This window comes from Arvicanthis niloticus, chromosome 9 (genome assembly GCF_011762505.2).
Source record: "Arvicanthis niloticus isolate mArvNil1 chromosome 9, mArvNil1.pat.X, whole genome shotgun sequence".
NCBI lineage: Eukaryota > Metazoa > Chordata > Mammalia > Rodentia > Muridae > Arvicanthis > Arvicanthis niloticus.
The window spans coordinates 22,335,548-22,400,742 of NC_047666.1; the positions used below are offsets into that span (position 1 = coordinate 22,335,548).

General features: G+C 47.7%; 1 protein-coding gene across 1 annotated transcript; it reads right to left on the reverse strand.

The window, feature by feature from the left end:
• Positions 1 to 26,022: 26,022 nt before the first annotated feature.
• Positions 26,023 to 60,410, reverse strand: Hk2 (hexokinase 2). The gene is given in 18 exon segments (XM_034511744.2): positions 26,023 to 28,368; positions 29,860 to 30,093; positions 30,685 to 30,840; positions 32,064 to 32,247; positions 32,344 to 32,443; positions 33,421 to 33,516; positions 35,461 to 35,580; positions 35,816 to 35,964; positions 36,996 to 37,300; positions 38,760 to 38,993; positions 40,275 to 40,430; positions 43,451 to 43,542; positions 43,544 to 43,635; positions 43,915 to 44,014; positions 44,332 to 44,427; positions 45,052 to 45,171; positions 49,464 to 49,612; positions 60,235 to 60,410. Coding segments are annotated over 18 exon segments (2,670 nt in total). The 5' UTR covers positions 60,377 to 60,410; the 3' UTR covers positions 26,023 to 28,223.
• Positions 60,411 to 65,195: the final 4,785 nt, after the last annotated feature.

Consider the following 65,195-nt stretch of genomic DNA (forward strand, 5'->3'; position numbering starts at 1 on the left):
GAGAGAGAGAGAGAAAATAAATCTAAAAAATGTTCTTCACTACTGTTCCTATTGTTTTTAAAATGCAATTCAAGCATGGGTGCACATAGCAAAGTATATACATTCTGTTTGTGCTTATTTGTTGAATGCATCAATAAATGATCATAGCCCATATAATCAACACACACTTCAAGAAGCCTCCAGAAGCCTGTCTTCCACAGACTCCTTCTACATAACCTCCACTGTTGTGGCCCATATTGTCCGGCTTGGCGGCCATTGTGTTGTAGACCGTTCTGCCCCACACTTTGGGGCCAAACTGTTGAGACCTGCTCTCTGACCCACTTTTGGAGCTACTGTGTTGTAGACTGTTCTGCCCCATGCTTTGGGGCCAAAAAGTCACAGCCTGTGTTGTTGCTCTGGTCCAAGGGTCAGGGTCTAGCAAGAGACACAAAGAATGGAGACAAGACAGGGTGTGTGAGCAAGTCCCGTTTCTCGTTTATTGTCTCTCCTATTGTCTCTCCTTCTCTCTCTCTTATTGTCTCCCTCTCATTGAAGGAAAGTCTGGGGTATTTATACACTTTGTCATGTGCCTTGTAGGCGTGGATATGACGTAAGCCTTACAGTCATGTATAGTGTGGATAGCACATGCACCGTGCACCTTGTAGCTGGGGCCTCTAAACAGCAAAACAAGATATGTGGGATAAACAAGATATTTATCAGAGTGTGCTCAGCTGTTGTAGGCTGTTGAAAAACAGGTCTCATGTCAGGGTATATGGCTCGAGATAGCTGCAAAGCTGATAGCCGCTTTCTACTAAAAGTCGGCTCCCAACAGTCCACCCTTACACTAACATCCCAGATTACTTTTGACTTAACATATAGAGGATTACAGACTGTATGTCCTTTGGGAAACACAAGTGTTTTTGTCACTTGTAGTTTCTGTATTCTTCCTACCTGTCTCCTCATCCCCTTCTCAATAACAATCCATGCCTCACTTGATCTTGTATCTCCCAAGTGCCCAGAACAGCCCCTGGCTTCAGCAGCGTCTTGTATTTTCATTAAAGAATTGAACAAACAAAATAACACAGCTATCCAGACTTTTCCCCTTCAGACATTCTTACTCTAACTCAGCAATTCTGTCTTTTATTTCTGAAAAAAAAAAAAAAAAAAAAAAAAAAAAGTGTAACAACAGTCTTATCTGACTCATACAACAACCCTTGGAGCAGTGGTTCTCTTTCTAATGCTGTGACCCTTTAATACAGTTCCTTATGTTGTGGTGATCATGACTATAAAGTTATTTTGTTGCTACTTCATAATTATAATTTTGCTACTGTTATGGATTGTAACATAAATATTTGACAAGCAGGATATCTGATATGCAAAGGTATTTTGACCCACAGGTTGAGAACCACCACCTCAGAGAATCTAGAGAGTTCAGCCTCAAAATAGTCAAACCAGAAGGGACATACACAAATTCAACTAGAACAGTGTGACAGGAGTCTGGACTGGAGCTTTGCTGCCATGTATCAGGTACAAATATGAGACTAGCATCTCTTCTTAAATGGTGAACTATTAGTAAGTATCTTAGTTAGGGTTTTATTGCTACAAAGAAACAACATGAGCAAGGCAACTCTTATAAAGGTAAACATTTAGTTGGGACTGCCTTACAGTTTCAGAGGTTCAAGTCCGTTATCATCATTGTGGGAAGCATGGCAGTGTGCAGGCAGACACGGTGCTGGACGAGGAACTGAGAGTTCTGCATCTTGAACCAAAGGCAGCCAGGAGGAGGCTCTGATTCCACTGACCAGACATGAACATATATATGAGACCTCAAAGTCCCAACTCCACAGTGACAGACTTCCTCTGACAAGGCCACACCTCTTCCAATAAAGGCCACACCTCCTAATGGTGCCACCTCCCATGGGACAAATGTATTCAAATCATCTCAGTAAGCTACTATGATAAAACTCTACTGGTAATCAACTTTAAAAGAAAAAGTTTATCTTGGCTCACAGTTCTAAAGGTTTCAGTCAAAGGAGTCTTGGCCCTGTTGCTTTGGGACATGGCAGACAGTTCATCATGGCCATGGGACATGACAGAGGATGCCTGTTCATATCTAGACAGCCATAAAGCAGAGAGAAAAATAGAAGGGGGCAGGGTCCCAAAGTCCTCCTTCAAAGGCACACCCCCAATGATCTAACTTCTTTTCAGCAGCAGTAAAGAGCACTGACTGCTCTTCAGAGGACCTAGGTTCAATTCCCAGCATCCACCTGGTGGCCCACAACTGTCTGTAACTCTACTACTGGGGGATCTGGAATCCTCTTCTGACTTCTGTGGACATCAGTCACATGTGTAGTACACATACATATATGCAGGCAAAACACTCACGGACATAAAATTAAATTTAAAAAAATTGAGGAGCTAAGGCTTTACTAAGCTAGCTCTTTAAAGGAGTAGTTCTGGACTGAAAAGATGGCTCAGTGATCAAAAGTACTTACTGCCCCATCAGAGGGCCCACTACAGGTGTTACCAAACTCATACCTCCAACTCCAAGGGATCTGATACCCCCTCTAGCTTCTCTGGGCAGCACACACACATATAAATAATTTAAAAGGGAGGAGGATAGATGTTCTGAAACAATTTTAGAGTACAAAGCCCAACCTTCATCAATCCCCACCAGTTCCTGATGATGGGCTGTTTTTAAGTCAGCGAACACAGCACACAGCGACGACTCTCTGACTACACCACCACTCTCGGTGTGCATGTTAATTCCCCGAGCTTCCTTTTCAGTGAAGGAGCTGGAACCCCGGATTCCGTTGTGGCTGGGCTCTCTCCACCTTCTGAAGGAAGTGTGATGACATACCTGTGTTCACCCATGTCTTAGGAATCAGGGAATGAAAGAACGTGCTTCCAGCTCTACTTCTCCAATAAGAAGCTGACTCCTCTGAGAAGTCAAGCTGGCCTTGAGAACTTTGCTGAGAGTAGCTGTTTCACCGTGGAAGCTGTGGAGAGCAGCTGGATGACTGACTGTACTCATGACAAAGATGGAAGGAGAGCTGTGGCAGAGGAAGACCTCTCTGGAAAATAAGGAAGGAGTAAAAGGGAACGTGGAACTGAGGTAGGAGAGAAGAGCATGGTCTTGTAGGTGCGAGGTAGTGAAGAACTCAGCCTAGCCAGAGAGCGAGTTAGGAAAGAAAACACAAATCTGTTAGGGTCACCAAGGTTACAGTAGCCTTGGGAAGGGACAAAACTACATCCTGGGACTCCAAAGTGTCAGGATAGGAGAAAACGTACATATATACCCCATGATTTTCTTCTTTAAAACAAAACAAAATATTTAGTGTATGTGGTATGTGTGTTTGTACATGTGTACGCAGTCACATTCCTTTATATGTATATGCTTAGGACCGTGAAAGGCAGCCTGATTTCTGGCTGAGCTAGATTTGAAACCCCGGGGACCCCGCAGGGGACCCTGCAAGGGGTGGTAGGCATTTTGCCACGCCCCAGACTCCAGGCTCCTGACACGAGGCTGCATCTCTCCATAGATGTATGTCCTTCAGTCATGTAGGGCAATGGTCCCTAGCCCCTCCACAGGTAGAGGGTGTGCCTACAGGCCATGTAACCTCGAGATAGATCTCCATATTAATGAGGTACCTAAAGGCCAGAAGGGCTTAGCCAATTAAGCTTTTTCCTTCCCAGACCCTCCTCCCTGCAAACGGTATTTAACTTCAGGCCCGCCCTGAGAAACTGGGATAAGGTTTCTCATCTATACTTTCTGCCATGTCAATAAACATCTTAAAACCATGGACTACTTCTTGATTTATCGTGATCCGCCAAGGGGAACAATGGTGCAGGCCTTTGTCTACAGAGCCGCCATCTACTCTCCCACAGAAAACTTCTATGTGTTCCCAGCCATAGAGATCACCAACCCAACCCAAGCCAGCCACCGGTGGCCAAGCCAAGCCAAACCAAACAGCTGAGACAAGCCAAGGACCCTCCCCAAGGGACGCAGCTGGAGCTTCTCTCCCCTTTGGCTATGGGCCAATCCAGCCTGTGGGCCCCACTTTGTTCTCAGGTCTTCTGCAGCTGCCAGCAGTGCCTGGATGCCCAAGAGCCTGAGAACCAGACAGTCCCTGGCCTCTCGGCAGGCCTAGGAAACACCCCTCCCCCAACACTGAGCTAGCTCCGCCTCCCTGGGACCTCAGACTGCGCTCCCCAACCCCCAGAGCAGTGTCCCCCACAGCAGCTTCCCATAGTTTGACACCCACCTGGTGCCAGCGTGGGGTGAGTGCAGTCAAACTTCCTGCACCTCTGCCTCCCCGTGGCCGGGCAGATGTCGAACCCCCACTATCACCCAACATATATGTATGTAAAGGTCAATGCAGTGTCTTCCTTAATTACTCTCTGAAGAGTAATTACCTTAACTACTCTCCAAAGTTATTTTCTGAGTTAAGATTTTCCGAAAACCTGAAGCCCTTTGTTTTAGCTAGGCTAGCCAACCAACAAGCCTATGGGATGCCCCTGCCTACACCTCCCAGCTCTGGGGCTCTGAGCTTTCACTGTGATGTGTAGCTTTTATGTGTGGGTTTTCTGTGCATGCAAACTGAGGTCCTAATGCTTATACAACAAGTACTTGATGGGCTGAGTCATCACCCTAATGGGGGGAAAGTGATAGGGACTGAACTTACAGTGCATCTGAGGCCCCCAAGACCATAGGGTGTGAATGGTAATGTAAAGTCCCGGGATTTGGAAGTGAGGTTGGGGCTACAGAGGTAAACTCCCAGACCACCACATGTGACCAGAGGCTGCATGCTGGTGTGCAAACTAGAGTGGAGAGAGAGCCATCACAATAGCCTCTGCTCTCCAGTACAGATGTCCTGCAAGGACAGAGTCCCCACTCCCAGGGCGGCAGAAAACTGCCTCTTGTGTTGGCTTTTATAGGTCCTATGACACAGAATAATTTAGTTTCTTCAAATCTTAAACGGATGAAATCAGGTTGTTTTAATTACTGATTTGCCTGTTACTCCAGGCAAAGTTTCACCGGTAGCCATGCAGAAACAACTCTTCTAAGTGCTCAAATATGCAGAAGACACACTGCTAAAATTAAAGATTCAGCTGTGAGGCTACAGAAAAAAAAAAAAAATGGCAGTACAGCTCAAGCTTGAAAAGGATTAGAAGCTCAAGAGCAGACGAACCAAAGCCTTGAAGGTCACACATAAAAACAAACCATCAGGATAGAGGGCTTGGTATGTAGGTTGATGGGTTGAGCGTGCTTACACAGCCTGTTCGAAACCCCAAAGCTTTGCATAAGCTAGGTATGGTGGAACACGCCTGTAATCCCAGCACTAAGAAGGTTGAGACAGGAGGATGAGAAAAATCAAGGTTATCCTTGGCTACATAGTTGGCAATGAGGCTAGCCTGGGCTACATGATAACCAGGGTGATTTGTTTTGTTTGTTTTTAAAGAAGGAAAAATGGTGACTGGAATTGGAAGTCTGAGGAAAATTCATCCCTAGGATGCCACTGAGCTGGTCTATAGTTCCCATTTCATCTCTCTGCGCCCCAGATTCCTGTGCCATAAATACTAATAGAGCTGAAGTGGTTTTTTTGGTTTTTTGTTTGTTTGTTTGTTTGTTTTTTCCTTCTCTGAAGCCTTGAGTAGACTTTCCAGTGCTTCCGGCTGTGGGAAGGAAAGCACGGTGCCCCGAGGTTACTGTGAGGGATGTATTAGCAGTAAGAGTGGTTTTCTCAGGCTAGCCCAGCTCAATGCCCTTAAGCGCTTTCACGTCCTGGCCTCCTCCGTTTAGATCGTTCTCCAAGTAACCCTCTCCTATTTGCTGTCCTCAGAGGTCCATCTGCAGCAGAAGGATGTGAGAGCCCAGATAGACCAGCACTCCAGCCACACGCACAGTCTCAGTGCCCGCAGGATTCCGTAGATTGGCGTGGCGGTTCCATGCGTTAGTTCTCATAGCTTAATTAATTAATTAGAGGGAAAGCTACAGATGGATCTGCGACTGCTGTGCTGACAGACCTAGACCCTGGCAGAGGCGCAGAGGCAGTGTGACCCCCCCGTGAGGTCGCCGAGATAAGTCAAATGCTTGTCATCTGATACCCCGCTTGGCCTTTGGCAATGGGGTTTCTCTCAGCTTTCTGTCTCTCTGCTGACTCTGAGAGTGTTAGATTACAGAGGTGGGATGGTGTGTGTGGGCTGGCAAAGCTCCACTCCTAATTAGAGAGAAGGGAAAGCCATAAATCAGGGAAGCAGCCTCCCTACTGGTCAGACTGACGGATGGACGACTCTGTGTGTAGTCTGTGGCTGAAGATAGCATTTGGCCCCAGTCCACTTTCAATTAACTCTGGTCCTGGAAACACCATTTGTGTCCCAGGCTGATTAAGTATGTGTTCATAACTGTCTGGCCTCCCCTTTCACAGTGAAGGGAATGGTTCCTATCCTGTCGATGTCTTACTAATCACTCCTTTTGTTAACAGATAATGATTGAACACCTGCCGGGTGAGAGCCACCAAGTCAGGCACAGTGGTACTTGGGGACACAAAGATGAAGAGTTTGTGCTTTTTAATTGGAGAAAATAAAATGTAAATCAACTGCGTGAGTGTATTTTGCTACTATGGCAAAATATCAGAGATTGGGAAGTGTCAACAATAGTTCTAAAAGCCGGCGGGCGAGTCCAGAGTCAAGACGCTAGCTGATCTGGTTCAGGCGAAGACCCCTCTTCACCTAACGATGCACTTTCTCAGAGAAAATGGGAGAGAGAGAGCTAGCCTTAGAAGTCGGCACTTGGTTGTCTGTCCTAATCCTTTTGGGTCAAGGTTCTAATCATAAAATCCCTCCTCTGACCTCGATTACTAAAAGTATAAAATTTATCACTGAGGGTAGTCACATTGAGGGTTGGCGTTCCAACATATAAACTGAAAAGAGAGGGCACACAAGCTGTGGCAACCTCAAGTAATTCATTAGCATGCTACAAGGTGCTCTGAGTTTCAGGGAAGCAAAGAAAATTCTTTCTGGGGTAGAATTCAATGAGACTCCCTCCCTGGTTCCTTGCCCACTATAGTGGGCCATTTTCAAAGTTTAGGCGATGCTCGGAACAGTCTCCCACGAACTTTCTTAATTTGTTCTTCGGAACTTCCTATTCTTTCCCATGAAGTTAATTCCCAGCCGAACCTGCAAGGAGAGCTCCCCGTTGGGATACAAATTTGATCCCAGTGGCTCCTGCAGTGTGAGCATCCGGTGGAGAAGCTCTTGAACTTCTAATTTGAGAACCCACCAACTCCGCTGTGTCCCAGACAGCCCCTGAAAAGAGTAACCAGGGCAACCGTGGCCTCTGGAGCTGCGCACCGTGGCTCTTCCTGCTACCGGAAGTCAACTCGGCAAGGTATTGCTCCTTCGATGACATCTCCGTTTTGTTTCGTTTGATTTTCTTCCCTCTTTGAGGAACCTTGGGATAAATCCACTTAGACCTAGATGGTAAGAAGTGTAGTCTCATTCTACTCAACCGGGATTGTTTGTCTATTCAGAATGTTTATCTATTCAGAACTATTCAGAACGCTCTGAACTTTGGAGGGTGCTCTCACTGCTCTCCTTGCTTCTCAGCAATAGTAACCCAAGGGGTTGTGGTCTGAATTGTCTCTCCCCTCCACATAAAAATATTCAGAGTGAAGTTTATGTAGGAAGTATGTAATTTGCTTTAAAAAAAAAAACAAAAAAAAACAAAACTTAGAGAGGGTTACAGTTAAGGCATTGCCTGTCATCTCAGAAAACACTCTGGACCTTGGGTTTTTCAATAAAGTTGTGAGTGAAAGCCTATGGAGATTTTTTAAGTTGGAGTAAATGCATTTTGCATTATGTTATGATCAGGAGACTAGGGGACTGTTGGGAGCTGACTTATAGCAGAAATCGGCTGTCAGCTTTGCAGCCATCTGGAGAGCCATATATCCTGACGTGAGACTTGTTTTTCAACAGCCTACAACAGCTGAAGCACACTCTGATAAACATCTTGTTTATCCCACATAGCTTGTTTTGCTGTTTAGTGCCCACAGCTGCAAGGCGCACGTGGTATCCACGCCCACAAGGTGTGCAGTTCACTTGCTATCCACGATATACACACCTGTAAGGCGCACATGGTATCCACGTCTACAAGGCACACATGCATGTGCTATCTGCTATCCACGCCTGTAAGGCTTACGTCATATCCACACCTGCAAGGCACATGGCAAAAGCCTATAAATACCCCGGACTTCCCTTCAGAGAGGGAGACAGTAAGAGAGACATGAAGAGAGACAATAAACAAAAAATAGGCCTTGATTACACACCCTGTCTTGTCTCCATTCTTCGTGTCTCTTGCTAGACCCTGACCCGAGGACTGGAGCAACAACGCAGGCTGGGACATTTTGGCCCCAAAGCATGGGGCAGAACGGTCTGCAACACAGTAGCTCCAAGCATGGGTCAGAGTAGGCCGTAACAGGGGACCAAGAGGAATGTGGTGGCTTGCATGAGATAGGTCCCCCATAGTCTCCGGCATTTGAATACTTGGTCCCCAGCTAGTGTTGCTATATGAGAAGTTAGGAGGTGTGGCCTTGTTGGTGGAAGTGTGTCCACTCCCTGTGGGTTGTTAGAGTTTAAAGACTTACACCGGGCAGTGGTGGCACATGCCTTTAATCCCAGCACTTGGGAGGCAGAGGCAGGCAGATTTCTGAGTTTGAGGCCAGCCTGGTCTACAGAGTGAGTTCCAGGACAGCCAGGCTACACAGAGAAACCCTGTCTCGAAAGAAACAAAAAAAAAAAAAAAAAAAAAAAAAGAAGAAGAAGAAAGAAATAAAGAGGGAGAGGTGGAGTTTAAATTCTTGAACCACTTCTAGTTCTCTCTCTGTTTTGTGCTTTTGGTATGTGAGCTGTCAGCTGCTGCTCCAGGATCCATGACTGCCACCTGCCCCCACATGCCACCCGCCCCCACCTGCCACCTGCCTCCACCTCCTGCCTGCCCCCACCTGCCGCCTGCTGCCTCCACTCCACCATCATGGACTCTAACTCACTGGAACTGTAAACCTAATACCTCTTTTTTTCCATAAGTTGCTTAAGTAACTACTACAAACTTTTAACTTCAAGTTCCTCAGCGTGTGACCTTCCTTGGAAATGGGGTGTATGAGGAGAGCTCAGGTTAAAATGGAGCCATTAAGATGATCAGCAAATAGTTGACATCTCAATAAAAGGGGCGACTGTGGAGACAGATGTGTGAAGATGAAGACAAGGTCACAAGAACAAGACAATGACCACGTGCAAACCAAAAGGAACCGTTCGGTTCACAGTCCTCAGACACAGCCCTCCGAACACCTTCACCTCAGATGTCTAAACCCTAGAACTCAGAGTCAACTCAGTCCTATGGTTTAAGCCACCAAGTTTGTGGTATCTTCTTACAGAAGACCTAACAAGTGAACACCCCATGTTCTAAACCCAACCTCACCAATAGTATCCAGTCTAGCTGTTGTACCTGAGTACCTAGGATTCCTGATATGCCAGGACTCCTGCAATGTTCCTATGGGTCGCCCCAGTATCTATAGGAAAGCCACTTTTCCCCTGGGGACTACGTGGTCCTTTTTTGAGTCTTTGGAGAGAACCAATGATTCTTCATTTTCCCAAAAGCTGATTAGTCACAGAACATCTCAGTTTGAAGGAACTTGAGAAATTTCTGGAATTGTAGAAGTTCAGATCTAGAGGAGCCTAAAGGGTCATTTAGTTTAATTCTTTCTTAACTCTCTTTTCCAGATCTCTCTTCATCCCATAATAATCACAGCTCTGGTTCACTCCTGTCACCCAGTCTTCCTCAGCCTCTTTGGAACCTTCCCTCTCTTCCCAGGACTCTGTTGTCACTCGCTTTGCTCACTGTCATTCCATGTCAGGTGGCATCATCCCTGGCTTTGCAGATTGTCTCTGTACTGATCATTCTCAGATTTATATTTCTGGCCCAGAAACCTTTCACTTGGCCTGGCTTCTAGGTTCAGTCCATTGTCATCAAGGCTGGAGCGTGGCAGTGTCCAGGCAGGACACCGGAGGAGCTGAGAGTTCTACTTCTTCATCTGAAAGATGTTAGGGGAAGACTGTCTTCCAGGAAGCTAGGAGAAGGGTCTCAAAACCCACACCAACAGTGACACATTTCCTCCACACCTATTAGTGCCACTCCCGGGGCCAAGCATATTCAAACCACTATACCCAGGAACATACTTTTTCCAGCAAGTCAATGCCTTCTAAGAGTGGCACTCCCTGTGAGCGTATGAGGGCCATTTTTATTCAAACCATCACACCTGTTCATACACTTCTCTTTATCTCCAAGGCCAACATTATTGTCCAACCACTCCATTCATGTCCTTACTGGGGTTTTGGTCTCATCTCAAGTCTAAGCACAGCAGCTGGAACAGTTCTACCGGGATATGAATGGAGGGCAGGGAGAGGGCTCAGGGATTAAACTTTTGTCACCCAGGAAAGACCCAAGCTTGGAACCCTGGAACCTATTTAAATGTCCGGTGTGTATGGCAGCCCATCTGTAATTCCAACCTTGGAAGGTAGCGACAGGAGACCCAGAGTAAGCTGGCTAATGAAACAAGCCATATCGGTGAGCTCTGGGTTTAGCTGAAAGACCCTGTCTCAAAGAGTAAGGTAGAAGGGCCAACTAGGGATGATTCCAGACATCAACCTTGGGCTTCCACATTCTAAAACACCCACATACCCATGCAAAAACAAACACCATATACAATGAATATACAAGCGGAAAGACACAAATATATAAACCTTAAATCTTGCAACGTCCCATCTCTCCCCACCTCACCACCCCCACACACACACACACACAGCACACAAAATAAAATCCAGGCTCCTGTAACTGCTTGAAAATAAAGCTTCCAGCCACCTCTAACATGATCTCAGATGTTTCTCTTTGCTTGCCGTATTCCACCCTTGATGCCCTTTCCTTCCTTAAACACATTACACACTGTCTATCCTCAGAGACTTTACTTAGCGTCTCTCCCTGAAATGGTATCCCTCGTTTGGATCATAGACAAAGGAGGCTTTAGAACACGTCCTCATGTCCCTTGAACTTATCTTACCGAAAAGGTAGCTTCTAGTTCCTCTCCCTTGAAGATGCAATGTCTTGAGTGACTTCATGGCTAAAATGCTGTGTGATTTCTAAGACTAAAAGCTGCTATGGCTTCTGTCTGGCTCTTTTATTGGAAGACCCATGCCTACAACTCAGCCTCCATGCTGTGATATAGACAAGAAGCTGCTGGCAGGTGTCTCAATCGACTCTTCAACCTGAAAGCCCTATTAATAGAGCTACCACCAACAGACTAAACATACCAGGGAGAAAGCCCTCATGTTTCCAGTTCCCCCTTCAGTTGACTCTGTCACTCTGTACCCTCCCCTCTCTCCACCTAAGCTGAAAATTCATGGAGAGAATAATAACCATGGTTGACTGAAGTCATTATGTGTTGGGGTGGTTTACTATGAAGCAATAAATAACTAGACCACAGCCAATGAATCCCCCCTCCCCCCATCCTTTCTAATGACTTCTTGGCTTCATCTATAACAGGTGAATTACTATCTCTATTAACCTCAACACTCAGCCTACTACTTCCTGGCAAACAAGAAGCACTCAATAAATATTTGTAGACCGAACAAATGAATGAATCCTCTTGTCACATTAGAATCACTAATGAGCTGGGGGTTTATTTTAAAATTTTTAATGCAGTGATAGTGTATACCAGTTCAAACCAGGTATGATAGTAATTGCCTCTAATCTCAGCACTTGGGAGATAAGGGCAGGAGAATCCATGAATGTAAGCCCTCTCTTGGTTATATGGCAGGTTTGAGGCCAGCCTTGGTTACATAAGACCCTGTCCCAAAGAAACAAAGCAGAACTGACTGGAGAGATGGCTCAACATTTAGGAGCACATGCTGTTCTCGCAAAGCACCCCAGTTCAGTTCCCAGCACCCATGTCCAACAGACTGCACCCCCCTGTAATTCTAGCTACTGAAGATCCTCTTTTGGCCTCCTCAGACACACACACACACACACACACACACACACACACACACACACACACACACGTAAAATGAAAATAAAGGCAATACTTAAAAAAAAAGAAACAAAACAGAGAGAGGCATGAGAGACAGAGGATGCAGGAGGGAAGGAAGGAAGAAAGGAGAGAGAGAGAGAGAGAGAGAGAGAGAGAGAGAGAGAGGGAGGGAGGAAGAACACCCACCAATTTGGAGAAAAAGAAGGGTAAAGATTAATTATGGAGCAACCTTCCTGATTATCAATGCCCAGAGACTTGGGCAGACTTGGTGACCACTGCTTGGAGGCCAGAAGACACCAGGACCTGGGAAAATAGGTTGGTGTGCCCCAAGGATGCTAGTCCCAGGACCAACGCAGCAGACAGTCTGTCTTATTTCTTGGGAAGTAAGCAAGCATGTTTCCTGCTATTGGTCACGCCTGCCAGAACATGTCTCTCTGAGGTGAGCAGATTTTCAGTGAGGGAAGCTGCAGACAGCAGGAGGTTAGGCAGGAGAAGTTTTGGAGAATTGTTCCTTCTACACTTGGGTCTAGTTGCTAATGACAGACTTGTCAAGCAACTGAGTTTCTAGCTGGTTCCTGGGGGCCCTCTTCACTGATGTGTGGTTTCCTTGGTGACTGGATGGGCCGCTGTATGCACACAGAGCAGCCTTTTTGGAGACACTTGACTGGTTCTGATGCTAACTAGCTCTGACAGCTTTGATTGGGGTAAAAAGATAAAGGGTCTCTACTGGCTTTCTCAAATTAAACATTCCTTCCATGCTCATATACACTGTTTCAGACCGGAAAACTGTACTGGGCGAGCATTTTCTTTACCTTAGAAACTAACAGGCTGGCAATACCAGCAAGGTTTCTGAGACTGGGCACCTTGAAGCATCCCACGAGGGAAGCAGCACCCTGGTATGGTTCTCAGGTGATGCCTTCAGGGGTACACGTTAGCCATAGGTCTGTTGGATGATCAGGAGCAGCTAGGAAAGCAAGAGTGGCCTGAGTTACTTCAGTAAAACAGATTTAATCTAGGCTGTTGTTGGAGCAGGTGCTGGAAAGGCAGAAAGGGGAAATCGAGATAAAGCCGGGCGATGGTGGTGCACGCCTTTAATCCCAGCACTTGGGAGGCAGAGACAGGCAGATTTCTGACTTCGAGGCCAGCCTGGTTTACAGAGTGAGTTCCAGGACAGCCTCCAAAAAAACAAAAAAAAAAAAACAAAAAAAAAAAAACAAAAAAAAAACAAAAAAAAAAAAAAAAAAAAAACAAAAACCATAAAGCGAGTCTGGGGAGACGCTCGGCTGGTAAAGCATGAGAATCTAAGTTGGAAAGCCAGAACCCATGGGAAAGAGGAAGTGACCACAGAGGGCTCTCCCACTACAGAGGCTTGGTCTTCCATAGCACATGTTCCACAGGGTTTGGTGTGTGGGGTGTGTGTGTGTGTGTGTGTGTGTGTGTCCCAGGGGATTGGTGTGGGGGTACTTGGTATGTGGGTATAGGTGTGTGTGTGTGTGTGTGTGCATGCATATGCACATATGCAGTCTCACAGCTGTGATGGCAGCTGTCCCTCAGTTACACAGTGAGTCCTTCAAAATGGAGCAGGAGGTAATGGGGCTTGCCACCAAGCTTGATGGCATGAGTTCTACTCCCAGAGTCCACAGAGTGGAAGGAGAGAAAGAACTGACTTCTGCAAGTTGTCCTCTGACCAATGAGGACACATGAATGACCAATTTACAACACATAAATGTAAAGAAAGTTGGTGGCAAGCCCCATTACCTCCTGCTCCATCTTGAAGGCCTCACTGTGGCTTTTGAGACAGTTTCTCACTGGTTTGGGGAACACCAAGTTGGCTAGAACCACTAGCCTGTAAGTGCCAACCACATCAGACTACCAATTCTGAAACATTATTTTAAAGATTTGTTTTAGGTCAAGAGAAATGACTCAGCAGTTAAGTTAAGTTAAGCAATTGCTGTTCTTCCGGAGGACCTGGGTTCAACTCCCACATGGTGGCTCACAGCATCTAATTCCAGTTGCAGGGATCTGCCACCCTCTTCAGGCCTCCATGTACACTACATATATGTGGCTGGTGCACATACATACATACATACATACATACATATAGGCAAATCACTCATACACAAAAAACAAATCTTTAAAAACAGGTCTGTTTGTGTGTTGGGGGTGGGGGGGATGGCTACACACATGAAAGTGCTGACAGCATCCAGAAGAAGGTGTCAGGTGCCCTGAAACTGGAGTTACAGGTGGTTATAAAGTCACCCACTGTGGGGAGTGAACTTTGGTCTAGTGCAAAAGAAGTAATGCTCTTAACCCCTGAGCCATCTCTCCAGCTCGAAATTTTTAAACATTTTAATCAAGGTCCCTGAATGTTAGTTTTACACTGGCCTCTGTCCCCCTGGCACCACCTGCTGACTGTGAATACCACGGGGCTTCCAGGGCAAACCAAAAGAAGGCAGAGGCAGCTAACTGAGTGGTTGAGGAGCTTGTAAGAAAGGGTATGTGGCTCCTCCACTCCTCACCCGCCTCCCTCCCGCAACTGTCAGCTGAATCTTAGCTACCTCCTAAATGACTGGTAGGTGGCAGCACCACTCCCACCCGGGCCGAGGCCCCCATCCCCGCTCCCCTGCTTCCTCGCCCCCAAGGAACAATCCTAACACACCTGCAGAATACAGTCAAAGGAGGTGCAACCCAAACAAACTGCGCATCAGTCTGTCAGCCAGTCACGTCTGGCTTGTTCTTCCCAAAGGCTGGTTTCTAGCTCGTTAGACCCTGCACAGATGTAGCGCATCTTCCTCCCCACGCTGCAGAGGACCCCTTTCAGCACCTCCTAGTGGCGGGCGCCACCTGGTGGTCACGCTGAGATATACTCGAGGCCACGTGCTCTTAAGAGCAGGAGCGGTAGTGGTAGGAAAGCCAGTTCAGCATTGGGAAGGTAGAGGCAGGAGAATCAAGAGTGCTACTTATGCAAATCGCTTAGATCCTCCAGCCAGCTGGCTCACGTGAACCTAACCAGTACCCTCCGGCTTCATCGAGAGACCCTGCCTGAATATTCAAGATGGAGCGCAAGACGATTCCCAGGGCAGGTGTACACACATCCACACACACCCACACACATATGCGAAGAAAGAACGAGAGGGGGGAGGAAGAAAGAGAAAAGGGGAAGAGGAAGCTAGTGATGGGGCAGAGAAGTTGAAAAGGAGGCGCCATATGTGGATGAGTGAAACTTCTCAATTCTGTGTTTGCACAGGAGGAACAGCTTTATTGAGGAAAGGGAAAGGAAGGGAAGGGGAAGGGGAAGGGGAAGGGGAAGGGAAAGGGAAAGGAAAAGAAAAGGAAAAGGTAGTAGTGGTGAAAGGGGAATCTGTGTCTGAGGTGGGAGAATTAGAGACCTGCTGGGACACAGAGCAGGGCAGGCAGGGAAAGGCTTGCTCTCACAGGTGAACAATGTGGCCTTGTTGGGGCTGGAGGAGTAGCTCAGAGGGTGAAAGGCAAACCTGACGACTGTGTTCATCAAATACCCCCCAAACTACGCATGCACGTCCATATGCCCACACCCATGCACAGGGACGTCAATGGGATTTTTATACTAGTTTGACCTTGTTCGCAAGCACAGGGGACAATATTGGAGTCCTAGAGTAGAGACTTGAGACCCTTGTTGCACTAGGTACTTGATGCCTGTTGCCCTGCTAATTAAGGTCAAAGTCTACCATTGTCCGGGTAGCCTTCTGAGCTCAGCACAAAATGGGGGACTCCCTTCTGTTGTGGATAGCCCCATGTTTTGATGGTAGTTCCACTTTCCTGGGAGGGGCTGCAGAGGAGGAGTAAATCTTGTGAACCTTCTGTCCAATTGAATTTGTAAAATAAAGGCTAGAGCCAGTGTAAGTTGTAAGGGATCTCATAGCTGGGGAATAGAGTAGTGCAATGGTAAATCTGCCCAATCTAGGCCTCCAGTTTATATCCATAAATATTGAGTTGTGTTTTTCTTGACCAGACTTATTTGGGTTGGAGATTTAACACAACACCCTTCACCAGCAGGGATTCTTCTTCTCTGACCTTGTCTGAGGAGTGTGAAACCCCACCCTCTACCTGAGGAACGTCACATGCATAGCCCTGATTGGCTTACAGGTTCAGCATCCTTTCTCCTCCATTCAGCAAGCACCTGAGATCCCTGGAATGCGTCTCCACCCTAATGAGGCATCTCAGCATCTTATCCTCCAGCCAATGACCTTTCCCCACCTTAAATATTCCTACCCACTTCCCCAAAACTATACAACCCTTGATTCACCCCAGTAAAGCTGATCTGCCTCCCTGAAGCTGGTCCCAGAGATAAGTCTGTTATTTCTGCCATACTCACACCCCTGTTTGTTGACTCTGCTTCCCCCAGGAGAAGGGAGACCCAGATACTCACTTTATTTATTTATTCAATTTGAGAAAGGGTCCCTCATTGTGTCCCTGGATGGCCTAGAACTCACTATGTAGACCAGGCTGAACTCAAATTCACAGAGATTCCCCCTGCATCTGCCTCTGAGTATCACCAATATCAATGATTTTTTTTTTCCCTTATGTTTTTGAAACGATGTCTTAGGAAGTCAGGCTGTCTTAGTCAGGGTTTCTGTTGCTGCAACACAGCACCATGACCAAAATGCAAGTTGAGAAGGAAAGGTTTATTTGGCTTACACTTCTAGGTGATAGTCCATCATTGGAGGAAAGTCAGGACAGGAACTCAGGCAGGGCTGGAATCTGGAGGCAGGAGCTGCTGCAGACGACTTGGAGGGTGCCATATGTGGGCATGCACAGTGAGGTCACAGATTGATGTCAAGCATCCTCCTCACCTGGTCTCCATCTTGGTCGTTTTAGACAAGGTTGTTCATTGATTTGGAGCTCACTAGCTGAGCTGGCATGTTGGTTTGGATTATCCAGCTTTTAGATGGGTGACGGGGATTTGAACTTGGGTCCTCACGCTTTTGTGACAGGCATGTCTATCAACTGTGCCCAGTCACCGGATTAGGACTTTAGAGGGTAATCTATGCAGAAGTTGCAAAGAGATACAGGGGACGGGCAGCCGGGAAAGAGATTGAAGTGAACAATGACATCCCTTCACAGCAGTCAGGCCCTGCAGCTGGGATGAAACTTCACTGGGCTCTTCTTCCTGAACCAAGAACCATCCTAGGAGAGGCAGTCATGGAGGAGGGACTTGGGAAAGAAAAGAGGGATCAAAAGAGGAGAGACTCCAGGGATCCTATGCATGACCAGGCTGGAGTCCACTAGACAGCCGGCCAACTCTGGAGACCCCATCTTTCCCAGCAGGATGTTTCTGTTCTTCCCTTTCTGCCACATTAAACGCCTGTTTTCAGCTTGGTGAGTCTTTGTGGCTTTTGATCGGATGGTCCCCTCTCCCCCAGTGGGAGTTCAATTCTTTGTTTAACTTTGGGAAGGATGCCCACACCTGAGCAGGTGGCGCACAGCATTGACAGTCCGTTACATAATGTGACAGAAGAGCCCAACAGGTGTAGACCGGACATACTCACCAATGCACTGCTTCCTGCCCCTCCCTCTAAAAACACGGTTCTCAACTTATAGGTCGCAACCCCTTTGGGAGTCAAATGACCCTTTCACAGCGGTCGCCTAAGAGCATTGGAAAGCACAGAAATTCACATTGCAATATATCACGTTTGCAAAATTGCAGTTATGAAGTAGCAGTGAAAATGAGGAACTGTATTAAAGGGCCACAGCATTAGGAAGGCTGAGAACCACTGCTCTAAAGGATGTTAGCCATCTTAGCAATCTGTATCTCTCCGCCCCTGTACCCCTCTTCCCTTCCTACTTTCAGTTTTTTTTCTCCAATTTCCCTCTTTTTCCTCTCTCTTCCCTTCAAATATTGTCTAACCTTAGGAAACACACATGGCTTTAAACTAATGCATTTGTTTTTAGGAATCTAAAAGAAAAGGATCTAGTAGCATCTAAGACTAAGACAGCCTTCTCTGCCTTCTCAGCAACACAGGTTGTCAGGAACCAGCGACAATGATGCAGTGTTCACCAGAGGCCACTGGAGGGAGCCTCTGAGTCAGAGCTACTGAGGGGCGAAGAGAAGGGAATTTGCCTGCAGGCCGCCATCTCCCCAAATCTCTGGGCTCGCCTGTTGCAGATGGGGTGGGTACCAACTCCTGACGAGCCAAAGAATGGGGCACAAAAGCTGGCAGGTGTGGGGAGCTCTCTAACATCCGGTCTTGGAAAGTGGTGGGGGCCATAACAGGCCCTGGACTAGAGTCCCTTTCTCCTATATTTTTGGTTGTGAGCCTAGCCTTTTACGGCTGAGCTATCTCTCCAGCCCTAGAGTCCCTTTCTCAAGTGCCATGTCATTTGGCGGCAGGGGGGCCCTACCTGCTCCATCATGAGGAATCTGTTGGACTTACCTTCCCCCTGGTGAAGAAGACCTCGAAACTAGATTTAACTAGATCTCTTCACTGTCGAGTTGCTTGCAGTTAATTGTTTATGCAGGAACTTCACATTCACCTCATGTGTAATAGATTCAAACGGAATAAAGCACGCGCCCTTTCTCAATACTTTCCTTTTAGGGCCCATGTGCAAATATTCTACAGGCAACTTTGGGGCTTAGAAATATGTAGACCACTGCCAAGAAAGGAGTAGTCTGGTCTTGCCAGAAGTAGGGCTCTGCATGGTAGATCACATGCTGGTCTCCTAGGGCGACTCAACAACCTCAGGGCAAAGCCATTTCGGGCACCACTGAGCAGTGGGGAAACAGAACTATTCAGAGGCCCCAAGTGCCTGCCTTCCTAAGTCCCCAGGGTTAGCAGGAAGTGCAGATGGCTCTGGCATTTCCCAGTGCTATTAAGACGGAAAACATTTAATAAAACACAGTAGATGTTTGTCCCGCAGAGGACCTGAAGTCCCGGAGCCACTGGGGATTCAAAATTTCTATTTATTTCAACACTCTGATTGGTGTGTTTCTTGCCTCCTTTCCCTGGAAATGGGCTCTCAGCCTGGAGAGCCCAGTGTGAAGTGAGATCTGTGGTTATTGCTCAACAAGGCAGGGAGAGGCGTGTCAGCTCCTGAACACATGATGGGGAAAGTCTCACTCCCTATCTGGTTGGGCATCACCACGAACTGCAGCTGAAGCCGGCTTTGCGAGCAGCCGGGCCTGCTGGCATGCCCCGGCTCACATCCCAGAATTCCCTGGTTTTCAGGTAAGTACTCCAGCAGCAGAGTTTACAAATAGCAGAAGGGTGGGTGTTCAAGATAGGCCTCTCAAATACCCTTGTTTTTACAGTGCAGGCTTGGAACAGCAGGTGTTACACTTGGGAAATGGTTAAGGGCCATGTGTCATAAGCTTGGCCCCTCGTGAAATGACCCAGAAAAATGGAAGAGCTTTAAGAGAAGGATTAGGTCATTGGGGAAGCACCCCCCCCCCCCCAAGGAATTAGTTCCCTCTTGGCTACTGGACTGGCAGAATAGAGCATGTGCAGCTTCTCCCTGACCTCTTACTTCCTCTCTCTCCATCTTATCCTTTGTACAAGCCTTGACTATATGATGATATCACCCTGTCATGACCCAGCAGAGCCCCTTGGCAGGTGTGGTTGCTCAGTCTAGCTGCCAGACCAGTGTGCTAAATAAACCTTTTCTCTATATAAAGACTCTTGACTCTGGTATTTAATCACAATAGCAGGAATGGACTAAGTCAGCTGTAGGCTTAGATTTTTCTAAACCTACTTTATTTATTTAGAGTTCTAGAATGCTTCAACCTCCCTTCTATCCCACAGACCAAAGGTAGAGGAAAAAGAAGGTTTACAGGAAAAGGGGGTTGTGGACCTGTTTAGAAATAGTTCTTGGGCTGCTGAGATGGCTCAGCGGTTAAGAGCATTGACTGCTCTTCCGGAGGTCCTGAGTTCAAATCCCAGCAACCACATGGTGGCTCACAACCATCTGTAACGAGATGCCTGAAGACAGCTACTATGTACTTACATATAATAGATAGATAGATAGATAGATAGATAGGAAAAAAAGAAATAGTTCTTTGGGGCTATTTCACTCTTCATTGTCAGGATACTAGCAGTCCAGTCCAATAGCAAACACCAAACATGAATCAGCAGCAGCAGTCTGATCCAGCAGAAACCGCAAAGTTCTGCCAAATTGGCATGAGTCAGTGAAAATGGCAAGAATCAGCGGGAATACCACCACAAGTTCCCTGGTGCGTGTCTCTCTACAAAGTGAAGACCAGAAGAAGAAAAAAACAAAAAACAAAAAACAAAAACAAAAACAAAAACAAAACAAAACAAAAAAACAGCAAAGAAGCAGATGAGCAAAATGTTGCAAGGCATACCAATGTAAGAGTGTCAGTCACTGTCTATGGGGTTATTTTTATTTTCTTTCCAAATATCACGCACCCTCTCACATGCCTGCGTCAGCAAGACATCTTCTCATGTGTCTGCTTTAGTAAAACATCCTCACAAGACAGCATCCAGAAAAACATCACGTGACTCAACTGAGTTTCCAAAGAAAACAAAAATTTCCACTTCAGTCAGCCATCGGGGTGATGTGCAATGGAGCGTGTTAGCCCTGGTCCAATCATTCCTTTCAAAATTTCTGAGGTAATTCTCAAGAACATTTGCAAACATAGGTAAGCAAAGATTACTTCTATGGGGGTCAGGAAGATGGCTCAATGGATAAAGTGCTCAATGTACAAACATGAGGACCTGAGTTCAAATCCCCAGAACCCGTAAAAGTTAAGCACTGTAACCTCAGTGTTGGGGAGTGGAGACAGGAGGATCCCAGCTTAGCTGACCCAGTGAACTTCAGGTTCACAGGAAAATCTCATCTCAAAACAAAGAAAGATATCCCAACATCAATCCAGGGCCTCCATAAGTGCCTGCACAAGCACCCTTGCACACACATGTGAGCACACTCACATGCACACCACATACAAACACATGCAACAAAACACTACTGCCACCAAAAATAATGCAATAAGTTTTTTTAATCTTATATTTTATTTTCTTATGTTTTGTTATTATCTCTTCGAAGTCTTTTTTTCCTAATGAGCGACAGAAAAGAAGCAGATCGGGATGGGAGGGGAGGTGGGGGGGAATTGGGATTAGAGGAAGGAGAAATGGCAATCAGAATATGTTGTCTGAGAAAGTAATCTATTTCAATAAAAGGAAAAAGTACAATAAATTATCTGGAATTCCACGGTTAAGAAATTCAGAAATAACTTGCTAACAGTCCAGAGCACAGCCCCTGTCTTGGGCCTTGTCCTTCCCTTTTACTCTAACACTGTGCAGTGTACTGTGGTCTTCAAGTACACACAGTAGGACAACACAACAGGGACTGGAGGGGGCTGAGCAGCTAAGAGCACTGGCTGCACTCCCCGCGGACCTGGGTCTGCTTTCTAGCACAGTTGAGACCCGTACTGCCCAGCTTGGAGGCCACTGTGTTGCAGACCGCTCTGCCCCACGCTTTGGGGCCAAAATGTCCCGGACCGGACCACTCTGTTGCTCTGGTCCGCGGGTCAGGGCCTAGCAAGAGACGTGAAGAATGAAGACAAGACAGGGTATGTAGTCAAGTCTCTCTCGTTTATTGTCTCTCTCCTTCATTGAAGGGAAGTCCGGGGTATTTATACACTTTTGCCACGTGCCTTGCAGGTGTGGATATGACGCATGCCTCACAGGCATGGATAGCACATGCACCATACGCCTTCTAAGTGTGCATAGCACGTGCACTGCATGCCTTGCGGGTGTGGATACCACGTGCGCCTTGCAGCTGTGGGCACTAAACAGCAAAATAAGATATGTGGGATAAACAAGATGTTTATCAGAGTGTGCTCAGCTGTTGTAGGCTGTTGAAAAACAAGACTTTTGTCAGAGTATATGGTTCTTGAGATGGCTGCAAAGCTGATAGTGGCTTTCTGCTACTAGTTGACTCCCAACATAGCACCACCTTGGGCAGTTAACAATTGCTCAAGGATCACATGGTCTCTTGAATTCTACAAGTACACACACACACACACACAAAATATTTTTTAAGGTTTGCAATGTATCCCATGTACCAAGTTACAAAAGAGTACCTGATCACTTCCCAGAGATCAATGTGTAGTTTCCTCGGAACAAGTGCCAAAGAATGAGAAATATATAGCCAATTAGTTAACAGAACATACTGTCGGAAACAAAGTGGGAGAGTGTTAAACTTAAGAAAGGAAGACAAAGCCGGCGGTGGTGGCGCACGCCTTTAATCCCAGCACTTGGGAGGCAGAGGCAGGCGGATTTCTGAGTTCGAGGCCAGCCTGGTCTACAGAGTGAGTTCTAGGACAGCCAGAGCTACACAGAGAAACCCTGTCTCGAAAACCAAAAAAAAAAAAAGAAAAAAGAAAAAGAAAAGAAAGAAAGAAAGAAAGAAAGAAAGACAGACAGACAGACAGACAGACAGAAAGAAAAAGAAAAAAGAAAAGTATAGCTCAGGTGGTCTAACAATGCCTGTCTCACAGCGGAAAGACCACCTCTGGCCATTGTTCGGACCACAAGAATAGATGTCTCAGCAGTTCCAGTCTGTGCTGGAGTTCTGGGAGATTCCTGGAGGGGTGCTGATCTCCAGTCTACTTTGGAATCTTGAAGCTGAGTTTAGTCCTGGCTGTGGCAAGAGCATAGATGGGCATCCCAGTGAGAATGGGGCAAGCTGGCCAAAAGGAAAGCTTCCTTCTGCCCAGTCCTTTTATGTGGGCTGCACCAGAAGGTGGGGCTTCCTGATTCAATTATTCTGATCAAAAAGAAGAAAAAAAAAAAAAAAAATCCCGCACAGGAGTGCCCAGACTCTCAGGGTCTAGTTGGTTCCAGATATAGCAGAGTTGACAACCAGATTAGCCACTACAAGGGCTTAAAGCCACAGTGTCTTGTTGGGTCAGTAGTGCATGGTCACCCATGTGAGAACAAACGGGCAGACAGGACATACACAACATGAGACATTTGTAGCTGCTAGAAGTAATGACATAGATGTAAACACAACAATGTCTATGGGCCTTGAAATGTGCCAGACTTGTAGGATGGCTCAGTGGGTAGAGACACCTGTCTATGAATCTAAGGACTTGAGTTTGATCCCAGAACCCACAGGGTGGGAGAAGGAAGCTGATTGTAGTTTTTCTTCTGGCCTCCCCATGTACACACACACACACACACACACACACACACACAAAAGATGGATGGATAGATAGGTAGATAGATAGATAGATAGATAGATAGATAGATAGATAGATAGATAAGCCGGGCGGTGGTGGTGCACACCTTTAGTCCCAGCACTTTGGAGGCAGAGGCAGGTGGATTTCTGAGTTCGAGGCCAGCCTGGTCTACAGAGTGAGTTCCAGGACAGCCAGGCTTACACAGAGAAACCCTGTCTCGAAAAAACAAACAAACAAACAAAAAGAAATATTAAAAAATATGTAAAAGAATCCTCCTTTGAGAGGGGTAGACAAAAGATTTTAGCCAACTATATTTTCTCCATTTTTTTTAAAGCATCACAAAGGGCCAAGGACTGCCGTTTAGTTTAGAGCGCACACCTGCCATTTTCATCCCTCTCCTTAGAAAAGAAAATAAAGAAAACCAGAGACTGCTCAAAACAATGTGTGCTCATCCAGACAGAAATGAGGTGGCGTCAGGCAGGGTGCTCAGACTGCCGATTGTGAGGGAAGAACAAAGGAGAAACGGCTCAGAGGGAAACAAAACAGAAAAGCAAAAACAGATTGTGCAAAGACCAGAAAATGCTCTGAACACCGGAGTTAGTGCCTGTGTTTCAGCCTTCCGCACCTGGGCCCAGCTGAGGAAAACAGAAAAAGAGAGCAGAGCGGCTGCATGGGATTTGGCTGGGAAGCCACCTCCAAGCTGGGAGCAGATGAGTGCAGACAGTCCACTTGCTTGAAGGAAGCTAATTTTTCCTTGGGTGGGGTGGAGGATGGGGGTTGGGGGATGGGGGAATCCGCGGGGAGTCGGCCTAGGGAAGAGGTGAGAATCTAACAGTAAGTGCTATCAGGAACACTGAGGGCCTCATCGCATAGAAACGTACCCTAAATCACACTAAAAAACAATTCCCTGCTGATCCAGTATCAGGGTCTGTGGGGAGCTGTCTGTGCCCACTCTGGAGCTCCGCCCCATCGATGGGAAGTAACGACTGAAGGGAGCTTTTTCGTCCCACTGCCAGAGGCCAAAGTAACCTGGGGAAAGAGGTGCCCACACTGGGCTGAGCAGTAATGGCTGAGGTTGCAGACAGGAACAAGCCAGCTGCAAAGCTCAGAGGCCCAGAGTGGGGAATCTGAGGGAATCTGCTTTGAGGCAGAAAAGCCAGAGGCATGTGAGCTGGGAGTGGTGGCACATGCCTGGAATTCCAGCGCTGGAGAAGTGGAGGCAGGAGAATCACTTCAAGGCCTTCCTCATATAAGTTTGCTTATCATTATTCAGCCAGTGGGAAGGGCTGGGGAGGGAGGGAAAACTCATTCAATGTAGGATAAAAATGGAACTTGTGTGTGTGTGTGTGTGTGTGTGTGTGTGTGTGTGTGCTGAGCAGAGCCTGGTTACAACGAGCAAGCTGGAGTACAGTGAAATGAAGGCTGCCCAGGTCCTCCTGGGAGGCCCAAGGGAAGGTCAGAGTAACCTTGTGAGAATCAGTCCTCCCTTTCTGAGGTGGGCTCCAGGGATCAAATCAGACTTGGATATCAAGTTCTTTTTCGCAGGTATATCTTGCCGATCTTATCACATTTTTAAGGGAGTGTCAAGACACGCGCACGCACACACAGGTGCATGTGAGGAAGTCAAAGGATGAGCCCAGCTGTTATTCCTCAGCTGTCCGCCTTGTTTTCTGAGACACAGTCTTGTGGCCTGGAACTTGTGTAAGCTAGGCTTGCAGACCAGTGAACTCCAGGGATCCACCTGTGTGTCCCCTCCCCAGCACTGGGATCACAAGGACAGACCATCTGGACCCAGTCTCACCATCCTTCTGCTCCTATCGCCTCTCAAGCTTGTAGTGGCTTACACTTGTAGCTGCAAGTTCTTGAAAGGATAACCAGGACTGCCAGATTTATGACCAGTCTGATCTACATAGCAAGATGCGGGTCATCCTGGGGTACATAGTGAGAGTCTGTCTCAAAAAACAGAAAAAAAGAAAAAAAAAAAAAAAAAAAAAAAAAAAAAAAAAAAAGGACTGTCTATAAATGCACCATCTCAGGAAGGTTAAGACTGCAAAACCAAAGAATGCAGAGCATGCTGGGCTACAGGGAGTTCAAGACTACACTGAGCAACCCAGTGAGAACCCAGTCCCAAAAGCATAAAACAAGTGAGGCCAGATGGTGGTAGCACATACCTGTAACCCCAGTATTTGTTAGGCTAAAGCTGGTTCAGGAGTCTAAAGCCAGCCTGGGCTACATGAGACCTCATCTGAAAAGTGGAGTTGAGACACTAGGGGGCGCAGTTCGGTGGCAGGGCTGCTAGGGGGCGCAGTTCGGTGGCAGGGCTGCTAGGGTGGCCCTGGGTTCAATGCTCAGCACTTGTTCCGTTTTCTCAGGCATTCGAATATTTGGTCCCCAGTTAGTGCTGCGGTTTGGAGGAACTTAGGGAGGTGTGGCTTTGTTGGAGGGATGTGTCACTGGGGCAGGCAGAGCGTTTAAGGACTCACACTCTCTGTCTACTGTTTCTGGCTTGAGGATCAGCCTCTGCTCTCAGCATCTGATCTGTTTCCTGCTGCTGCTGGTTCCTGGCGTTTATCACAGCCATAGAAAGCCATTACAGGATCCAACCCCCGACAGGCTTTAGTATTCCAGAATCCATCTCCATGGATACCAAAAGATAACTCAACAGTCCAAATGTATTGATCCCATCAATGATCGATCAGACTGGCCAGGAAGCTCTAACTTGCCCCAAAGATGACCACTCTTAAAAAAAAAATGCCCATTTTAAAGATCCAATCACACACTGAATATTTTGAAAAAAAAAAGTTAAAATTTATTAATAATAGTTAACATCACATGGTTAATTCAACTAGTTCTCTACTGTACATGGTGACAAAATGCTCACTAGACAGAGTGCCCTGGGATTTGAGATGAATCAAAGGTTCACTGAATATCACACAAAGCAGCATAAGCAGAGAGGGCTGTCAACCTAGTGCTGGGAGCAGCCAGCCTCGTGCTAGGAACACAGCACACTGTCTCATGCTCTGGATTGAAAGCCAACTTCCTTAAAAGCTACACACACACACACACACACACACACACACACACACACCTTCACCTTAAAAAAATAAAACAAAGAGTCCTTTCCTAGATGGTGCTTGATTTTAAACTTTAAAATTCAAAATCCAAAAATTTAGTCAGAATCCATCTGCACTCCGTGGCTACCTGCTAGTGGTGCACACATCCGTGGCTACCTTCCAGTGGTGCACACACACATCCACAGGTGGCTTTGGCTTTCAGAGGTCTGCTTCGCTAACTGTAGGTTGAGGGAGCTACCCCAGATAGGCAGTGCCAGCCTGGAACACCTCAAGATTCGACCTTCCCTTGGGCCTCCCAGGAGGACCTGGGCAGCCTTCATTTCACTGTGCTCCAGCTTGCTCGTTGTAACCAGGCTTTGCTCAGCACAGTTTGAAAGAAGCTCAAAACTTGGGTGCCACAATGCTGAGTTTTCTCTTGGTCTTTCTGTTTGACCCTGTATCTTGCTTATTAGTGTTACAAGGCTGTTTCCTCTTTATTATGTCCTATTCAGGTTTAACGTTGGTGGTCAATTTAATATTTTGAAGAGAGAAGTGAATGTCTGGATTCAGAGGGAATCCTGTTGGGAGAGCAGAGAACAGTGTCTTCCCATTCCTCCAACAGTCTGGAATAAATAACACGTATAAAAAGGCGAGTTGGCAGCTCGATGCAGCTCAGTCCAAGGAAGCAGACAGACAGCATGTGTCTCGTGTAAACCACAAGACAAACCAGAGGTGGGAATCTGCTAGCAGGCAAATGAACAAACACCCCGAGACGTCCCTGAGGTTTGGTTCAATGCTTCATATGGTCTGCTCCGACAATGAGATGTGACTTTTAAAAACAGTTTTCCATGGCTTCTTTTAACTTGTCAAGCCATCTTGAAACGCTGACTGACCTACAAATCACGTCCTCTACGCGGTAGAACTTTAAACAAACCCTTTGGTTTTCTTTGGCTAACATTCTGGGTGAGACCACTTAGGAAAGTGTCTGGACTGAGCAGCCAGCTGCCGTGGCTTCTTCATCCCAGCGGGACCAGCCTCAGTCTCCATCCTTGCTTTGCATACACCTCACAGATGGCAGAGGAAGGTGAAGCAGGAGGCTGGCGCCCTGCCGATCACTCACCAAAAGGTTCCATGCCTCTCCTCTTCCCATGGGTGAATGAGGTATTTCGAGAGCCAGTCAGTGTCTCCACCTCATATCCTGAACTACAGAGATCTACTCATGAGGCCGAGTCAGAGGAGACCCCGGCCAGCTATACACAGAACAAAGGAACATATAAATACATTACTTACAAAATTAACCATTACACGATGAAGGAGAGGACCTGCTTCAAACTAAATAAATTTCAAACATAAATTAAAAAAAAAAAAAAAGTAATTGAAAAGCTACCAAAGCCACCGCTATCCCCAAGGTCTGTTGCTTATGGATGACACATTTAGCCATGTGAGGTAAAGCCACAAACACTTGAAGGAGGTGTTGATTCTAGCTTTGGTGTGGATTCCTCTATTCCAGGACAGCAGGGTGATGCTTACGGGTTGAGTTGATCTCCCTCCCTCCCTCCCTCCCAACGTCTGCCTCTGATGAGAGAAGCATCAACATCCAAGATGTTCTCCACCTACAAATGTCACATTCAGCTCCAAGATGAGGCAACCATGTTCTCAAGACTGTCCCCATCCCCTAGGATTGTACAGGAAGTAGAATGGGGGAAGGACCATCCCGGGAGGTGACCAACAGGAACAACTGTGAACAATTCCTTACTTCTGATTCTCAGGAAGATCAAGGATTGGGTACCAAACTCTACAGTGAATATACAGAGACAAAAGTCCCAGTCTCTCAGGGTCCTCTCTGCCAAGGAAATGCCAAGGGGTCCATCTCCTCATAATTTAAAACAGGGAAGTGAGGAAACAGAGAAGTCCCGTTTGGTCCCCGGGGTTCTATCTCTGCCCGGCCTCCCGGATGCGGCAGGCCACAGCAGTGATGAGGGCCGCTCCCTTCCCACTGCCGTCCTCGGATTCCAGGAAGGACACGTCACATTTCGGGGCCAGATCTCTCACCGTCTCATGCATGACTTTGGCAAAGCTGGAAAGAGAGAAAAAAGGGGGTTGTGACTGGTTCGTGTCTTCAAGTGAGGCTGGAAAGAGAACCAAAGAGTGAAGCATGGCACCTACAAACTAACAAACATTTACTTCATACTCAGTACCACAGACAGGCTTGCAGGGGCTAGGACCACAACCAAGCCTTACACCATGGTGGCCAATCACAAGAGTAGTAGGCTTAAGTTTTGGCACAAACATCTTGAGATGCTGGTGAACATTCTTCAAAACAAATCAGTTGGTCTGGGGATGTAGCTCAGTTGACAGTATTTGCCTAGCACCGTAAGTGAGGCCCTTGGGTTCCACCCCCAGCATCCACCGAGCATGACAGCCCATGTCTGTAATCCCAGCAAACAAGAAGAAGCAAGGGATTCAAAAGCTCAAGGTTACCGTTGGGTACATAGCAAGAATATGCTGTGTGTTAAAGGCTAGTAGTGGGCTACAAGAGACTCTAGCTTCAAAAACAAAGCAAGGGGTGGGGCAGAGCTCAGCCCTGAGAAGCACGAAAAAGCCCTTGCCCGGCCGGGATCAAGATTCAGTCCCCAGCACTCAAATGGTGTTCACAATACCCTGTAACTCCAGCTCCAGGGATCCAATGCCATCTTGTGGCCTCCATAGGCACTGTACCTGTGTACATGACTTCCCCACGCCTCCCACCTCTATCCTGTATATAAATAATTAAAATAACTTTTAAAGGGAAATGATGGGCCAGAGAGATGGCTCTGTGGCTAAGAGTATCTATTGTTCTTTCAGAAGCCAAGTTTGATCGCCAGTACCAAGGCTGCTCACAGTTCCAGGCAATCAGCCTGCAAGGGTACCTTCAGTTTCGTGTACATACCCCGACGGAGACACTCATATGCATGTTTCAGTGCAGCGGGCTGTGTGCCCTCTCATGACCACTCTGCCACCTCAGCAAGAAACATGTACTTGTCAGGACATGAACATGGGATGGGCGTGGCTGTGCTCTGATAAAGCCTTTAGTAACACAGCTGAGTGACAACCGTAGGGTCGTCCTTGGATCACAGAAAAAAAAAATCTTGCTTGAATTGTAAAGCTACCAGAATATTCCCAGCAGCACTATTCAAACAGCCAAAATCTCAAAATGATTAGACATCTCATCAATACAGAAACAGTGGTGATACGATCTCTGGTAACTGCAATCTCTGGGAAATATGATATCTGTGGTGGTAGTAAACTCCTGTCGTCCCACTCCAAGAGACAGAGGATTAGGAATTAGAGGCTAGCCTCAGCTACATAATGAATTCAAGGCTATCCTGGCTCAAAACCAAGTTTCAACCCAGCCTTGAAATTAGCCAACTACACTTGCACAGAGGCTCTCAAGCCAGCAAAAGGGTCATCACCACTAATCTGCAAACTAAGCACTAAACCGTCTTTGGAGTGGCTGAAAGAAGGGCAAGAAGAGAAATACACAAGGAGAAGAAGGAAGACAGGGCAGCCCCCAAGGTCAGACACTCACTGAGGATGGAGCTTATACAGCGTCCCGTCCACGCCCACTGTCACTTTGAGGTTGTCCAACCCACGGTTCTCTCTGATCTTGTCCACCACGGCAGCCATGCCTGCACCACAGAGCTGTGCCGCACGCCGGGCGACCACAGTGCACACCTCCTTCACGATGATGCTGTCGTCACAGGTGCTCTCCAGCCCAAGGTGGCGCAGGATGGCTCGGACCTGTAGAAGGGCCAGGCAGTCGCTGCATGAGAGATAGACAGTGCACCGTTAATTATGCACAAAGAGGCTTAGTGGCCTGCCTTCCCTAAGGCCCCCCTGGTTCCATGGGGGCGTGGTGGAGAGCGGTGCAGTTCCGAACAGTACTCATTCACTTGCTCTTCCTAAAGGTGACAGAGCTACAAACAAGCGGCCTTCATCCTCTTTTACATCCAAGGTAGGGCACTGTCACTACATGCTCACAGGCATGGTGAGTCACGCTGTACTCTCAGCTGTCAAGCAGGAGGATTGAAACCAACTCAAGGGCAACCTTAGCTACATAGTGAGACCTGTCTCAAGAAAGCCAAAATCAAACTATACTGAAAACAAGGAAAATCTTTATCCTACACGCAGAATTGCCCCGACACTCGGTCTAAAGCTCACCAATCCTATTTTCATGGCCTTTTCCCAAGTTCAGCGTGGGTCTTTTGGAGAGTGTCAGTTAGGAATGGGTAACCAGAGGCAGACCTCTACATCCTGGCCTCACATGAGCTGGGGAAACCCTTTAGCTTGTCTATCCATCAGATAAGAAAATGAGGACACAGCCCCACCTTCCTCCCAAGCTTCTCATCCTCACCTCTCAATCTGAGACAGGAACTTAGTTTCAAAGATTCCCCTTGTCTTGAGGCGTTCTGAGATGCGGCCACGGAAGAGCAGCCCCCGCTTCGTGAAATCAATGAGAATGTTGCGTACGATCTCACCCAAGTACATCCCGCTGATCATCTTCTCGAACCTGCAACGGTTGTCCATGGAGGTGAGAAGGGGGCAGATGTGTCCGGGGGGCGGGGGAAAAAAAAGGGGTGGGGGTGGGGAGAGAAGGAACACGGAATCACTCAGGCAACATCCAAAAATCTCCTTAAACATTCAGCAAAACTCACCACCTGATATCTGAGGCCCACAAGGAAAATAAAAAAAAAATAAAAAATAAAAAAAAGGAAAGAAAGAAAGAAAAGGGAAGGGAAGGGAAGGGAAGGGAAGGGAAGGGAAGGGAAGGGAAGGGAAGGGAAGGGAAGGGAAGGAAAGGAAAGGAAAGGAAAGGAAAGGAAAGGAAAGGAAAGGAAAGGAAAGGAAAGGAAAGGAAAGGAAAGGAAAGGAAAGGAAAGGGAAGCACAAACCCCAAACCAATTCCAGGAGCTGGGGAGGATAGCTGAGATTTCACCATTAATTCCACTGGGCAGCTTACATGTGTTCTCTTGGACCTTAAGTAACTGCTGTCAACAGCAGACCTCACCCCCACCCCCCATTCTCACTTCTGAAACCAACCACAGCTATGCCATGACTTGGAGGTCTTTGGAATACGCACAATGCCTTTTTGCAAAGCCAAGGTGCACCAAAGACACTGTTATTGTCCTACCTCGTCTGGTAACCTGCTTCCTTCATTAATGCTACCTGCCTGGCTGACAGAGGCATTTCAGCCTGGGACCTCTAATCTAGACTAATCATAGATGGTAGAGTGTGTTCTAAAGGACCACAGTCTGACTACTAACTCAGTCTGGTAACACTGTAGACAGATAGCATCTTCCTCCCAGGAAGAGTGACAGATCTTAGGTCTCAGCTCAGCTTCAAGCCCCTACACTACACGAGACTCTGTAACATTGGGGATGCTTGTCCTTCTGACAATAGAGGTGTTAGATGCTGAGTAAAACTGTAAGTCTTCCCTCCTGCCAGAGCCACAACAGTTCTTCACACTGGGAGATGTGTGTGTGTGTGTGTGTGTGTGTGTGTGTGTGTGTGTGTGTGTGTTGCCAGTTCCCATCAGGTTTTCCTCGGTCTCAGACCTAGCCTCCAGTACACTCTCCAAGACCTTGTGTTGTCTTTGAGAAGACCCTCTTTGAAGGAGGAACCCATTAGGCTCCTCAAGAAAACAGGCATTCCTCAGAATGCCATGGTGATGGAGAGCCCAGTCAATTGAGGCCCCATTCTGGGATTTAGCTCCGAACGCAGGTGGTTGCCTACCTCTGTTTGCCAGGGTTGAGAGAGAGCTCATCCACAGCAACATCAAACACTGTACGCAGGTCATCCAGGCAGCCGTTGTCCCCAAACGCTCCCCACTCCATGTTGACACACATCCTTCCCTCCTCTCCATCCACCAGCTCCACATTGCGCATCTCTTCCATGTAACAGGCATTGCTTCCAGTGCCTGTCAATCAGAGACCACCGCTGCTCTCTCAACACCAGCCTCCCACCCACCCAGAGCCATGCAACCCCACCTGGGCAGGATGAACAGTGTTCGTACCAACAATGAGGCCAACTTCACAGTGAGGGTCTTCATAGCCACAAGTCATCATAGTTCCAACTGTGTCATTCACCACGGCAACCACATCCAGGTCGAACTCCTGATGGCAAGAAGAAGATGTCTACTCCACAAATCCCAATGTCAGAAACTTCAAGACACATATGCACACATGCATGCGCACACACATACCCCAAATGTTACACGCTATGGTCCATTCTTCATTTCACCTGCCCCTGCTCAGACATCCCCTCCTGAAACTGAGACCCACACTTCCACTGGCCAGGACATTAAGATCACCACTTCTGAGCAGGGAAGATGGATCAGTCAGCAGAGAGCAGTGCTTGCTTCCCTTACAAACCAGAGTTTGATGTTCAGAACCCATGAAAGAGACAGACATGACGGTGCATGCTTGTAATTCCTGCACTAGGGAAATGGAGACCAACAGATTCCTAGGGCCTGCTGGCTATCCAGCTTAGCCTAACTGTTCGGTCCCAGGCCAATGAGAGGATCTGTCTCAAAAACCAAGAAAAGGGGCTGGAGAGATGGCTCAGTGGTTAAGAGCATCGATTGCTCAAGTCCTGAGTTCATTTCCCAGCAACCACATGGTAGCTCACAACCATCTGTAATGGGATCTGATGCCCTCTTCTGGTGTGTCTGAATACAGCTACAGTGTACTCATACACATAAAATAAATCTTAAAAAAAAAAAAAAAAAAAAAAAAAGAGAGAGAGAGAAAAATCCAGGCATAGTGGTATATATCTTTGATCCCAGCCATTCAGAGGCCGAGGTGGTACCTAAGGATTGCCGTGTAAGACTGTACAACACACATGCAAACGCGCGCGCGCGCACACACACACACACACACACACACACACACACACAGCCACTTATCTGCTCACCCTTCTTTGCTCTCCCATTACTTAAAGCCCTTACAGCAGCACCTGCCACTGGAACATGGCCTTCTAGTCATTAACCAACCACTGCTGAGTGATAAGTTAATTCCCCCCCCAACAAAGCAGTAACATGTGGTATAATCCTGGATTCCAGATACACCAAGCCTTGCACCATGTCTCCCACCTCTCGCCGGTGAATCGCTTCCTTCAGCAAGGTGACCACATCCTCGCCCTCACAGCCAGATGCCTTGAATCCCTTTGTCCACTTGAGGAGGATGCTCTGAAAATAAATAAATAGAAAATAAAAATCACACAGGCACACAGTGTGTGTGTGTGTGTGTGTGTGTGTGTGTGTGTGTGTGTGTGTGATATCCGAGAGGGATCCTAGGTCATTCCTGGAGCCTGGTTCTGCCTCTAGCTCTCAGCCTCGCAGAGATTACCCACAAAGGATCCTGAGTCTGCATCTAAGGTACTGAGACTTGGTTACATCATTGGATCCTCACCACCACTTGTGAGAGCTTTGTCATGATCACAGTTACTTGGTGGGTAATCAAAGCACTGAAGGGACTTGCCGGAGATCACACCCCGGCCCAGTGACTCGTGGCTCAAGCCTCATGCAAATGCTCCAGTGCATATTCCCTTCAGCTGACAAGGCCTAGAAGGGCCAGTGTGCGTGTCTTAACTCCAGAGTTAATGAACAATGTCTGGGCAACAACCTACAGAGGTCCTCAGAGTCTTCATCAGGCCCAGAGATGGGGAAGAGGAGAGGAAGGGGTTGTTTCTGTTCATGTCTGCATGCATAGAGCTGTGCACATGGCATGTATGTGGAGGCCACAGGCTGATCGCACACGCCTTCCCCATTTGCTGTCCACCTTATTTTTTTGAGGGAATCCATCATTATACCTGGAACTCACCGACTGAGCTAAGAGTGGCTGATCAGGGAGCACCCAGGATCGACCTGCCTGGCTCTGCTTCCGCAGTGCTGGCGTAACAGGCACGGAACTGCCCCCAGCTTTTACACGGGTGCTGGAGATCTGAGCTCAGATTCTCATTATTACAAAGCAAGCAACTTACCATCTGAGCCAGCCCCCTGAGCCCCTCTTTAGGGCATCCTCCATTGAGTGGTGGGTCAGCTAGACACAGATGCCCATTTGCTTTGTACATGGGAGAAAAAGGGTTTGCTCCCCGTTGCTGTTGGTTATTATACAAACTACAAAAGACTGGAATCACGGCCACCCGCATGCATGGTGTCCACGAGCTTTGCTCATGGTATATGCCCGTCCCTTGGGTATCCCATAAACCTGGGTGTGTCAAACTGTGGTGAGATCCCAAGAGATTCTGAACGGAACAAAACACAGTACCATGGAGCCCTGGCTAATTACACCCACACAGCGACAAAGGCATGCTTGTCTCCTCTACCCATCTCTCATCCACCGCCTCTGGCAAGTGTTTATAACCTCATTTCAGATGATCACTATAGCAAGATAACACCAGGCTTCAACAACCAGGGAGACTTGCCCAAAGCCAGTGATGAATAAATGTAACCAAAGACCTGTGGGTCACCAGGTGTCCTCAACACCTGCCGAAACCTCATCAAACAGGTGATGTCACCAGAGCCAAGGTGACAGCTAGCTCCTGCTTTGCTTACTCTTCACTGAGTTCTAGACTTGCCAGAGGAACCTTACAGAACATAGAGAAACCCAGCAATGATCTAAGATCTTACAGTCCTGGTTGGAACAGTTAACATAGTGCTGAGTTTCCTGATAAAAAAAATATACAAAATTGCACATGCTGGCATGAAAAAAGAGAGAATCTACTCATGGGCAGGGGGACCTCAGTTTGATATTCAGCACCCACGTAAAAGCTGAGGAGGTGGAGACAGGAGGATCTCCAAACAGCCAGACAACGTTGCATAATAAGTGAGCTCCAGGTTAATGAAAGACCTTATCTTTCAAAAACAAGGTGGATAACTTCTACCTGAACATATATGTATGTGGCAACACACACACACACACACACACACACACACACACACACACACACAGAGTATGAGTTAATAATTTTGATTGTTATCGTAATCTGTGTACCCAAAACTTTGGTATCCAATTTCTCCTACGGTCCCCACCCAAGTTCACTCATATCCTCACTCTTCTCTTCCCATAAACTGGAGTGAGCTTAGAGTTGAGGAAGCGCATAGGAGAGCCCTCCCAGAAGGTGGCGCTACCTGATCCAGGCTGTTCTGCTGGCAAGGGAAGGAGAAGGTGAAACCCAAAGGCAGGGACACACCCTTCATGCCCATGTACTCAAGGAAGTCCGCGATGCACTGGACAATGTGGTCGAAGAGCTGTAGAAAGAAAAGGCATTGAGAAACGCAAGCTCAGGCAGCACTAACCCGGAGCAACTCTGCCGGGACCCTGAACCACTGCCCTCCTCAAGCCAGGGGTGAGCCGAGCAAGAGTGGTCTCTGAAATTGGGAGGTCGCTGGGTCCTCCCCTAAGTACAACCCATCATGACCTCCCCTCCTCCATAATGTATCACCGCTGCCGCCACCACTCCTTTCTCTCCGGCTCTCGCCTCACCTCCTCTCCGGTGCCATGCATGACCTCCTGCGGGATGGAGTAGATCTTGTTATGCATCTCCACACCCCTCCGCTTGCCATTACGCACGCGCACCAGCAGGACCCGGAAGTTTGTTCCTCCAAGATCCAAGGCCAGGAAGTCTCCTTTCTCTGAAAAATGAACTCAGGATAATGAGTTGGGGTCACAGAGAATATATTTCTCTTCGTTGGGGCTGTGGAAGACACCCTGTGAACCGCAAGCCTTGGGAGAAGATGGAGTGTGAGCGCCACCCGGCAGTTAAGCGAGCAAAATCTTCAAGACCAAAACTGAATGAGCCCATCATCCAGTAGAACCCCAGAAGTCAGCTCTTCAGAACATGGGGAATGCCAATACAGTATACTTAAAACTGTCTAAATCTGAGCCGAGAGAAGTGCCATGTAGGGGACTCTTCAAAGAAAACTGAAGTCAGAGAAAGTGGAATGCCTGCAATCCCAGAACTTGGGATGTGGGGGCAGGAGGATCAGGAGTTCAAGGCCAACCCTGGCTACTTTGTGAGTTTAAACCCAACCTGACACATTCCTTTTCTCTCTTCAAGGTGATCTTTGAGGGGTGCTTGAATGGAGCAAGGCCCCATATTACCAGGGCACCAAACCCTAGCTTCTGACTCTGGAGCCTGTGCCAACCGTGAACAATCATGAACCAGAAATCTTTTGTATGGGGCCAAACAGGAAATACATGTAGACCCAAACTAATGTAGTCTTTGAGAACTGCCTCTGGAATGCAGACTCCTAGGTTTGAATGTCAGCTGACACTGGTTGTAGGAACTTGAACGAGGTTCTCTTGGTTTCAGTTCTCTACCAAACAGCAAATTTTTAATAAACAAAAAATTGCTCCGAGTGTCTGTATACACGAACAAGCCTAACACATAGGTGATTCAAGGTCATCCTGGACCACATTTGAGGCCAGCCTGAGCTACATTAGACCCATTTCAAAAAGCAAAACTAATGAGGCTGAGGAGATAATTTAGCAGTTAAGAACCGACACTGTTCTTGCAGAGGTTCCAAGTTCAGGTCCTAATACCAGCATCAGAGGTTTCCCAACTACTCCTAACTTCAGCTCCAGGGGGACTGGATGCTGATTGACACATGGCAAACAGCACACCTGCACGCATGCGTGCACACAGGGCGCCGATGCCACGTACCTGTCCCATCCGGAGTGGCGCACACATAAGTGGGCAGCATCTTCACGGGAGCAGCCTCATGCGTCTCCTTGCTCAGACCTTGTTCCATTTCCACCTTCATCCTTCTCTTAACCTCCAGCAGCTGTTCATGGCTCAGCTTCAGCGACTCCAGGGTCTTCTGGCGGGCTCGGTGTTGGTCAGCCAGACGGTAAGCCACCGCTGTCACCATAGCCGCCCCCTTGCCGCTGCCATCCTCAGAGCGGAGGAAGCGGACATCACAGTCAGGCACCAGCCTCCTCACTGCCTTATGGAGACGCTTGGCAAAACTGTGACACACAGAGAAAGAGACAGGTGTGTCCATGGTTACAGCCTGTGGTACAAATGGCTGCAGAGCAGACCGTGCCCCTGCAGAAGCAAGTGATGCCTGTATCTCCTCTCTCCAGTCCTCCCCATCTTAGGATTACTGTATAAAGGTTCAGCTATTCAATTATGGCTGCTCTAGCTGGTTCTTCTAAAGCTACTGGCCCCTGAATGTAGTCACAGAGCCACACTTTCTAATGGAACAGGCCACAGCTCCTCAGCTTAGCAGATGGAGCCAACCTCTGCTAGGGCAGACTACTAGAATCAAATGAATGTTTCTGATGCTCCTGGAGATCCAGCCTCATTTCGTCTGATGCCCCCAGGAAAACACTCAACAACGACAACAAAAGCCCACAGGTATCTTTCTCCTCCTGGACTCTGGCCTTTCTCTTTCCAGCTCCTGTGGATGGTCTTAGAAGCATCCAAACAGCTGGAGCCAGTGAGAGTGTTTAATTAGTGAGAAGCTCTTGGGTGGTGGCCTCCTGCAGCTTCCAAGGAGAGCTGACTGCTGAGGAGAAGCACAGCACAGCAATTCCAAGGCTTCTCTCCCAGACCACCCACACCCACACGGACAGCAAGCAGCCTCTCTGCAGGCCAGCCACTGTAAAAGTCAGCCTCGCCCAGTCACTGAGCCAGAACCGGCCTCCTAACCACATTCCCAGGTTATTCATGTTCCTACAACCCTGGGCTGGAAAGCAGGGATCGATCTCCGGGCCAGATGGCAGCCACCAGCTCAGTTAAAGGTGCTCTGACCAGGCACTGACACGGAGAAAACAATGGCAAAATAAGGGATGAGAAGAGACATCTTCTGGATCCCAGTTGAGATATGAACGGTTTGGAATATACAAACAAAGGGACATGACAGGGCGGGAACAGTTCGACACCCAAATCAGGAGAGGCTGGCGTCTTCAAGGTTGGATGGCCACTAACAGAGGGCATGGCACCCACATGAACCAGCCAGAGTCATGGAAGAACAGGAATGAATCAGTAACTCATAAAAAGAGGGAGATGGGTTAGGGGTGATGTTGGGTTGTGGTGACGGGCTCGCCTACCATGCACAAAGCGTTCGATAGAAAACGCTTCAGAAAGGTGCTACATGCCTGCAATCTAGAACGTGAGAGGCAGAGACAAAAAGATCCGAATTTAAGCTCATCCATGGGCACAGACTGAGTCTAAGGCCAGCCTGGGACTAGATGACAAGCTTGTCTCAAAACAGAGTGGAAGAGGAGACAGCAAGCCAAGGACTCAGCAACCAGGAGCTCTAAACAGAGGGCAAGCCATCACCTGCCGTCAGAAAGCAATCCCACCCACCCATACCAACAGTGTCCACTGGAGAACACTTATGCTATGTAGAAAGCAATACAGAGCTGCCTCGTGGAGTCTCCAGGGGACTCCATTGTTCCCAGCCCTGGGCTGCTCACTCACTGGGGATGTTTCTTGTAGACAGAGCCGTCGACGCCGATGGTGGAACGAAGTCGCTCCTCACCCTTGTTCTCTTTGATCCGCCACAGCACCGCAGCCAGGGTGGCTGCGCACAGGCTGGCCGAGCGCGTGGACACAATCTGACAGATTCGGTGTGTGGCCACACAGTCCTCCTGCAATGGACTCAGACCCAGGCGCACCAGGATCTGGTAAGCCTTCTGGATTCCATCCTTATCCCTGGGAAAACAGACAGGGTGTGAGCAGTGTTGAATTCACTGTGGCAGCCAGTGGGAGGGGCTGTGGGCTGGCAAGGGAGTCCCTCAGTTTTAGCAAAGTCCCCCTTCCAGGGAGCGCTGACTACACAGCAGATCAAGGCTCCTCTCTCAGACCACCAACACCCGCATACACACACAGAGGGAGGCCTGGTTTCTGTAGGTGCTCCTTTATTTTCCACAAGGAAAACCTTGCAGTTCCTTTGTGTGTAACTTATAAAGACAAGACCCTGTTGTTGCTGCTGCACGTGCTGAGTGGGTGAGAGTGTGGGTTCCTGCTGTGTTTCCCTGCAAAGTAGATGAACTGCAACTCAGATGCCAGCTACCTTTGAGTTCTTGAATCCAGTATGAACCCCACCTGTTGCTCTCTAGAACGGCAAAAGCCAGTCTTGTGTCTGAAGACACTGGGAAAGGGCTGGACGTGGGGCCTGAGCCTCTCCTGGAGGAGCCCCATGCCTCTATATATAACACACACCTTTATCTCCCTTTGGGCTTAACAAAGAGCAGGCAGAACTGCTCCAAAGAGTCCTCGAAAAGTGTTTCGAACTGTTTCATTGCCCTTCTTTGCTGTTGAAACTACCTCCTCGCTCTATCACATCCCTGAAACTGTAAGACCTCCTCAATCAAGCAGAAATTCCAAGCACAGAACAGTAAACCTAAATCTTTAAATGTTTAGTGATGAAAGAACAAAACAAAACAAAAAACCAGGATGTCCTTGCTCCCATTCCCAAGCTATGAGTGGGTAAGTATTTATGTCATACTCAAGTTAGTGAGAGTGGAGACTGGTAAATAAAGTCATACGGCTGCCAAAGACGTCTGTATGGACTTCTTCTGGTCCTCCTTACAACCTCAAAAGCCTGACTGAAGGGAGAGCCCACTGGGAAAAGTGCGTCTTTGGCAAGCACAAGAACCTGAGTTCAAACCCCACAATTTATGTTAAAGAAAACAAAAAAATCAGATGTTGTATGTCTCTAATCCCAGAGCGCTGAGGAGGTGGAGGCCGGTGGATCCTTGGAAGCTCACTAAGCCTAGCTCACTAAATTCCAGGCCAGTGAGAAAGTCTGTCTTAAAGGCAGACACTCTGCAGAACACAGACCCAAGTTTTGACACACACACACACACACACACACACACACACACACACACACACACGGAACTCCAGGCCACGCCCCTTATTTCCCTCCCCGGTTCCTGCCCTACTCATGGACACTTGGTAAGCAGAGAGGCAGTGGGCCAAGAAGCTTACTCTTCAATATCTGAGACATCTTTGGTCTCGAAGGAGCCGGTGGTGAGGAGTTCTGGGCTGAGCTTCCCTTGGAACAGCAGCTCTGCCTTGGCCATCTTCACCAGGATGAGCCTGACCAGCTCCCCCATGTACATCCCACTAATCATCTTCTCAAACCTGCAGAGACAGACCAGCACCACCATCAACAGATGTAACCCTCTCTCCTCCAGGAGGACAGAGTGTGAGACTCTGTCTCAAGAAAAATCAGTAATCATGGCAGCAGCAACAACAACAACAACAAAAAGGCTTATATAGGTCCCATCAGGAAACAAGATGGCTAAAATTATATCAAGGTACAGATCTTCCCACTCATCCACCGACACTGCCTTTCCACATTTGTGAATTCAAGAAAATGGATGATAACAACCTGGGCAGAGGCTAGGAGGTGGTAGTGCATCAATTTAGCCTGGTCTTAAAAACAAAACAAAACAAAACAACAAAAACAAAAAGCCAGTAACCTGGACAGAGACTGGGGTAAAGTTCCAGGGCAGGCTATAAGTGAGCTCAGGAATCTGGGGGTGAACACGTTGAAAGCCGAAGGAAAAAATTAGCGCCAGCACTTAAGGAAGTCCAGCAATTTAATTTGCTATCACTAGGTGGCACTGTTTTCTTTAACGATTGCTCTTTTTGCCTCGGCCCCAGTGACAGAAGAAACCAAGCCCTTCGGATTATCTTCTTGGTAAAGAAAGCCCCTTGATGTCTCATAAAGGGGTGGAGACTGGAAACATAATGGGCTGTGTACTAACTAGGATGGGCCACATCACTCAGGAGGCCCAGCAGGCGTGTGGCACAGAGCACCTAGCAGGAATTGAAAACCAGGCCCTCAATCAGCAAAATTTGACTCGCTCAGAGTAAGGCTATGCCAACATTTGGGAGGCCGAGGTGGGAGGACTGGGTCTTAGGCTAGCCTAGGCTACACGGTGAGATCCTATCTCAAAGAATTAGAGAAATAGTTCTATGGTTAAGAGTGAGTACCACTCTGAAGGAACAAATTTGATTCCCAGCGCCCAGGTCCACATGTAATTCTAGTTTCAGGAGATCCAGCGCCCTCTTCTGGCCTCCTCAGCACTAGGCATACATGCACACAGTGCACTCAAATACATGCAAAAAAAAAAAAAAAAAAAAAAAAAAACACTCTTGCACATAAAGTAAAAATAGATAAGTGGGGGTGGGGGCTGCACACCTTTAATGCCAGCACTAGGGAGGCAAAGGCAGGCAGACCCCTGAGAATTGAGGCCAGCCTGATGTACAAATTGAGTTCTAGCACAGCCATGGCTGTTACAGAGACATCCTATCTCAAAAGAAAAAAAGAAAAGAAAAACCAAAAATCCAAAATAAACCTTAAATGGAAAAAAAAATCTAGGTCATCTCAGATAGTGAGTCCAAAGTCAGCTTCGGCCACACGAGAAGCTGTCTCAAAAACCAAAAACCCCAAAGCTGGTGCTGAGTAGCGGCCTGGCTTCAGCACTGTAGAATCCCAATGTCTACATCGCACTGTCCACAAAGCCGGCTTCACACTAACTGAGGGGTAGTCCTCCATCAGTGGCTCTTTACAGCATGGCTGCCCAGCAGCGCCTCAGGGTCACCCTCTTCAGATCGTTGTCAGCCACCTATGGCCAAGCCAGGTGCTGCTGCTCATTTTATCTTTGGGCTCTCCCAAGGACACATGGCTCCTCACAGTGACTTGGGTTCATCCCACTGAGGGAAGCAGGCACTGAGGGAATGGCGTTTCAGCTGACCTCTCAGCACCCACAGCAGACACAACCACAGGGTCCATTAGAAACTGCAAGTGCACAGACTCGAATTTCAACATGGAATGAAGCCTGTGACTTAAAGAAAGGCTGCCCACCTCTGCCCCAGGGCATAGAGCTGGGTTCTCCGGGCTCCTTTCCCAAATAGAAATCAGAACTAAATTTTTCTAAAACATTCACAGCACCAAGAGGACCACAGAAATAAACGGCACGTTGCTCAAAACGGTTTTGCAACAGCCACCAATCCTGTTTCAAGATCTTCCACAGAGAAGTTTAGCAAATTCGAGGTTGTGTAAGAGTCAAAAGGAGGGCCGGAGAGAGGGCTCAGCACTGGCTGCTCTTGCAAAGAACCCAGATCGGATGCCCAGCACCCACATGATGGTTCACAATTATGTGTGACTCCAGTCCCAGGGGATCCAATGCCCTCTTCGGATCTCCAGTCACCAAGTACACATGTGGTACACATGCATACATGCAGGCAAAACACTCACACATAAAATGAAATGAATAAACCTAATTTAAAGAGATGAAAGGAAATACAAAGTCTTTAAAAAGAATCAAAAGTAACAAAAAATAAGGCTGGTGCGTCTCCAATTGGCCCTGGGTCATAACTGGGCCAGAGGTCCAGTGTGAATGAAGACAAGCCATGGGACTTGGAATAAGTGGCAATTAAAAAAAGAAAGTTAACCCAGGGCAGCACATCTTTAATCCTAGTACTTAGGAAGCAGAGGCAGGTGGGTTTCTATGAGTCCAGCTTTCATCTACATAGGCAGCTCCAGGCCACCAGAAACTAAACAGTGAAACCTTGTCTCAAACAAAACTAAGAAAACAAGTAAAGGCCAGGTTTGTAGCTCAGTTGGTAGTGTTTGCCCAGGTTCAATTCCTATCATCAAATAAAACCAGCTGCTGCAGTCTTGGCATCCAGGCAGTGATGAGCCAAAGGCCACAAAATGGTGTCTTTTTTTAAGAGTCTCATCTTGCCGGCCAGTGGTGGCACATACCTTTAATCCCAGTATTCGGGAGGCAGAGGCAGCAGATCTCTGAGTTTGAGGCCAGCCTGGTCTACAGAGTGAGTTCCAGAACATCCAGGGCTACACAGAGAGCTGCTGACCAAGACTCTGTATTGGGAAGAACCCAAGCAAAAAGGTGACCATCTTGAAGGGCAGTGTGGTTTATCTGCTTCTTGTCTCTGCTTTCAGCCCCTTTGCAGTCTTATCATCATGACCATTCTCGAAACTAGTGAGCCTCCACAACCCTTTGGGGATAACGCAAAGGAAGCGTGGAAACAAGCCCTTGCTGCGGCAGTCCCCACCTCAGCTCCACACCCTACCACCCACCCACCCACCCACCCACCCACTCACCCACCCACAGAAAGATGCCACTTACAGCTGCTTTCCAGGGTTCAGTGAGCCCATGTCAATCTCTCGGTCAAACTCAGTTCGGATGTCATTGAGTGTACCATCGTCCCCAAAGGCCCCCCCACTCCATGTTGATGCACATCCGTCCCTCGTCACCCTCCACCATGTCAATGTGACGCATCTCCTCCATGTAGCAGGCATTACTGCCAGTACCTGGTCAAAGGAAGAAACTGTTCAGTGGCTACATGTGTTACTGTCTTACCCACCTCCCTCTTCATTGCTTGTAGAAGTCTGCCTAGGGGTTGAGATTCCTGAAGGCAGCCTCCTGGGAAAGCACAACAAACAGGCCAGGCCTCTCTCCTGTACACTGCTTAACTCCGTAAGTCCTGGCTTGGCCTAAAGTAGCTGCATCACTATCTTCACATAGTAGGAAACACCCAAGCTAATGATTAGTTTGTACAGCGCTGGCCCTCACGCCAGGCTCTCACTCACCCACAATGAGACCAATCTCGCAGTTCTGATCATCATAACCACACGTCATCATGGTCCCAACTGTGTCATTCACCACGGCCACAATGTCGATGTCAAAGTCCTGCAGGAGATCAAAGGGCCTTCATCAGCACAAGGGAAAGACGGGTGTGAAGACAGAGAAAGAGCGAGATGCACCATGCAAGTATGCTACTAACCCAATCCATGGCCACACATGGATAGAGGTGGGGATCACCCCGACTCCCCCATCCACCTATTCTCCATTTGTCTTTACCAATAAAGACCGTTGTCCAGACAGCGGCAAGGAGCCATCTCCTGCTCCATTCCCGGCTCGTGTCAATCATGCCAACACAGGAATGTCTCATTGTCACCTGACAATGAGGACAGCCTGTGGACCCCGAGCTCCCACCCTTTACTCACCCCTCTGCGCTGGATAGCCTTCCGGATCAGATCCACCACATCTCTGCCTTCCACGCCACTGGACTTGAACCCCTTAGTCCATGAGACCAAGAAACTCTAGAAGCGGGCCAAAAATAAAAAAATAAAAAAAATTATTTCCCACAACTGCAACAGCAACCTTTCAAGTCTTTAGCAGGGCCCTCTACCTCAGGCCTAAAGTCATGGTTAAGAAGCGGTAAATTATATATATATATATATCCTTGTATTTCTGATCCTCCTGCCTCCACCTCCTAAGGGCTGGAATTTCAGTTAGGCACTACTGTGGCCAGTTTGTGCTGTGTTGGGGATGGCACCCAAGGCTCAGTGCATGCTACACAAGCACTCTGCCAGTGAGCACACCCCCATTCTTGGGTATCTTCCTTTCACCCGTGGGGCTTTCTCATAGCACTTTAGATCAAAAGGAGACCTTAACTTCTCACTCCTGGTAGCATAGACAGGATACCACAAAGTACGTGGGGGAGGGGGACAGAACAGCACTGCCTGGGGGAGGGGCAGAACATCACCGCCTCTCCTACTTCATCGCCACCCCCTACACCTACACATAACACATACACACAGCTTCCCAGAAGGACATGTCTCAGTACTGAAAGCTCATACGTAAAACCCCTCCTCACCACTGCCACCCCAGCTGCAGGTGGCTCAGGAGTCCCCCTTCTGAGAAAGCAGCTCAGCCCGTCATACCTCATCCAGTTTTGTCTGGTGACAGGGGAACGAGAAGGTGAAACCCAGTGGGAGCTTCTTCTCTTTGATTTGTAGCTTGTCCATGAAGTTGGCCAGGCATTCGGCAATGTGGTCAAACAGCTAAAGACATGAGCAGGAAGGTGAGCAGGGAGGCAGGGTGACAGGAGACAGACTCAGGGTGATGGTTTCTATCAATTGCCCACTTGATGGAATCTAACATGACCTAGAAGGCAAACTTCTAAGCATGCCTGTGTGGGAGTTTCTAGATTAGCTTCGTGGAAATGGGGAGATTTCCCCAAATGTGGGTGGCAGCCTTCCACAGGCCAGAGCTCTGAATTGATTAAAAAGGAGTTAGCTGAGCCCCTATCTCTCTCTCTGCTTCCCAACTGTGGACATAATTGTCGCCAGCACCTCAGGCTCCTGGCTCTCTTCCTACCACGACAGACTGTATCCTCCAGCTGTGAGCCAAAATCGATGCCCCCTTTCTAATGTTACGTCTGTTAAAGCAACAAGTAACGTATAAAAACGTGCAAGTAGAACATCTGTCATCATTTGCTCTCCCGTGAAAAGGAAATGACATCTGGACTGTCACTCAGAACGACATCTGGACTCAGTCACGCAATGTGTACAAAGGCTTAATGCGAATCATAGTGCTCGCTAGATAAATCTTCCATTTAAGCCTTTAAATTAATCTTGGTCAAAAGAACCCCAATAAGTCAGAGGACGCCATGGTTATCACAAAGTCCACAAACATCAGAGAACAGAGCATCCTCTGCTGGCCTTCATGTTAGTCCAGCTTATCCTCCCGGAATAGAATGCCCATCTCATGCCCAAGAAGTTCTTTGGCTCCCCTGACTCTTGATGGGGAGTGACAGGACTCGTTCCCTTGGTGCTCTATGAACCAACTCAACCAAAATAAGCAACCCTTTTAAAAGAAGAAATTCCCTGAAGGCAATTCAAGGATATTATTTTTTGGTTTGTTGTTTATCTTATTCTTTTTTTAAGTTTATGTGTATGTGTGTGTGCGTGTGTGCGTGCATGTGTGTACATGAGGTCACACTCTCACCCATGGAGAACTGGAGTTGCTAGTTCTCCAGTGTTGTGAGCTGCTTGATCTGGGTCCTGGGATCCAAACTCTTGTCCCCTAATAAAACAGCAATTGCCTTTAACTAGCAAGTCATCTCTGCAGTCTCTATTTTTGATTTCCAGTTTCAAAATGAAAGACAGGGCGAAGTCTGCAGGGCCCATACAGCCACCTCAGTGTGCAGAGGTGTGTCCTGATAACTCAGGCTTCCAGTCAAGCCAGAGCCCACAACCGAGCAGTTTCCCCTTCACCCACTCCACACCTTCAAAGAGAAGCTTAGCTCTCCAGATGTTGAGAGACAGAGGGCGGCCATGTGGTATAGCTATACTTACTCTGGAGGCTGGAGAGGGTAAACAAGAGGCCGAGGAAAGAGGGCCAAGTGGCAAAATGGAAACACCAAGGAAGAAGGAGCAGAGGAATGGAAGACAAGTGTGTTCCTTCCCAGAGAGGAGCAAAGCACGCAGAGTGTCTGTATTTGGTGCTAAGCATGCAACCTGAGTTTAAATCCTAGAGAGCAAAGCCCGACTGCTCCACGATGTCCTGAGCCTTCACACATCCCTCAAGGAGACCTAGCAATCTCTTAACAAGTCTTCTCTGGAATCCTGAAGCAGATCTCAGCAATAAGGGATGGGGTTAACAGGCCCACTGGCTCCCTGCTGTCTGGGGCCATGAGCAGGTGTCGGAGTCAGGAAGGAAGGCAGCCTAATCTAGGAGGAGGCAGCGCGCTCGCCCAGCTCCCACGTGGATCCTGTCCATCTGTCTCATGCCAAGCAAGGTTACCCAGTTGATGCTGAACTTTGAACCTCCAGTCCAAGGCAAGAGCACAGACAGGACAGGGCTGTCACCATGAGGGGTGTCAGTGGCTACCTACCCTTGAGCTGGCCAGAGTTTTAATATACAAATGACGCTTCTGGCGAGAGCAGCAAGCTCTGCTCATGCTGAAACAAATACGGGCACATTAGACAATTCACAGCATACGATTCCCAATGTTAGTTTTTCTTTTTCTTTTCTTTTTTCCCCCAGTACTGAAGACTGAACCCAAGGCCTTACATACGGTATGTGAGGTCTCATGTATCTTTACAGCCTTTAGGGTGAGTGTCTTTATCCAAAGAAAACAAGTCACATAAACAACAAGCAGTCATGGGAATTGGGGGGACCTTTATCTGGGGTGGGAAGCAAGATATCTTCCCAGTCCTCAGCCCTGACCTCTGTTCCTTCCTCAGCAGCTGTCCTCACAGAAAGCAAGAAAAAAAAAAAAAAGTCCCTGTATTGAGGAGGCTGAGACAGAAAAATGGAGAATTGGGGGCCTGCCGAGGCTACCTTTTGAGACCCTGATATCAAGTCAAACTAAATTCAGCTGGTCAGTCACATGTTAAATTTGCCATGCTTCATGTGACTCCTGGCTTCACGCAGGGCAAGTCCATTACAGAAAGGTCTGAGTAAGCAGCAAGATCAAAAACCTACATGCTTTCTAGAAGGAAAAGAGGAGACAATTGCTCCCCTGAACTGGAGGACCAGCCTTCTCTTCCTGCTATCTGAGGACAGGAAAGATGAGATGCTAGAGAAGGCAACACCTTCCTGCCATAAAAGGACTCAAGGGGCATAAGCCTGCTGGTCTGTGCTCCAAACACTCCCTTTTCCTTGTTGACAGGAGGGTCTGCACGCTCCTCTTGTCCTGAGATATACCTCACAAACCTCAGTAGGGTGTGCCAGGGCCAGGGCCAGCATCAGGAGGCTGAGAAGGAAGGGGTACCAAGTTCTCTGAGACAGACATCAGTGACCAAAAGATAGATTTCACACTGGACGGGTTCACAGCTCTTTAAGGGCCTTTGCAAATATGAGTTTTGATGATTTAGCTTTTGATCTAATGAAATTGCATTTTAAAAATCTATTTCTTTCCCTCTTTCATTAAAATACTTCAACTGGGCTAGGGAGATGACACTTAGCACCAAGACTGACCACCTGGGTATGAACCCCAGAACCTACACACACACACACACACACACACACACACACACACACACACACACACACACTAAATGTAACTTTAAAAAAAATAGTCTTTAATCCTTCTAACTTGGTGGTTTGAGATGTTTTTATTATTAGGTATTTTATTATTAGGTGTCATCTATTTTAATTATTTTCATAGATTTGATTTTCATTTGCAAAAAAGGTCACACTATAGTTAGGCTGGCCTTGAACTCTCAATCCTCCAGACTCAGCTTCTCAAATGCTAGGATTACAGATGTGTACCTGGCTCTGACCATCTGAGAGATTTCAAGGTAAATTTTAACTTGGGGTGGGGGGGTCCTGAATGTTTGAAAAAGAAACAGAATCTTTTTCTAGGTTGACAGACACACTGCAAATGTCAACTCAAGTCCCAAGCCCTGGCCAGGCTCTGAGGGGAAGCTGCAGGACCACAGGGTATCTGGACCCTTCCTGTGTTTATGGAGACAGGAGATTCATCCAGCACACTGCTCAGACATTGCAAGTCTTTTTCAAAACCACAGCCTAACTTCTAGAGTGCTTTTTGGCATTGTCTTATTTGGTTCTCAAATATTTGTCATCTGGGAGCAGGGCCCAGAATGAGACAGAGAAGCAGCATGGCTACCACATTCTTCTCAAGGGGGAACACCACCATTGCGGTACAATACAGAGCAGGGAGAAAATCTGAAGAACAAGCAAGCTCCCATGCAGACCAGCAGGCCCCGGCGAGCCTGCCAGTCGTTGCAGCTCCCACAACTCCCCTCTCTCAGCCCATCACCTAACGAGCACCCTACGATCCCTCTCTACACACAGACTTGGGTACTGCTGGCTGATACCCATTGGCCCAGAATCATACAGCGAGATTGTCCCCAAACAGAACCCAATCTTTTAAGCAAACACCCCGCCATTGTGCCACCATAGTGTTCTTGCACCACATAATGACCTTCAGGAGAACTAAAATGCCCACAGTCCCAGATACCCAGCCTCCAAAGGAGGCAAGCTGACCCTCAGGGCCACGCCCAAAGACAGGCAAAGGATCTGATATGTCCTTTGCTTGCTCAGCTCACAAAACTCCCTTTTCCAGGAGTTTGGTGGGAAAGGGGCAATTAGGCTGTTGGAGTCCCACCTCTTCCAACCATCCAATGTGGATGTAAACTTCTTTTATTGCCAAGTGCCCTCTGAGCATAAAATACGGCAGGAATAGTCAAGGCTCCCACCAGAGGAAACCTTATAGCTGGAACAGAGCCCAGGATGTCCTAGTGCCTGTCCTTCTGTGACGGGAGAAGATGCAGCGTGTCCCACAGGCATTGGTAGCCCAGTGGTTACAACAGGAAGACTGTACCTGGGTTCCACTGCCCCGCATGATGTCCTCAGGGATGGCATAGATCTGGTTCTCCATCTCCACCCTCTGGAGCCCGTTGTCTGTCACCCTCACTCGGAGCACACGGAAGTTAGTTCCTCCGAGGTCCAGAGCCAGGAACTCCCCATGTTCTGTAGACAGACAAAGGAAGGCCACTGTCAATTTGGGGAAAGACAAGATCAAACTGCCTCATGAAAAACAGTTAAGATTTCAGTACCAGTCACTCATGGGTAAGGGTGGGCAATTGGTTCACTTTTTCTGGATACATTTGGTTGGTGTTCTCGTTCTCTCGTTCTCTCTCTCTCTCTCTCTCTCTCTCTCTCTCTCACACACACACACACACACACACACACACACACACACACACACACACACACACACACACACACAGTCTCTCAGTATAACCCAGGCTTGCCTCCGGAGTCCTAGGATTATAGGCATGTCCCATCACACCCAGCTTTATGTCTGGCTTCCTCAATGATAAGATATTTTTATAACTTTGTAATTCACATGAATAATGAGTCACTTTCATCATTCAGCTGTCCTCCTTAGCTTGTCAATGACTTAAACTGAGTTATCTGGGAAGAAGAAACTCCACTGAGAAAACACCGCCAATCAGATAGGCCTGTAGGCTTTAACCTACCAGGAAGCTAGGCCTGGGACGGGAAGTACCTAGAGGCTCTTCCTAACACAGCTGGCTGTGGGGAGTCACAGAACTGTAATCACAGCATGAAAGGGAGTGCTGAGGAGGCCCACAGGAAGGCCAGGATGGCAGGCTTCAGGAGCCAGAAGAGAAAGCACTCACCCCACAGTGGCCTCTCCCAGCCACCCTCTACCCTCTTCACCTTCTCCCAAGAGGATAGAGTTCATTTCTGGGTAGAGGAGAGGGGACTCACTGAGTGTGCTGGTCAACACTGAGCCTCTTGTCTGGTTGGGGGGGGGGGGGGGTCAAAGGCATGTTCTGACTAAGTAAACTAAAGGATTTCATCTGTGCCCAGGTCCCTGGGCTCCCCTGAGCACCTAGCCCCACCCCCACTGGCCACTTCTTAGGAGCTCCCCGAATGCAGTGTCCATGCGGTTCCTCAGGACTCAGCCCCCCCCTCCCCCCCCCCACATACTTGATCAGGTGCAGTGCTAGTTTAAATGACGTTCATCTGAAACCCACATGCAGTGTGTGAGAATCCTTGCCTGGCTATTTTTTAACCTAGAGCCTCTTTTACCTCAGGCACACAGAATTTGGTTTGACCTCTGTTCTCTTTTTTTGTTTTGTTTTGTTTTGTTTTGTTTTGTTTTGTTTTGTTTTGTTTTGTTTTTCGAGACAGGGTTTCTCTGTGTAGCCCTGGCTGTCCTGGAACTCACTTTGTAGACCAGGCTGGCCTCAAACTCAGAAATTTGCCTGCCTCTGCCTCCCAAGTGCTGGGATTAAAAGCATGCACCACCACTGCCCAGCTCTCTGTTCTCTTTAAATAGGAGCGTCATACTTGCGAGGATTGTCATGAGAGAATGGAGTAATGTTCTTGACTCGGCCAAAATTATAACAAGGACCTAAGACACACAGAAAGCACCGGGCAGACGCCGTCTCACACCTATTCAGACCAGTCTCCCAAACAGCAAGGGAGACAATAGATACCTTTCCAGGAAAAGCCACTGGAATCAGACCAGGTGACTTAGCATTCCTCTTGCAGATACAAATTTTCCACTCCCTACTGAGCTTCTGAAGGAATCATCACTATTCACTCCAGATGCTTGTTCACTAAAGGCTTGCTACAGCAACACCGGCCTTGATTCAGGGACACCCTCTCCGTGGCCTCAGATGACTTTTCTAGACACTCGAGTACCAAACCTCCACTGGCCATGGGGCCTCAGCCAGATTCTAGGAAACGCTATGTGGTGGTTGTCAGGGGGATGAAAGAGAAAATCAAGGGGAGCTGCCTCGTCAGCACTCTGAGGCCCAGGACACACACGATCAGCTGAATCAGTGACCATGAGGGATGGAGGTGGCCGGCACTGCCTCTGGTTGGTTATCATCCAAGACCAGCCCAGCCGGACTCAGCCCAGCATGGCTCCATCAGGAATGTGATTCGGCTGTGTTTTCTGGTGGACCAAAGGGGACTGTAAATAATAAGAGTGGTGGTAGGAACAGGGGAGGGAGGGAGCACTCACTATTCCTTCAGAATACAACTCCCTCCTCAGCACATTTCCCACACACACTCACAAGCAAGGACTGACCCTCTGAGTTCAGAACATGAGAAAGTGACTCCAGAAATCCTATGATGACCCCACAGGGCAAGGGAGGGATCCTTCTAGGCCCAATCTCTCTATTGCGCATGACCATTCCCCACAGGGATGGGGAAGGGGGGAAGGGGAGGGTTAGGTGGTGGTCAGGACTCATGAATTCTGGCTCGGCAGTGATCTGGCCACCTCAACAGGCTCCTTAGGCATGCCGCCTCACCTGCAGAACGCACGGCTTATAGTGATGACTTGCTACAGCACTTGTGAGGTTTTGATGGAATAAAGACTAGGTGGCACATGAACGGATAACACATATAACACACAGATAGTAAGGTGCCACTGTCCTTGTCATCCTTCATGTTATAGTTCCTTGGTCTGAAAGGTCTTCTCCTAACTCTTGTCGGCCACTCTGAATCTACATGCTACTAGTTGTAGTTCAAGCCCGATCTCCACTGGGCTCTTTCCAAGACATTCCAGAATCCCAGAATAGCATGTGACAGACTGTCAGTGCGAAGGGCAAAAGCATCTGTGGGAAGGGCAGGAGAAAGGTTCTGATGCAAGGAAATACACCAAGAGCAGGCTTCTTAGCCCAGTGTGGTGATGCTCCTGTAATCCCGATGGTTAGGGAGTGAGACCAGAGCCAGTCTCACCTACATACTGAGTTTCAGTCCATTGGGGGAGAAGGACGTTTCTTAAGAAACCATACAAGCAGGGTTGAAGAGACGTCTTGGGGGTTAAGACAGAACACTATTCTTCCAGAAAATGAGGTGTTCCCAGTACCCGCATTGGGCTGCTCCCCACTACCTAAAACTCCAGTGCTAAGGATCAGACACCCTCTTCTAGTACCCATGGGTACTGCATTTACATGGTACACATGTACACAAGCAGGCAAACATACAAATGAGAAAAATAAAATTTAGGCTGGGTTTAGTGGCACGTGCCTTAAATCGAAAGGCAGAGGCAGGCAGATCTGAGTTTGAGGACAGCCTGGTCTAAATGGTGAATTCTAAGGCCGTCAGTTACAGAGAGATCCTACCTCAAAATAAAAAGACAGTAATAAAATAAATTTTAAAATAATACACAATAAAATATACTTTAAAAAAAGGTATCAAAAACTACAGATAAAGAACCCAGTAGGCTCACAGAGACTGCTCCTCTAAGTAAGCACAGTTGGTATTTGAGGCAGCTTACCACCTCATGTTGAATCTGTTCACTAATAAGATGTTTGACTGGCAACTCTAAGGGTTTTATAAGATTTCATGACTTTTTCATACTGTTAACTGCGCTGTTATCACTGGATCCTAACTTTTACTTTTAAAAAAAATTAAAATATGAGAGCTGATGAGTTAGCTTACTGAGGAAAGGTGACTGCCACCATCTGACAACCTGAGCTTCATTCCTGGAACCCACATGATAGAAGGAAACACACTCTTGCAAGTTTTCCTTGGATCTTCATATTTGTGCGCTCTCTCTCTCTCTCTCTCTCTCTCTCTCTCTCTCTCTCTCTCTCACACACACACACACATCAAACAAATAAATGTAGTAAAAACTTTAACATATGATGAAGTAGTGTCTCGTGCCTTCGGTCACAGCAAAGACTCAGATCCAGGGCTGAGCTGAAGGATTTTCTACGTTGAGCAGTAAGTAAGCACTGGGAAGGTGTAAAAGGGGGAATTCTTCACTTACAAGCCAAGAGTGTAAAACCTGGAGGTTTTACAGCACCCCCAGCTGTGCTGGGTGTCAGGAAGCGATCCCTGTAAAGTTGAGTCATTTGGTTAAGGTCACAAAGGGGTGAGAGAGAGAGAGGTAGGGTTTGACGCCAGGGCTTCTGACTCCAAAGCCTGTGCTTGTCCTTCCAGACCACAGCTTCCTCTCGGAGGCTCCCATTCCTGGAAACCACAGAGTAGTGAGAAAGAATAGCAAAGGCGAACCCCAGCTCATCGCTTAGAAACTCCATGCTGAGTGGAGGATGGAGGCACAAGACGGTAGAGAGAAGCCCTCTCCACAGTAAAGCCTGCTGATGGTTCGCTTAGACACGGAATAAACTGGCACTCTCTTGTAAGTATGCCAAGCCTCTGTATCCACCTTGCAGGACACTTCAGGCCTCTCTAAGATGCTCTTCATTTAAAAACACCCATACACATAAAGTAATACAAAATAAATCAGAAAACACTTCTGTCCACAGCTCAGATACTGGTGGCAGAGGGACGGGGTGGTGGCACCCTTCATCAAATCGCCCGACAGGGAAGGGTGAAGCTGCTTCCTCCTCCAGCCGTGTATTTGCAGACTCACTTCCCGTCCCTCGCACACAACCAGCAGCCCACTTTCAGTTTGACTCTTATCAGATACATAAAGTCAGTGAGATAAAGAGTTCCAACTTCTCCTGGGAACTCACCTGTCACAGGGAAAGACTGGGCACTAAGTGGCAGTCTGCCATCTAAATATGGTGGTCCATGTCACCTGAGGTAACATGACACCAGTAATTCATCACTCCTGTTTCTGTGAGGTGATATGGTACCTGGTGACAGCTTCCTTGTTTTGATGCAGCACACACACACACACACACACACACACACACACACACACACACACGCACGCACGCTTTAAGGTTGAGGGACAGAGGCCAGTTGAATGTTCCAGCAGGTTCTATTTTCAACCATTAGGTACTTGCCACTAATTAAAATAGATCACCACCTGCTCCTCCCGTCAGGCGCTCACTGCAGTACGCTGGGCCAGCCCTCTTACCAATGTCTTACAATATAAAAAGATGATTGGCCTTGTATTTCAAAGCTGCCTTGCCCATTCTTCTGAGGCAAGTATGTTGAGAAATAAATGGAATGGAAGTGTTCTCCTGGGTCAGGGTAGGGGCTGGAGCACGGCTCCTAAGCCAACAGTAGATAATTAAACAGATGACTTGCAAATGATGGGTTCTGGGAACCCCTTCTAAACCAGGGGCATCCCACAGAGCTCCCATGGCTCTAGGCAAGCTTAAAGGTGGCAGGGTCTGTCTGGAGCAAGGGCTAAATAAATAACAGCTCCCCTCCTGCACCCTCACCTCTAGTTTGACTTCTTCTCGTTCTAAGATTCAGTTACATTCAGCAGTGCGGAGCGTCCGCCGTTGCAAGAGACGCTTGTTTTACATCCACTCATGTTGTGTGGCTATGGCCATCAGGACAACCTGGGGGTGTCTGTCTTTTCCTTCCATGCTGCTGCTGGCCTCAGGAAATGGACTCAGCTTGTCAGCTTGGCTGCCTTTATGGATTGAGCCATCTGCCTTGGTTTTGGAATTCTGAAATGACACCTCACTCTCTAGGTCTGCTGGACTCAAACTCACAGCAATCCTCCTGCACCAGCACCTCCTCCCCCCCCCCCAGACTCTCGATTACTCAGAGTAATGGGTATGGTGTGAGCCTTACTACCTTTAACAGTCAAAAACGCAGGTGATCACCCAGGTCCCTAGCTTTGACCATTTACAATGCGTTTAGGCTCTCCTGTTTGTCAGTGCGCTAGGGCAAGGAACAGTCCTTTTGTTATACCACTAAGAAGGCAACACCTTTGTGTTTTCTACTTTTCATATACTATTTCACATTAGTAAAAGACTTTACAGTCATTTGTATAAACTGTATGATTAAAACTTATTTTGAAAGTTAAAGAACAAAACAAAACCAAAAAAAAAAACCCTAGGGGATTATTAGAAGGCTCCGTGGTTAAGGGCATGCCCTGCTCTCTCCCAGGGGACCTGAGTTTGGTTCCCAGCATCCACACTGTGCAGCTCACAGCTGCCCTTTTCACTTCCGCTCCAGGAACGGCACCCTCTAGTGGCCTCCCAGAGCACTGCCCTCATGTGCTCAAACTCACACTCTAAGCATATACATGATTATTAAAATAAATAAATAAATAAATAAACAGAAGGGACAGGAGTAGTGGAAAGTGCTATATAATCCTAGCACTCAGGAGGCAGAGGCAGCCTGATCTACACAGCACATTCCAGGCCAGCCAGGGCTACTCGGCCTCAAAAAATAAACACACAAAAATGAAATTTAGAAAGACAAACACTAAGTCCACCATGAATCTGTGAATCAGGCACTCCCTTGCCATCAGTTGCTTCGGCAGTGAGAATGGAAGACAGTCCCTAAAACAGCCACAGTTGTTCTGATTGCGACTCGGCAACAGACTGACCGGGGAGGAAAGAGAATGATATAGATGGGTCATTTCTGTTCCTTTCAGGTACAGGCAACAGGAGTTGGTGTGAATCTTCTAGAGGGAGGGAGGTCAGCATCCATGGAAGTTCACATTATAGTTAAGTGTCAGCATGTTGGTCTGGCATAACTATATGACACCAATTTGTAGCTGCCAAAATATGTCATGCTGAAGTCAGCTACAGTATAGAGCTGACACAATGGGGCTACAGGCACCTAGCGAGTGCCATTGTCAGAGTTGTCCTTGGGAACTGTCTGGATCCCAAGCAGATAAGATTGTGGCTTCAAAAGGTTTGAGTGCGAGTAACCTGGAAGGAAGGGAGAGTTTTGCAGCCCAGCCAAGCTGAAGTGGGGGCCTGGGTTCAAGGGCCAGATAAGAAGGTCATCCTCATGGATTGCATTGGGTTGACTCACAGGACTCCCAGACCTTCTGGCCACTCGACACCAGAAGCAGCAAACAGCCATGTACTTTCAGGTCACCCACTAATACACAAGTAGATTTCTACGTTCAGATTCTGAACTGGCTCTATAACAATTCTATGTCCCTAGAAAGGGACCCACCCATACTTGTCCTTATTTATTGCCAGTGGCCTTTGGGGACTGCATGAGCTGTGTGTGAGACCCTATAGTGAAAAAAAAAATTGATACAACAACAATCAGGTGTTTGACCCAACATACGTAAATGACGCCCACTAACTACACAGAGGCTATCAGTACAATCTTTGCTTAGATCGTCAGCACCACATCATAAACCCCCTTATTAACTTGCTTGTGTGCTGCTGTTGACTTTGCCTCAGCCACATGGATGCTGGCATAATACACAGCAACCAAGATAAGGGGCAGCTTGCACACAACCTACCATGGAGCTGGTCTCCCCTTATCGCACCTTGTGCTTGCATTTTATGGCCCAGGATCACTCTCCAATTGTCTATCGGCTAAGCTTTATCTCCCTAAGGACAAGTCTCACTCTTCAAAGGCAGGCTACAGGAGCTTGGCACATCTCAGCCTCACAGATCGCTGAACCTAGGAGAGGACTTTGTGGATCAAACCGAATCAGAGTTCCCAAAAAGAAGGAAGGCATTGTGCTCGACGCGTGGGAGGGACGTGGAAAATCAAAACATTCCGTTGGTGGTGTGCTTGGGGCTGGGCACGGGCTCAGACCAGCCCGAGTTGAAGTCTCGCCACCTGCTTGCTAGGAGACTGTTCTCTGAAAATTGACTCTCCTTTTCTGTAGAGTAGCTACCATTGAGACCCTGAGAGGGCTTTAGCACTGTCTGGTACACACAGTCTAGTTTCTGTTTCAATGACCATACCTAGTGCAAGGATGCTTTGAGTTTCATTTGTAGCCAGTGACTTAGGGGGTTGTGTCGTCTCACAACTCATCATGTTGTGAGGTCTGTACTTACACATTGCTCATTTATGTAAGGGGCTATATACAGTACTCCTTCGGGCAAAGATACATTTCCGATATGCCATTGTGTTTTTTTGGTTTTTTTTTGTTTTTTTTGTTTAATAAATATTTATTTACTGTAGCTGTCTTCAGACACCCCATAACAGGGCATCAGATCTCATTATGGGATGGTTTTGAGCCACCATGTGGTTGCTGGGATTTGAACTCATGACCTCCAGAAGAGCAGTCAATGCTCTTAACCACTGAACCATCTCACCAGCCCCCAATATGCCATTGTAAACACTGGTAGGAATAGTGGGGTTTAGAAGGAGTTGAAGTGTCATATACATTACTTGTCACCTGTCTGTCACACAACCTTTACCACCTAGAGTTACACACACCTGGTAACTTTGACATATTCATGTTTGACTCCTGACTCAGCCTATCATCAGATGTGTGAACCTGCAAATTATTTGACCCTCCACGCCTCGTATTCTAAAAGAGGAGGATGAAAATCTTCATTCGGGGGCTGGTGAGATGAGTCTGAGGAAAAGGTACTTGCTGCCATGCCTGACAAGCTGAGTTCCATCGCCCAGGACAACCCCCCCCCCCCCCCCGTGGTAGGAGGGAGCAATTCCAACAAGTTGGCCTCCACAGTCATTAGGTGCACATAAACACACACAAGAAAATAAACATAAACATGTACCTCATAGAAGTTTTGTTTAAGTAAATGGATTGGAGCCTGAGAGGTGGCTCAGCAATTATGAGCACTTACTGCTGCTATAGAGGACCCAGGTTCGATTCTCAGTACCCACCTGATGGCTCACAGTCTGTAACTCCATTTCAAGGGGACCCAATGCCCTCTTCTGATCTCTCAGGGCTCCTAGCATACACATGGCAGACAGGCATGCAAGCAAAAATACTCACACATAAAAACACAAATCTTTTAAACTTAATTAACACAGGTAGGTGCCCAGGCTAACCCCCGGAGCACAGTGTGCACTTCTTCAACATTTCAGGTGCTTACTTATCATCGGGATACAGTCTGCCCTTCAGAAGTCGATACATTTATCAGAATATCAAACTGAAACATAGATGTGGCCTGACTTCCAGGCAGAATGAGACAGACGAATGGCGAATGAGTCAATCTAGAGGGCAGAGTAGAACTCATGGGGTCCCTCTCCCCACTTCAGGGGATTTGAAGGTCTGAGAGCTCACATTCAGTGACTCCGAACAAGGACACATGCTCAGTGCTGGACCCAGACAGGTCACAAGGCTTCAACAAATATTCTTATTTTAGGAACTGTACAAAGTCTTGTTAAACCAGATCCCAGAGACTCTCAGAATGTGTTCCTCAAGGACACACCGGGACCCAAGGTCAGGTTCCAACACAGTCCCTGGCTGGCTTCTCAGCCCCTCCCTCAGGTTCTCAGAGTCTGCTTCTTGAATCTTCCACTGGCCTGAGATCTGGCCCCTCCTCCCCTGATAAAGACCCCACACTAACACCCCCCACTTTAATGGGCCCCACGAATGCCAGTCAAGAACACGGCTGTCACTGTGGCAAATGAACAGGCTCTGCCAACGCTGGGTTCCACCTCTCTACCTCCAGGGATGCTGCCAAAGTCACTGCAGGTTCAGCCTCCTGGCACTCGCTCTTCCTTGTCCATCAAATCCCCCACCCCACCCCCCTAGACCGTGGCTATGTCTCCCAGCCTGTGCTGATGAACTAACATGGGTACAGAGAATTCCGTTCATGCCCTCAGAAACTTCCATCATCTCCATCATACCAACGAAAGGAAGAGCCTCATCTCAGGCCCACATGAAAGGCTTTCTGGGACTTAGTCCTCACTTAGGAAGACTAGGAAGCCGAAAATCCAAAAGGCCCCTCCCCAGGGCTATACAAACACTAGCAAATGCGGTAGAGCAGACTCTGCAGCTGCCTGCAGTTTGGGTACCTGGTAGGCTGGATGTTTGTCTTCCCCCAAAAGTCAAATAACACTCTTACCAATGTTAATCTTTTGCTTGGTGGCATCATAATAGCGATTATCTGAATAGGAGATTAAACAAAACTCAACCAAGGCTTCTTGCTTTCTTTCTTTAGTCTTAGGGATCGGAGAGATGGCTCAGCAGAGAAGAGCAATGGCTGCTCTCCCAGAGGACCTGGATTCAATTCCCAGCATCCACAGGGTGGCTCACAACCATCTGTTCCAGGGGTTCTGGTGCCTGCTGGCCTCTTCGGGCAGACACCTATATGGTAACAGATATACATGCAGGCAAAATACTCATACACATAAAAATAAAACATATTTTAAAGAAGTATTACTGGAATAAATACAAAGGCTATTCACATTCTTTAACTTATAGGACTTTTTTAATGGAGCTCATGAAACAATCGAAACCTGATGAATGGCACTGATCAATATGCCTACAGAATGTGCCCATCAACCATGGTTGTCATAGTTAACCACCACCATGTACTATCTATGTGGGACTGGGAAACCCAAACTGAGCCAAGAAGGTCTGCTCAGCACGTGAGCAGAAACAAATGGCTGTCAGCAGTCTACAGGGAGGGCTGACGGACAAAGAAGAGTTTGACTCTGGCTGTCCAAGCGGGTCAGATGGGCATCCCATCCCATCCTGTAGCCTTCTGTTCATCTCCCAGCATTTGCATCAGCTGGAGCTGACTAAGAACTGAAGTTTGCAAGAGGCCTTGACTGAGATTAGTTCTATGTCCCTGAAAAAAGCTAACTAAGTTCAGGGATCCTTAGAGCTCTCTCTCTCTCTCTCTCTCTCTCTCTCTCTCTCTCTCTCTCTCTTGATCCTTAGATCTCTCTCTCTCTCTCTCTCTCTCTCTCTCTCTCTCTCTCTCTCTATCTCTCTCTCACACACACACACACACACACACACACACACACACACACACACAGAGTACCTGTCCCATCTGGAGTTGACCTCACGAAGGTGGGCAGCATTTTCACAGCTGCCGTAGGGTGCGTGGTAGCTCCCAGCCCTTTCTCCATCTCCTTCCGGAAACGCCTAGAAATCTCCAGAAGGGTCTCATCTGAGAGCCGCATGTGGTAGAGATACTGGTCAACCTGAAAGGGGACAAGAATAGGTTAAATGAGCTATAATATAGATATATGTCACTAAAATATCACCCAGCCTTAAAAAAACAAAAAACAAAAACAAAAAAACTCTAGCCAAGCTTGTAACTCAAGCACTCAAGTGGCTGAGGCAGGAGGATTGCAAGCAGGATCAGTTTAAAGTCATCCCTCTGGCCAGGTAAGTCCAATTTAGGTTACAAGAGACTGATACACCACACACACACACACACACACACACACACACACACACACACACACACACGGTAATTACTAGAGAATAGAGAAGTGGAAGACAGGTGGGGAATAGGAGATTTTCAACTAAGTTAAATTAAGACCCCGAAAGCATCCTATAGCAGAGGCTCATGGCCTCCCTCTTCTCATGCTGCCCAAGTTGGCCTTTACCTCACATGGTCAGTCCTGTCGATGAGGTCACCCTCACCCCAGGGACAGCAGTCATCACCTCCTCCCCAGATTTTACACAATCCCCAGTTTCTATTTTTAACTCTTCTATCAGTTTTCCAACCCCAACCCAGAGTCTTCGATTCTTAGATCGAAGATTTAAAATCTGTTAGGTGTTTCCCATTCTGATGGTTTGAATAAGAATGGCCCTCACAGGGTCATATATTGGAATGCTTAGTCACCAGGGAGTGGAAGATTAGGAAGTGCAGCCTTGTTGGAGAAGGTGAGGTCTTCTAGAAGGAATTTTGTCACTGGGGGTGGGCTTTGAGGCCACCAGGTCCAGTGTCTCCTTCCCCTCTCCCTCCCTCTCTCCCTCCTTCTCCTCCTCCTTCTTCTTCCCCTCTCTCTCTCCTCCCTCTCTCTCTCCCCCTCCCTTTCTCCCTCTCCAGTGCCAAGCCTGTCTGATTCACACCGTGATGATCACCGACTAACCCAGTATAAGCCAGTCCCAATTAAATCCTTTCTTTTATAAGTTGCCTTGGTCATGGTCTGGTCATAGCAATAGAACAGTGACTAAGACAACCATTAAACATCCTAAGCCCCACATAAGCTGGCCTTTGCCCACCTCCTAACCATAGGGCATGTCTCTGGCCTTTGTGACATTCTTTCTCTGGTATAAGTCCAAGCTGTCCTCTCTATTGAGAACCCTGAGTCTATGGCTTCACCCCATCCTGCCAGCCCTGCAGACCTCTCTCCAGAGCCTGCCTTAGCCCTCCTGAAGAGAACAGTTAGGCCTCCCAGCTACTCCAAGGACTCAAGCTTTCCCTTGCCCCACACCTAATCCACAATTGAAAGGTTACTGGCCTTCCAACTTAGTTACACTCTGTAAAACCCACCCAACAGGCATTTAACCCTAACTTCCTGAACACCACAGCTAGGAGAAACTAATCATATTTTGTGACTTGGGGCTGCCTAGGAACTGACTTCCCAGAAGGGAGAGAATATCAGAAACCCTCCAACACAGACACAAACAGTTGGCCTGGCAGGTCAAAGGGGCAGTTGATCCTTTTCTGGACATTGCCACAAATGTGAAAAGTCTCCAAATTAGAACCCTTACTTTACTATTTCCAAGGAGATGAGAGATCCAGACATCTCCCAGACACCTCCTCTCCACCATTGGCCAAGGAGGTAGACGAAATTCCACATAGCAAGGGCAGAGCCTACACTGCCCTGTGATGAGTCCCTCTGCCGCTTCCAAAGTTAAGTCTACAGAAGAGCAAATTCCCCAGCAATCTCTCGGCTTGCAAGTGCTTTACCAACTGAGCCGTCCCCAGCCCCATCTTTGAGGTCTTAATTGCTAATTGTTCTCATTCTTAACTCCAAGTTAAAAGGCTGCTCTTTATTGGAGACCTGTTACCCTTTGCTCAGTAGATCAGACCTTTCAGTAGCAGATAAAAATGATAAGGGCAATGTAGCCATTAACAGTAGGTAAACATTTTTAGCATAGCTGAACCTAAGGCCCCACCTGACTTGATCACCATTGTCTTTGGCACACCGTCCACAGACCTGGGTTAGAGATCCTAATGCGACAACTTCCTAAGCATGGCACGGGTGCCCATTCATTGCTTGGTGGGTGCCCTGCACTGGATGAATGGCGGCCAAGAGAAATGGAAATGGGAAACCAGGTGCAGCCTCTAGAAGTGAATGCAGTTTCCAGAATCCTTCCACTTGTCCCCCAGAGCACAGCCATAGATAGGGAAGGAATGCATAGCAGGCTGGAGTGATGGAAGGCCTGCCCTCCCCTCCCCCAAGCCCCCCAACCTAGATTTTACTTTTACTCACAACCACTCAAAACACATCCTTAGAAAGAAGTGCTCTAGTAGGCTGACCAACATAAAAGTGGTTAGACTGTGTGTCTCTTTTACCCCAAGCGTTCCCTAACCTCACGCTGAGTGCTTTCAAGCCAGCACCCAGCCCGCTATGTCCTTCGGTCCCTCAGTCCCACTCTGGGTTACAGTTTAGAGCCGTATCTTCAATCACAGCTAAATCCGCCTCTGATAACTTCTACTTGGTCTCCATCCTGCCACTTGTGATAAGCGTTCCCAAACTTGGCTGCAATCCAGAATCACGTGATGTGCTTTCAGAAGCTTTTGGGTTTTTTTTTTGGGGGGGGGTTAACTTATATTAGTTTGGTGGGGGGTTTTTTGTTTTGATTTTGTTTGAGAGAGAGAGAGAACAAGTTGGGTAAGGAGAGGTGGGGAGAATCTGGGAGGAGTTGAGGAAAAGACATGATCAAAATATATTATACGAAAAAAATTAATCATGATGATGATGATGATAAAGCTGTAAGTGCAGATGGTGCCAGCCTGTGATCTCAGCACTTGGGAGGCATAGGCAGAAGGAACAGAAGTTCCAGGTCATCCTTGGCTACACTGAACTTTGAGGATGGCCCAGCTCTAAACTTTCATCCCAGGCTGACCAAATGGACACCCTAGGGTTGAGAGTTCCACTATCCCCACCCTTCTTGTGGGCAGGTTCCTGCACTGTCAATAAGTGATCATGGCTGGACAGGTTCTTCTAGTCAGTGTTGCTTTAGGTCCTTTGCTTCTATTCTGCCAAGTCTTTTTGGCTCAAGTCTGTAATCCCAGCAACCGGAAACTAAAGCAGAAAAAACTGCAGCAAATTAGAAGCTAGCCCCAACTGCAGGAATAAGTTCTAGGCCAGCCTAGGCTAAAGAGTAAGAACTTTCCTTTTAAAAAGAGGAGTGGGCAATGGGGGTTGGGGATAACTCCACCAGAAAAAGTGCTTGTCTTGCAAAGACGAGGACCTGAATTCCACCCCAAGAACTCGTATTTTAAACAGCCAGGGGACGCTAGCTAGAGAGATGACTCAGTGGTTAAGAGTACTGCTTATTGTTCCAGAGGACCAGGGCTCAATTCCCAGCATCCCCACGGTGCCTCAGAACAGGGTAACTCCAGTCTCAGAGGATCCAACACCCTCTTCTGGGCTCCTGTGCACCAGGCATGCATATGATGCAGACTTTCACAGATGAGACACGCATACACGACGAAAGAAAAACCCAAGCATGATGCATACACTTGGAATCCCAGCATTGGAAAAGGAGACAGGCAGACACCCTAGCCTTTTTGGAAAGTTCCAAATCAGTGAGAGAGTGTCTGTTAAAAAAAAAATTTTAAATGGATTACGATTAACACTCAGTTACTATTAACACCCTATGGCTTACACATACATGTACACATATATGAGAGAGCATGAGCATATGCACACAGAAAAGAGCCAGAGGTTGAGACATTAGGACAAGGGTGAAATGACCAGTGTTGATTGGATCAAGATTTGTGGTACCAGGAGACAAAGCTGGCACTTTCTGGGAAGAGATTTAAGTGGTTGGCACCAGATTCGAGCCAATCCTGGCTGCACAGCACACAGATTCCATAACATTGAGATGTATGAATAGCATTTTCACTATAAAATGGGGGTGCAGAGTCCCTCACAAGCCAAGACAGAATGGAAGTGCCAAGCATAAAGCTCTCCAACTGTCTCCTTTCCTTCTGCCCTTTCCTCTTCTAGAAAACCTCTCTGCCAAGCGGAAGAGGGGTTGCTTCTTTTGGCACCTGAAGAGTGCCGAATGCAATTGTCAACACTACTTAACCAAACTCAAGGTTTAACAAAGCAGGCAGGACTCAGTTCCCCAAGACTGTTCTCTTCTCATTCTGTGTTGGTGGGTTGGGGGGAAAAGGAGAGAGGGAGGGAGGGAGGGAGGGAGGGAGGGAGGGAGGGAGGGAGGAGGGATAGGGTTGCTTCCCTTTATGTCTCTATCTAAATAGGAGGCAGAAATCCTTGCTGATGGGGAGTCACAGGCAGGCCTGAGCAAAGCTGGCTGGGGTCGAGGAAGAAAAGGCAGCCAGGTTACCCAAGGCAAGGCATGTTAGAGATAGCATTTCTAACTGATAGCTGCTCAGAAAGGCTGAAGAGATTAGAACTTCCTCCTCATTGGGCAATATAGGTCAGTTTCATTTCTCCCACGACACCAGTTTGACATGACTCTTCCTCCAGAGTTAGAGGTGGAGCCAGGACAAACTCTAAAGTAAAGCAAACGCCACCCAAAAGGGAAGCCGGTATCATCCAACCTTGAAAATACTCCACGGCCCCTCCAGACCAGCACAAATGGAGGAGGAAGCATGGAGTGGGTATGGTGCTTCACATCCGTTATAGCAGCACTAAGGAGGCTGAGCCAGGAGAGTTACAAGTTCAAGGCCAGGCCTTGGCTACATAGCTGAGTCTCGTCAAAACCAAACAGGAAGTCTTGGGAAGGAAGAAACACAAAGAATCCTGGAGAATTTTAAATCCACTGCATTGTGAAGCTGTCACT